Below are 57,525 nucleotides of genomic sequence, written 5' to 3' on the forward strand. Positions count from 1 at the left end.
GAGGAGAACAAAAGAAGGAGGAAGTAACTTGTGGAATGCTGGGAAAGGTAAAAACACTTTTAAATAAGGAAGAGGAACAGACTATGATCTAATGCTTGCTTGGACCAGTATAAGCATGCCAGGGCAAATATTTAGGCTAAATTGTGGGAGCTAAGAACATAAATTACATTGATTTCTTTATTATGGCTAGCAGATATTTAAGAATGTTAGCACAGGTCTTTGAATAAATTTTGCTTTTAAGAGAAGTTACTATTTATTTCTTATTAGACGGGGCGGAAAGTCTTTGAAGAGGAACCTCTACTTTACTTTTTACACATGGTCACGCCATTCTTCCAAGAACCCTTAGATAAACCTCAGGAGAAGGCACAACTGCTGTTCCCCACACAATACCCCTTTTCAGCAGGAAGTAGCCAGAAAGAATCGCCATCCAACACCCCCTGACAGCAGTTAGGTTTGCTTCTCTTGAGCGGGGGAATGATACAGGAGTTACTAAGAAATAATTTTTAGGCAGATAGAAAGGGTAAAAGGAATTCTCGGTAAGGCTTTTTCTTTTAATAAAAGCAACCCCAGACCTTTTCTTTTCTTTTTGAGACAGTCTCACTCTGTCGCCCAGGCTGGAGTGCAATGGTGCAATCTGGGCTCACTGTAACCTCTGCCTCCCTGGTTCAAGTGATTCTCCTGTCTCAGCCTCCCATGTAGCTAGGATTATAGGTGCCCGCCACCAAGCCTGGCTAATTTTTTTTTTTGTATTTTTAGTAGAGATGGGGTTTCACCATGTTAGCCAGGCTGATCTCAAACTCCTGACCTCAAGTGATCCGCCTACCTCAGCCTCCCAAAGTGCTAGGATTACAGGCATCAGCCACCGCACCTGGCCAAATCATTTCTTTTCTAACAGAAAGGCAAATTAAAGGGCCAGGCTGGCAAGCTTTGATATGCAAACGCAGGCCATTAGAAGCTGAGTCCACCCAATATGGTGATTCGTGCCTTCTTCTTGTCACCAGGTATGCCAAGTGTCATGGCCACCTCCAGGTAACTGCATGTGTTCAGGACATCAGAGCGGCCCACATTTGCACATTAAAAGGATAAGGTGGGAGGGCCGGGTTTTTCACGGGCTTCGTGAATGACACACCTGGTCAAACCAATCCCCTGGGCCCTCTGTGGGCGGCAAGCCACCCAGGTGACGAGGCAAGAGACTAAAAGCACAAGCTATTCCAGTATAATAAAGAAAATACTTAAAATAAGAATAGTTATATTAGGCATAGAATATAGATATGATTATATATGAATATTACTAATCATTAGTTTATAGCATTACTCTTTATTCTAATATTATAATAATCTTTGTTCTACAATTATAACCTAGGAAAAACCAGGACATACAGAGATAGGAGCTGAAGGGACATGGTGAGAAGTGACCAGAAGACTAGTGTGAGCCCTCTGTCACACCCGGACAGGGCCACTAGAGGGCTCCTTGGTCTAGTGGTAACGCTAGTGCCTGGGAAGGCACCCGTTACTTAGCAGATCGGGAAAGGGAGTCTCCCTTTCCCCGGTGGAGTTAGAGAAGACTCTGCTCCACCACCTCTTGTGGAAGGCCTGACATCAGTCAGGCCCGCCCGCAGCCATCCGGAGACCTAAACGTCTCGCTGTGATGCTGTGCTTCAGAGGTCACGCTCCTGTTTCACTTTCATGTTCTGCTCTGTACACCTGGCTCCGCCTTCTAGATAGCAATAGCAGAATTAGTGAAAGTATTAAAGTCTTTGATCTTTCTGAGAAGAGCATAGAAGAAATAATGACGTAAGCTGTCCTCTCTCCAGCTCGGCTACCTAAAAGGGAAAGGCCCCCTGTCCGGTGGACACGTGACTCACATGACCTTATTAATCACTGGAGATGACTCACACTCCTTACCCTGCCCCTTTGCCTTGTACACAATAAATAACAGCGCGACCAGGCATTCGGGGCCACTGCCAGTCTCCACATCTAGGTGGTAGTGGTCCCCCGGGCCCAGCTGTCTTTTCTTCTATCTCTTTGTCTTGTGTCTTTATTTCTACGACCTCTCATCTCCGCACACCAGGAGAAAAACCCACAGACCCAGTAGGGCTGGACCCTACAGCTCTATGCAAATCAGATACTGCCTCCTCCAGCCTCCCATATAACCGACCACTTTTCTGCCCTCCCTCTGTCTCTGTACAGGGGAGCTGTTCTCTTCTTTCTTTCTTCTTTCTTCTTTCTTGCCTATTAAATTATCCGCTCCTTAAACCACTCCGCATGTGTCCATGTCATTTTATCTAAATCAGCATGAGACCAAGGACCTGATGTTCCTCCAGTCATTGGAGCCATATCAGGGCCATTTACTTTGATAGAGAGACAAAGCTGGTTTAGTGATGGATAGGGGGCTTAGTCATTAAGGAACTCATTTTTGGACATGGTGAATTTGGGTATTAATAGCTTATAAAATGTAATGCTATCAGATCCATAACACTTTCCAGGAACTGTGGCTTTTTCACTGGGGTTTTAAGCTCCTCTGGGAAAACGAGGGGCAATGTTGGGCAGGAAGAACTCCCACCCTCCAGGAAGCCTGAGTGGACCATCCCTTCCCCAAAAGCAGGCTTCCTATCAAAGCTGCGTTGTCCTTTTCATCCTTTCTCCCTGCATGCCTCCATCCAAAAATAGAAGTGTGTTACCCTGCGGGTTCACTGAGCCTCCACATAACCACACATGTCAAAATCATGGAACACTGAGGAGGCCTTCTCAAAATATTTTGGAATTATCTACATTCAGTTTTAGTTTTTAAAACTTTAAAAAAATGCAATTGTACTTTAACTCACCTTACATCCTGATAGCATTATAAATTTGAGGATAATTTTAGAAAATGGAGATTATTTGTAATTCCCATGATATACTTTCTGGGAAATATAAGTAGTAAATTTGCATTTAATGATTAATTCCACTACTCCCTTAAAAACATAATATCTATGAGCAGTTCAGCAGTGAGGGACATTTAAAATAGAAAAAAAATCCTCCGTTAATATTTTTATGTTCCACAGTAGTAAAAAGGTGAAAGTTATTTGTTGGTCTCAATAAACGATGCTTGATCTTTTAAAAATCATTACTAAGTGTTTGATCTTAATATATTCCAAAAAGCTTCTCCTATAACTGTGCCTGGTTTCTGAAACAGATTCCAAGGAGACTATCACCACCAAAAGACTGCTCAACAACCACCCAATCTACGTTGTCACCCTTCTTTGATTGGATATTTCAATCAGTAAAAAGTATAGAGCACATTATTCATATATGTGTGTGTATATATGTATGTACATGTATACATACATATACATATACGTACACATACACATACATGTGTATGTATATGTATGCATACATATACATACATATACATATACAGACATATATACACATACATATATTCACACACACAGACATATACATATTTTTTTTGGATGGGGCAGGGGGCCTTTACTTGGGTGATAAGGTGGTCTGTGAAGGGCTTTAAGGGAAGGTCTCATCTGATCACATTGGCTTTCTGGTTGTGTCTTGAAGAATGGGTCAGAGAATCAGGAGGCTGTGGCTGCTGCAGGGGAGGGGTGAGGGGGGCCCAGGGCTAACAGTTGTGGGGTCCAGTAAAGGGTGCAAGTAGAGGCCGGCAGGTCATACATCCCACTGCCAAGACCAGCCGCCTCTCGACCTGACATCACCCCTGGAACCAAAAAGGGGAAAACATGTCCTTCCTGCCTCTGTCTGTGGTAAGTGGGCCCCTCCAGGAGGCAGGGCTGCAGGCAGCATCCCCGTGACCCGGGTAGAAGGGCAGAACTGCGCCTGGGGCTCGCTGCTGTCTGCAAGGTCCAGGAGGGAGGAGGGTGCAGACACAGGCCCTATTTCTGACCCCGCAGGGCCAGGAGCGCTGGAGCCCTAGGAGGGTCTGATCTACCTGTCGCCCACCCATGAGGTGCATGAGTGCAAAGGTGTGGGAAACCGCCAGACTCCTGAGGCCCTGTGGGGTCGCAAGGCACCAGGACCCCTGGATATGGCTTAACTGGGTTGCAGGGAGAGGGCGGGCTTGGGAAGGGCAGCCTTTAGCCAAGGGATTCTCAGGGAACCGACATGCTTGTCTGAGCTCCGGGCCGGGTCCACCTCCGCTGGCTGGACAGCTGCCTCCACACCCAGACAGACCCCGTGGGGCACAGCGTCCCGCAGGGCTCCACAGTACCCCGCTTTCCAGCGCCCCTGGAACCCCTGCCCAGCCCACGAGGTACAGATTCTGTCATTCTCACTGAGTCCTCTGGACCCTGCTAGACTAGCCCAAGGTCACACAGCCAGACAGCGGAGGAGGTATTTCTTTCTATATAATACATGTATGTACTTACTAATATATTCACTATGAAACAAATGCTTTTTAAAATATGCTATAAAAACTAAAAAGTTCTTAACATATTCACCTTTAGTTATTAATTACATAAAAATGTCTGCTCTCATTAAAATATTATCCATAATCATATTTGTAGTGAGAGCAATGTGGTAGAATTTGCACCTTTTTAAAAAACCTTGGAATTATTCTTTGAGATACATCAATTCAAATATCTCAAATACCAGACTTTTCATACATCAATTCAAAAGTTCAATTTCTTTTTTTTTTTCGAAAGTTTCATTTATATTCAGGCTTGCTTTTAATGGTTGTCAGAGCTGAAAAAGATAACTGGCAAAGGCACAATGTGCACACTGAACAAAGTGTATTGTTAGTAAGAGGAAGAAATCCATATCTTAAGAGAATTGGGGGCCAGGCTCACTCCTGTAATCCCAGCACTTTGGGAGGCCGAGGCTGGTGGATCACCTGAGGTCAGGAGTTCGAGACCAGCCTGGCCAACATGGCAAAACCCCATCTCTACTAAAAATACAAAAAAAAAAAAAAAAAAAATTAGCCAGGCATGGTGGAAGGTGCCTGTAATCCCAGCTACTCAGTAGGCTGAGGCAGGGGAATCTCTTGAAACTGGGAGGCAGAGGTTGCAGTGAGCTGAGATCACACCACTGTACTCCAGCTGGGACTACAGAGTGAGACTCAGTCTCAAAAAAAATTAATTTAATTAAAAAATTAAAAATAAAAAGAGAATTTGGGGGTTTTAAGACAACTTCTTGTTGGATCCAATTAGGTCTTCATTGTTTTTAGCTAATAGTGACACTGATTCAGAGATTATTCCAGGCACAGGAGGGTTGATTCTGACATTCGCTTGCTGTTTTCTTGTCTTTGTATAATTACTGTTCTCTTCAACCTACCCATTTCTTTGCAGAAATCTTTATTTTAATTTCTGGGATACATGTGCAGGATGTGCAGGTTTGTTACTTAGGTAAATGTGTGCCATGGTGGTTCTTTGCAGGAATCTTTAAGTCACTCATCCATTTCATGAGGGTTAGTTTAGTTCAAACCAGATAATACATTTTAATGGAGCATGAGCAAACTGCAAAACATTGCAATATGAAAGCTAACAAAGTAGTCAGGAGGCCATTGTCCACACTTTTGCATAATGAACCCCCTCCTTCCCTCAGTAACATCTATGTGCCATGACTGCCTGATGTAGGGAACCAGTCACTATCCAGATAGATTTTTTTAAAGATAGCATAATTATCCATATAAAGTCTAATATCTTCATTTTGCACCTTGGTGGCCTGTGTGGGTACCCCCATATAAAGACCAATGTATTTGTTTTCCAGATGCAGAAAGATGAGGCACAGAGAATTGGCCACCTGCTCCAGGTCCCATAATTAAACATTACTGTCAGGATTAGAGTCCTGGGGTCCAAACACCCAGTGCTCTCTCCACACTACCATGGTGCCCAATTCATATTCCTGCCATGACTACCCTTTCCATTTCTGGCCCTGTTTGAAGCCCCTAATTCCCACTGAAAACAATAAATGCTCTAAAATTAAGGCAACAATTTCACACAGTAGAGCAAATGGGTGGCTGAGAGTGAATTTACCCAGCAGCAAAGCCAGTGTAGAAGGCACCATTTTTTGGTTACCATCAGATTAAGGTTGGGCCCCAGAGGGTCACCCCATCTTTGTTTCTCTTGTGAACCCCTCTGAGTCAAATGGTAACAATAGTTGTTGTAATTGTAAGTTATAACATTGAATTAGCGACTATTGAAAAGTGTAAATTATAATAGCAATTGTTGAGAATGAACCCTGTAACGGTGAGCTAACAAAGGAGTTTTATGCTAGTGAGTCCATCAAGAAGGACATTGGGGCCAGGGGCAGAGGTTTGTGCCTGTAATCCCAACAATTTGGGAGGCCCAGGCAGGCAGATCACTCGAGCTCAGGAGTTCAAGACCAGCCTGGCTAACCTGATGAAACCCCATCTCTACTAAAAATACAAAAATTAACAGGGCATTGTGGCATGCACCTGTAGTCTCAGCTACTCTGGATGCTGAGGTGGGTGAATGGCTTGAACCCAGGAGGCAGAGGTTGCAGCGAGCCGAGATCATCATGCCGCCGCACCTGCACTCCAGCCTGGACGACAGAACAAAACTCCATCTCAAAAAAAAAAAAAAAAAGACATTGGGATGTAAGCTGAGAAAGGGAGAGTCTAAGGTTTTAGAAAAATAAGGAAGTTATTTTAAAATACATTACTTTTGTTTCTTTGTTTGTTTTAAATGGATTACAGAACAATCAACAAAGCAGCCAGGTGTGTTGATGACAGCTCTCAAGCTTTCACAAGGTGTAATAGGACGGATGAGCCCATTCCATTGAGACTAGCACTACCCAGGAGAGCCAGGAAGGTAAAGAGACCACCTACAACAGTGTAATCCGTCCAAATAAGGACATCAAGTCAAATGGATGGAGGGAGACAGTAAATTTAAAACATTAAATTTTAAGTAAAAACAAGTCATACACTTCATGTCTAAAACACCAAAAGCAATGGCAACAAAAGCCAACATTGACAAATTGGATCTAATTAAACTAAAGAGCTTCTGCACAGCAAAAGAAACTACCATCAGAGTGAACAGGCAACCTACAGAATGGGAGAAAACTTTTGCAACCTACTCATCTGACAAGGGCTAATATCCAGAATCTAAAATGAACTCAAACAAATTTATAAGAAAAAAACAAACAACCCCATCAAAAAGTGGGCAAAGGATGTGAAGAGACACTTCTCAAAAGAAGACATTTATGCAGACAAAAAACACATGAAAAAATGCTCATCATCACTGGCCATCGGAGAAATGCAAATCAAAATCACAATGAGATACCATCTCACATCAGTTAGAATGGCAATCATTACAAAGTCAGGAAACAACAGGTGCTGGAGAGGATGTGGAGAAATAGGAACACTTTTACACTGTTGGTGGGACTGTAAACTAGTTCAACCATTGTGGAAGTCGGTGTGGCGATTCCTCAGGGATCTAGAACTAGAAATCCCATTTGACCCAGCCATCCCATTACTGGATATATACCCAAAGGATTATAAATCATGCTGCTATAAAGACACATGCACACGTATGTTTATTGCGGCACTATTCACAATAGCAAAGTCTTGGAACCAACCTAAATGTCCAACAATGATAGACTGAATTAAGAAAATGTGGCACATATACACCATGGAATACTATGCAGCCATAAAAAATGATGAGTTCATGTCCTTTGTAGGGACATGGATGAAACTGGAAACCATCATTCTCAGCAAACTATCGCAAGGACAAAAAACCAACACCGCATGTTCTCACTCATAGGTGGGAGTTGAACAATGAGAACACATGGACACAGGAAGGGGAACATCACACACCGGGGACTGTTGTGGGGTGGGGGGAGTGGGGAGAGGTAGCATTAGGAGATATACCTAATGCTAAATGACGAGTTAATAGGTGCAGCACACCAACATGGCACATGTATACATGTGTAACAAACCTGCACGTTATGCACATGTACCCTAAAACATGTACCCTAAAGTATAATAATAATATAAATAAATAAATAAATAAATACCATACTGTTTTCACTTTAAAAAAAAAAAGAAATAGAACCATATTGATTCTCTGAAATCTTTTTTTCTCTTGGCAAGTCAAACTGTAAAAATAAACTGGAAAAATATTTTTACCCGAAAAAAAAAAAGTCATACAAAGTTGAGATAAGATGTAGAATAGAGTTAATTTATTTTCACGGTTTTTATTATCTAGATTGCAGAAAGAATTGAATGTGAATGCATGAAATTTAAATGCACATCAAAAAGCATGCAGGGTACATCAAATTAAGAGGCATGTGACAAACTGATATTTTCGCAAATATTTTCTATAGAAATTAATGTTTTTATTTTCAATTGTATTTATTTATTTTTCTGCTTTCCAACTTTTATTTTAGGTTCAAGGGGTGCACATGCAGGTTTGTTACATGGGTAAATTGCGTGTCATTGGGGTTTGTTGCACAGATAATTTTGTCACCCAGGTAATCAGCATAACATCCAATAGGCATTTTTTCGTTCCTCACCCTCTTTCCGCCCTTCACCCTCAAGTAGGCCCGTGTGTCTATTGAGGAGTTAATGTTTTAAAAATATATCTTGCAAATCAATGTGAAAAACATTAACATCCAGTGGAAATATGGGCGAAGTTCCTGAACAGAAAAATCACAGAAATTAATTTAAAATATTGTTTAAAATTAATCTCCCATTTGTAAAAAGAAAGGAAATTAAATACATAATAAATAAATGCTCATCATTTTTAAAGATATTTTAATGCCGAAAAAAGTAATCTCTGAATCCCAAAGGGTAAAGAACATCCCCACAAATAGAGTACGCTTAGCTTTGTGCAAACTCACCACTCTGTTCTTGTAGTTCTTGTTTCACTGTTAGTCAGTGACTGAAACCAGTCTGTGGGTCACTATTTGAAGCACTGACCTGGAAAGTTCTGAGTGGATAGGTAAGCCTGTGCAAACGGATGGAGGAGACCCAATCTGTGCAAACACTCAGGATTGCTGGGATATCAAAGGAGGTCACCGAGGGTGCATTTGTCTGATGGCCTTGGAGCCTCCTGGGAGAAAGAGAATCAGCAAGAGGACTTTGGGACTACCCGCCTTGCCCCTGGACCCTAGAATGAAAGGGCTCTACCAAGAGACCATGTGAATATCATGGCGGATGGGGAAGCCAGCCTGTGAAAGCAGGTGTGTTATGAAGAACGCCATGCCTTGGAGGGCAGCAAACTGTCAGGGGGCTGACAGCCAGACCCCACATGCTCTAAGTTCTTCAACAGAGGAGGCTAACAGGACAAGGCACTTGAGAGTTACAATCACTGAGCCTCAAGGCCATCTAGGAAAATGACCACATAGCCCTTAAGGACTGCCAGTGGTTCTCGTCACTTCACACAGGGGGTGGCAGTGGCTGCAGCCTGCCAGCCACATGTCAGAGTGTAGGGCGCCTGACTAAACCAGAGAGGTTTCTGCATCTGGAAAACAAAAAGATTGTCTCTACAAATAGGAGATGGTCCTTGCATGAGGACCTCGCATAAGACCCCTTCACCAAAGCAGCCTCCCTCCACTTCTCTGAACACAACCCCACCTAGGATAAGCAGGACCCCTCAAGGTGTGTTGCTGGCAGAGCAGAGGCAGGAGGTCCACCTCCTTCCTAGGGCTGCCCAAGGACTTCCCCAGGCTCTACCTTCAGAGGAGGCCGTGCCTTTGTCTGCAGGTATTGTAGACTTTGGAGCAGCTGGATCTGCATTTTGCCAATGACTTCCTCCTGGGAGCCCCAAGTCCTATAAGAGTCCTATTCTTCAATTACAGCAGTGGGAATTCTGACAAGATGAAGATTTCCAAACCCCAAGTTACTGCTAGAACTAATTGGACAGTCACTGTATGTCACACCCTTTCTTAGAAACACTCGGTGTCCATCATTCAGTCCTTACTGCGTGTGTCACTGTGAGCTGCTTGCTGCCTTCACTTTGCAGCTGAAGGCAGTGAGGCTGGGGGACCTCAGAGAACATCCCTAAGGTCATACAGTAAGTGGCTAAGTTGAGATTCAGACCGAGGTCTATCCACTCGCAAGGCCCCTGTTTTAAGCACACTACACTCCCAGCAAGAGTAGCTAAGGGAAAAAAAAAAACCACCTAGAAACAGCCTGAATGAACATCAGAAGGGAAATGATTAAACTTCACAATACCTGTCCTATGTAATTGAATGCAGCTATTATAAAGAAGTGAGCTAGTTTTATATACGTTAACTTGGAAACTTTCTATGTTGTATGGTTAAGGAGGGAAAAGAACAAAGTTGCAAAAAGATACATCATACTATTTCATTTTTTTTTTTTTGATAAAAGTTTTACATGTGTGGATATGTTTCTAGAAGCATGGAAAACTTATGGAAGCCAATAATGCAACCTCTGGAGTTACAGGGGCGGGCCACCGGACCCCTGAGCTTAATAACCGGAAGATTTGAGAAAGGCGTGCGGCGGGCAAAGATCGCAGAAAGAGTGGAGGACTGGTGCCACTCAGACACCTTAGCTCGCTGAGAGAAATGGAGACGGCCTCCAGGACATCTTAGGACCCTGGCTGATTCCGAGAATCACAAATCACATCTCTGAAAAAAGTGAGAACTTCATTCTTTCATTCAGTGCAAAAATGTTTACTGAACACCTACTATGTGCCAGACACAACCGAGATGCTGGTGATATGATGCAGACAAAGTAGGCTCAGATCCCTGGCCGGGAAGAATTCACGTACTATTTGTGCATTCTAGTCAGTCCGTCTGCTCCTCCTACATTGCCTCTGCCACCTCAACTCTGTCTCCCCCAACCCCCAACACACACACAGAGTACAATATTTGGCTGATTCATCTTGCTATGTTCAATGTTTTTCTTTCCAAGAAAAAAGTTGAACAAAATGAGAAAGCAACAGATTGGTAAGGCATTAGAGCTTGGTGATCTCAGATAACCCCACCCTTCAGTGAGGGGCTGCCCATGGAATTAACTACATATACGACAACACCTAAAATCCTGCAAAGCTTAGCCATATCAGCATTTTATGGAATAGAAAAAAAGATCAAGTCCCTGTCCTTCAAAGCTTGTACTCATGAGAAATAAGATAGCAGCACCAGGCCGGGTGCAGTGGCTCACGCCTGTAATCCCAGCACTTTGGGAGGCCAAGGCAGGCAGATCACAAGGTCAGGAGTTCAAGACCAGCCTGGCCAACATAGTGAAACCCTGTCTGTACTAAAAATACAAAAATTAGCAGGGCATGGTGGCGGGCTCCTGTAGTCCCAGCTACTTGGGAGGCTGAGGCAGGAGAATCACTTGAACCCGGGAGGCAGAGGTTGCAGTGAGCCAAGACCACACCATTGCACTCCAGCCTGGGTGACAGAGTGAGACTCTGTCTCAAAAAAAATAAAATAAAAAGATAGCAGCACCAAACATATATTTCCTTTTCTATATTGTGTATACTAAAGTTGTTTTGGAAAGTGGAAGAGGATGAGTTTGCTTGTCAAATTATAATACGTTCCTGAGGAGGGCAATGAGAATCGAAAGCCAAAAATTAGTGTAGGCTTCCAAATAAAGTAGGTTCAGGGTGCTACCTTAATGAGGATTCTTGACAGCCCACCGTGTAAACAGCAGGGATAATGTTATGAAGGTGAAATAAGTACACCCACAAAAAGCGACAAGATCTAAGAATAAGTAGGATAAAAAGACACAGATCTTAGTCCATTTAGGCTGCTAAAACAACATGCCCTCAACTGGGTAGCTCATAAACAACGGAAATTTATTTCTCACTGTTCTGGAGGCTGAGAAGTCCAGGATCAAGATGCCAGCCGATTTACTGTCCGGTGAGGACCTGCTTTCTGATTCATAGATGGTGCCTTCTAACTGTGTTCTCACATGGCGGAAGGGGCTGGCTAGCTCTCTGGGGTCTCTTTTACAAGGGTACTAATTGCATTCATGAGAGGCCAGCCCTCATGACCTATTCACCTCCCAAAGGCCCTACCTCCTTATACTATCACCTTAGCAGTTAGGATTTCAATGATGAGTTTGGGGGGACACAAATATTCAGACCATAGCAACATTGATGAGAAGATCCACAGAAATCCTGGAATTCGGTGAGGAATAAATCAAAGTATAGTACCTTTGGTAGTTTCCATCTATGTCGAGAAATTTAATAATGAGAACTTCATCCTAAAGCATACAGGTCCTGGCATCTTGTCCATGGCAAATGCTGGACCCATCACAAACAGTTCCCAGTTTTTCATCTGCACTGCCAAGACTCAGTGGTTGCATGGCAAGGATGTGGTCTTTGGCAAGGTGAAAGAAGGCATGAATATTGTGGAGGCCATGAAGCGCTTTGGGTCCAGTGGCAAGACCAGCAAGAAGATCACCATTGCTGACTGTGGATAACTCTAATAAGTTTGACTTGTGTTTTATCTTAACCACCAGACCATTCCATCTGTAGCTCAGTAGAGCACCCCTCCACCCCATTTGCTCACAGTATCCTATAATCTTTGTGCTCTCACTGCAATTCCTTTGGGTTCCATGTTTTGTTTCCATCCATGCCTAGCTGGATTGCAAAGTTAAGTTTATAATTATGAAATAAAAACTAAATAACAAAAATAATAATAATAATGCAACCTCAACATTGAGTACCTCAGGGAGGTGTGGTTGAAGGGGTAAGGGGGTGGCCTTCCAGCTTAACACTTAAAATGTTAGAACAAGAATACTTCATTTTCATAATCTAAAAGAAAAAAGAAGACCTTTATTTTTGTCTACTTTGGACACAGTAGGAGGTGAGTAAATGTTTGCTGAATTGAATCAAATTGAACCTACTGAATCTCCCCGTCCGCTGGGACACTAGCTGGGCAGGCTGCCCAGAAGCAGGAATGCAGAGCCTGTGCGTCCAAAGATAAAGTATCGCTCTGCCACAGAGGCTGAGGCATCCCTGGAGAGAAAGAACAGCCTTGCCTGCTAGATTCATTTCTACCATCACCCAGGCCTCCATCCTTACTGGGAGATGCTGGAAATAGCTTCACCTTGCTTCTTAACTGACTCATGGCTTTTGCGTTTCCAGGCAGCAAAATCATATTAGCAGCCCCAAAACCCAATAAGGACCATGTACCCAGTCAAAACTTCTCAACACAAAAGGAGACAAGTAAGACTGGTCAGCTGCATTCTGGTCTCCTCTTAGAAAAATCACTGGTGGCATGAAATCTTTAGTTTATTAACAGACATCTCCTGCATTCTGACAATAGTAGCTCATTCAAAAACAAAAAAAGAAGAAGAAAGCAAATGGTGACCCAGGTTCTGAGGGATGAAACCAAAATTTTATCACAGTAGCTCAGCGCCTGGCTCACTTGGGGCTGCTGGGCAGTGAAAAGATGGAGAACTTTTGACTTTCCAAGGCATGGACTTGAAAGTCACCCACTGTTTCTGTGGTTACTGTATTAAGGCGTTTTAAAAGCAAGTGAGTGCCAAAGATGAAGGTGATGGAGATGCGCAACAAGAAAAGCTGAATCTTTCTCCAGGACTTAGATGAACTCAGTGTGTAACTGGATCCTAACCATCTTCACACAGTCAGGATGGGGAGGGGGATATTTTTACTTATTTTATAAGTAGGTGAGCAGAGCCTGAGGCACCCAGTAACATTCACGCAAAGTCACAGGGCAACTGAGGCCAAGCCTTCACCCAACCTCATCACAGGTGTGAACTCTCCATTCTGAACACATGCCATCCTCCCCTAACCCCCAAAATCATTCCTCCTAAGGAGGAATAAATTGGATATTGGGCCTCAGTTTCTTTGCGGATGCAGGGTGTCATCCAGGACCAATCCTTCATTTTCCTGCAGATGAAATACATCAAGCTTAACTCCCATCCTAGGACTAGGAAAGGACTCACAAGCCTGTGTGGTTCAGAGAAGGCGCAGATCAAAGCACATGACATTGTCATTTCTACAGCCATATGGCACTTGACAGATTTAAAAGCATTTATGCACGTTTAACTTCATGAACCTCACAACCTATCCCCCCTTCCCTTGAGTAGGCAGGACTGGCCTAATTTTTCCTGTTTAATAGCAGAGACTCAAACAGCTGGGAACAGGCAGAGTAAAGACAAGAAAGTCTTCTATTCCCCAATCCAATGCTCTTTCTGCAGTGCTTAAAGAGCAAAGCAAAGCAAACTTCTCCAGAGATGCCTCTGCCTCATGACCTTTGCCTGGCCTGAAAGTGAAGAATTCCACTGGGCTACAGTAGTCAAGCACCCTGTTGGGAACATTTCCTCCTGAGCCCCCCCAGTCAGTCCTGCCTTTTAATCATGGCCTCATGTAAACCCTTGCACCCTGTGGGAGTCTCAGCTGGGATCTGAGTTTTTTAAAAAATGGGGCTTCATCCATGTTCACCGTCCCCCACAACACACACGTCCCCTGAACACACATCCTGATCAGTGGCTTCTGGGCACCAGTGTCTGGAAATAACCCCTGCCCTCAGCTTCTTTTTCTGGGAAGCTCCTTCTGTAACTTGCTATATCAACCGTCTCCCATTGTGAGAGGGAAAAGACTGAAGAATCTGTAGGGTATCTGGACAGAGTGCCATTTTATGGTATGTGTGTTTAAATAGCTTTTGCTCCCTGATTTTATGTTGCTTAAGGTTATGTTGAAATTAGCATGTCTAGGAAATAGCAGTGAGGAAAGGTGGCCCAGAAACCTTTTTTAGATAGCATGAAGAATGTTGGCCTGCTTTTAATTCTGTGCATGTGGATATATAACAGTGAATGGGAATTGATAAAATCTGCATTTCCCTACTATCTTTTCTTGCTTGTGCCTAGTAACCCTCAGAGAATGGGGTCAATGTAGGAGCCTCTCGGGAGCACCTCAGTGTTAGCCTTCTCTCTTTTCTGAGCAACCTTACTCTGGGTTACTCAACAGTCCCAAAAGATTTTAATGATGGTGGTTTCCTTCTTAACAACTGAACCTCCAATTCAGAAAGCTCAGCTTTCTCCTCTCTGGGTCATGGCAGATGATCTCACAGTTGTGTGCAAGCCCCATCATTTTTCCCTTCATCTCCCCTTCCCACTCCTACCCACAGGGACCCACTCAAATGTCCTTTCACTGAAGAATACCTAACATTTTTGAGAATGTATGTGCTTTTATTTAATAAGAGTGATATTGGGTTATATATCTCACTTTTTCATTCAACACTACCTTTTTGAAGATCTTGTCACTAAATCTGATTCATGGTTTCTGACTACTGCAGAATATTTCACTGTATGCACCCCACCGTATCCCACTCTGTCTCTTACTAGCTGTGTTGTCTTTGGCAAATTACTTAAGTGCTCTGTACCTCAGGTTCCTAATATATAAAATGGGATGGTACTAGTGCCTACATCACAGGGTGGTTATGACGATTAAATGAGTTTTGGACTGGATGTATCTGAAGAGCTTCGAGAAGCACTTGGCACATAAAAAGTGCAGAGGAAAAAACACCTTAGTTAACATTATTGTTACTTCCCTATTCCCCTGATGAAAGATGTGTTGGTTAGACAGCTCTCTGCTACAACAAACAATGCTGAAATGGGCATCCTTGCTCATGTTTCTTCTTATAATTGTCTGTGAATTTATCTGGGACATATACCAAGCAGTGGAACTGCTGAATTACAGAGCATGTAAATTACTTTATAGAAAATGCCAGACTGCACTCCAGGATGTACAATTTACAACAGTCCCCCTGTTGCAGCTTTTTTCATTCTGGTAGTTCAGCTGACAGGAGTGTCACAGCTCTTTTATTATCACAGTTCAGTGAGTTCTGGGTCCTTGTCTCATGACCAAGAGTAATAAGGTACTGGAGAGGGGGTGTATTATAATTAGTCCATTCTCACACTGCTAATAAAGACATATCCAAGACTGAGTAATTTATGAAGAAAAAGAGGGTCAGTGGACTCGCAGTTCCACATGGCTGGGGAGGTCTCACAATCATGATGAAAGACAAAGGAAGAGCAAAGGGACTTCTTAAATGGTGGTGGGTAACTGTGCAAAGGAACTACTCTATAAATCCATCAGATCTCATGAGACTTACTCACTATCATGAGAACAGCACAGGAAAGACCCACCACCATCATCCCCTTACCTTTCATCAGGTCCCTCCTATGACATGTAGGAACTGTGGGAACTACAATTCAAGATGAGATTTGGGTGGGGACACAGCCAAACCATATCATGGGGTAAGGCAGGGTAGAATTTATTGAGCAAAAGAAAAGCCCTTGACAGCAAAAAGGGACCCAAAAGTGGGTAGCTGGCTGAGAGGCTGAGTCTAGGGTTTATATGGGCTTAGAATGGGGAAATGCATGCTGATTGGTTTATGAGTAGGACTGGAAAAGACACCCTTCAATTAGTTTGTGAAAAGAGCCAATCAGGAGAAAGTGGGCATATGCAAAATAGTCTTGGAAAAGGCACCATTCAATTGGTTAAGAGGCATCATTTAGAAAGAACCAATTGAGAGAGAGTAGGTAAAATGGGGATGGAAGTTCTCATTCAGGTTCATGGATTCTATCCGGAACTGTAGCTCAGTTTTCAGGGTTTAGAGTGTTCTTGGCTTGAAGGTGGAGTTTCACCAGGGACCTGTCTCTGTCTGCCCAGGAATTTGTCTGTCTCCTGTTGCTATCACCACTAACAGTCTTGAAAGCTCTCACTCCCCACAGCCTTATCAATGCTTGATAATATCTTACCTCCCACTGGCTGCTAATCTGATGGGTGGAAAGTGGCATCTTCTTTTGTTTTGTGTGTCTTTGATCACTAGTGAAGTTAAGCATCTGTTTGTACATTAGTTAGCCTCTTGTGAGTTAATATCTTGTCTAATTTTTTCATGCCTTTTCCTTCTTGATTTGTGGTAGTCCCTGGTATATTCTAGAAATATCCTTGTTAGTTTTAAAAGTTGCATGTATCTTCAAACCTACGATCAATCTGTCATCTTGGTGTATGGTGTCTTTTATTAAACAGAAATTTTTAGTGTGGTTGCACGCAACCATTTTGTCCCTTATGATTCATGCTATTTGAATAATGTGTGAAAAATCTTTTATACCCCCAAATCACACATGTGCACACACAAGCTCCTTCATTTTTTCAATATCATAAATTTGCCTTTCACATTTAGGTCTATATTTGGAGATTATGTTTGTATATGGTAGAAGATAGAGATCTGAATAATTTTTCTCCAATAGTAAACCAGTTCCCCAAATATCACCTATATAAGCCATCCTTTCTCCACTGATGAGTGCCACCTGTCTCATATAAAATGACATATAGCCACGAGTTTATTTCTGCACCCTCTGTTCTGTTGCATTCACCTTAATCATCCTGTACCAGCAGCAGATTCATTGAATTAGTGTGGAGTTTGTAGGATGTCTACAGTAGATGTTAGGGTGAATGTTTTCTCTTTTTTGAAATTTATTATTTCATACACATTTTAGAATCACTTTGTTATGCCAGTGCCAAAATTTTACCTTAATTCTTATTGAATTTTTATTGAATTTATGGATTAATTTGTGGAGAACTTATATTTTTAGAATTACATTACATACACACTCTACCTCTCTGTTTAAGTCTTATAATCTTTAACAGAGTTTAAAATTTTTGTCCTTAAAGAACTTGCACATTCTTTGTTGGACACTTTCCTAGGTACTTCACAATTTTTTTTTGCCTCTGAAAATAGTATTTTTTTCCTATTCTATATGCTAGTTTAAAAAAGAAAACTGTTGATTTTTGTAAGTTGGCTTTGTATCCAATAAATTTGTTGACATCTCATTAGTTCTAGTGGTTTGTCTCTTGATTCTGTTGGATTTCTATGTCTGCAAATGACTTTTTGTCCCTTTTCTCTCTACCTTTATTCTTCTTATTTTTTTTTCATGTATTATGGCATTGGCCAGGATCTCTAGTAGTATATTGAAAAGTAACAGTGTTTCAGAGGTACTTCATCTTTTTCCAAATCTCAAATTAATTAATAGTTTGTCTGTTAATATATATATTCACAGTAAAATCTTGGTATATAGATTTTATCAAATTTTACAAAAGCTTTTATTTCCACTTATGGCAATTTACTTTGAGAGATTTTACAATTTTGAGTGATCTTTGCATTTTTAAATACACTCTTGGATTTAGTGAGTTAGTATTTAAATAGGAAATCCAAATGAAATAGATTATGATTTTCTTTTATTATACTGTTCTTATCTGATTTTGGAATCAAGGATATACTAGCATTATAAAAATAAGTCAGGCAGAGTTTTCCCTTTTTCTATTTTCTGAAACAGCTTGTATAAGATAGAGATTTTTGATTCCATTAAAGTTTGGTGAAACTAGCCTGTAAAACTGTGTGGATCTGGGCCTTAAAAAAGGGAGGATAGGGCATGGTTTTGATTACTCTTTAATTCCTTTAGCAGCTATAGTTCTGTTAACATTTTTTATTTTTGTGTAATATGTTTAGAAATAATGCATCCAACTCAAAATTTCATCCAACTAAAAATTCTATGTAGGTTTTCAAAATTTTTGCTTTCTAGATCATAGAATTCTTTTGATATTTATCAATTACTTAGGCAAATGTTTCCCATTTTGAATCCTTCATTTTGTTTGCATGTCATCTATTCTTGCTCATTTTTGCCAGAGGTTTGTTTTTCAGAGAACAAGCTTTTAGTTTTGTTAATTATCTCTGTCATTACTATTCTCTATTTCATTATGTCCTCATCTTTATGATTTCATTTTATATTATTTGCATCAGGTAACTCTGTTGCTCTTTTTCTAAATACCTGAATTGAATGCTTGGCTAGTTTGTTTTCAGCCTTTCTTGTTGGGTAATAAATGTATTATTCTAAGCTATGTCTCTCAAATTTCAACCCATTGTGCTTTCATTATTGTTCATCACTATTTTGTATTTTCCCATGTGTGTGTCTGTTTAAACAGGTATTCTTTTCAGGCAGGTAGGCTTTTTTAAAGCTATTTCTTCATTAGTAATTACTAATTTTATGGCATTACAGTCAGAGAATAAAGTCTCTCCACACACCCTCAACCATGTTAGTATCCTCTACGGTTATAGTATAAAATTACTACGGCTAGACCTCTACATTCTAAGTTCCTTTTAACATTTTATTTTCTTCTCCTTCTCCTTCTCCTTCTTCTGAGACAGGGTCTTGCTCTGTCACCCAGGCTATAGTGCAGTGGTGTGATCACAGCTCACTGTAGTCTCCCCAGTTCAAGCAATCTTCCCACCCCAGTCTCTCAAGTAGCTGGGACTACAAGTGTGTATCACCACACCCAGCTATTATTTTTATTTTTAGTAGAGATGAGGTCTCCTTATGTTGCCCAGGCTGGTGTCAAGCTCCTGGGCTCAAGTGAACCTCCTGCCTTGGCCTCCCAAAGTGCTGGGATTACAGGCATGAGCCACCATACCCAGCCTTGTTTTCTTCTTGAAACCAGTTTTCCTGTTGAGAAGATGAATATCTGTTTGATTAATGTTCTTTCATGGGTTGCTTTTTCCCTTTGCTGTGCCTGCCCAGCCCCACTGCCCTCTAGGTTGAGGAGGAGAGGGGGGAAAAATCAAGGAGGATTTATCAATCACCTGTCCCTTTTACCTTCATTCCAGCCCAGCCTGGCTTCATCTCAGTCCTTAGATTAACCTCCCTCCTCTGCTGCCACTGGGTGGGGTCTGCAGTTTTCCACCTTGTGCAAAGCAATGGGTAATGGTCCATCCAGGGCAACAACAGAAGATAATATGACTACCTAGAAAGTCCCTCTTTCCCTCAGCCTATGCCCAGTCAGTGGCATCTGGCCTACCCACTTTGTATCATTTTCCTCTTCTTCCTCAACTGAGATCTAATTTCCTTTTGTCTCTGCTAAAATTCCTTGGCCTCCCACCAACCTCCCTCTGGTGCCTCCTGTATCTCTAGATTGGTTTTGGGATCAGGGTTCAGGATCTCTGCTGGTTGACCATTTCTTCTGAGAGTATGGTGGTTCCTTCCACCTGTTCATTTAATGTTCCTGCTCAGTTTTAGACCATCTCCATGCTTTCACCACCTCATCTCATATGTGAAGTCCCAAGTGGCTGCATTGGAAAGAAAAAGAAAGAGAAAGAAAGAAAGAAAGAAAGAGAGAGAGAGAAAGAAGGAAGGAAGGAAGGAAGGAAGGAAGGAAGGAAGGAAGGAAGGAAGGAAGGAAGAAAGAAAGAAAGAAAGAAAGAAAGAAAGAAAGAAAGAAAGAAAAAAGAAAGGAAGGAAGGAAGGAAGGAAGGAAGGGAAAGAAAGGAGGGAGGGAGGAAAGAAAGGAAGAAAGAGAGAAAGAGAAAGAGAGAAAGAAAGAGAGAGAGAGAGAAAGAGGGAGGGAGAGAGGGAGGGAGGAAGGAAGGGAGGGAGGGAGGGAGGAAGGGAGGAAGGAAGGAAGGAAGGAAGGAAGGAAGGAAGTCCTTCCCTGGAACTACAGATCAATGCAGATCACATGACCAAGCCATAAAGATGAATGGAAGGCCAAGCAGGCACAGGGTCCTCAGACTGTTCCCCAGGAGAGCCTTTCTCACCTCTCCCCTTGCAGCTCTCCAGCCCCATCAGCCTCCTGAGCCATCTCCTCCTTCCAGCTCTTCCTGTCTATGACAACCAGATCTCCCTCTCAGGAATCTCAGGTGTTGTACCTTGGGGTTGCATGCCTTGTGTGTAATCTTCTCGGCATTCTGTTCTTATTTTTGTCTTTCCCCAAGACAGTTATTTCAAAGTATTTTCATTTTGCACAAACAAGATGGTAAGTTCCTTGAGAGCCTATCTTACCCTGTGGTCAGCCAACATACTGGATAGCAGAATCACAGTCCTAGGTTCATCTCCACAGGCTGGAGTGCAGGTCCAACTTGCTTCCTGCAAGACAGAAAGTGAAACCAAATGAAAGCCAGGAGCCCCATCTGGTAGTGAGACCTACTGTGAGCTGCGCTGTCACATTGCAGCCCTATCCCTGCCACCAGCATCGACTCAGCCATGCCTGGCCTCTGCTCAAATCATCCTCTAATCTGGGCCTTTCACTTCAACCTGGGTCTTCTATGAGACCTTTAAGATCCCATGTCCCCTTACGACCACTTCTAAGGACATTTGGGGGCACTTGCCCCACAGGCTGCGAAAGAAGCTTCAGCACTCTTGAAGCTTTGCAGTCTATTCCAAACTCCTCTGTCTATAAGCAAAAATTCCTGCTCCTTTAATGCCCTCACTACCCGTCAAGAGCATTCTCTACCCCTCCTTGTTGCTGCCAGGCTACGACCTACTTACTGCTCACCTTCAATCTCTCTTGGTTCCTTCCCACGTATGTAAATATGCTCAAGCCTCAGTCAGCTCCTCTGATGCCACCCATGTCTCACTTTCTCTAGAGAGACAAGCTTCTTCAAAGAGCAGACTGTAAACTTTGCCATTCACTCATCTCCCATTCACTTTACAACCCTTGGCTCAGACTCTCCAGGGAAATAGTTTGGGCCAATGTCTCTGGAAGTGACCTTCTACTTTGATAATTTAACTGACATTTTTTACAGCCATTATCTTGTTTGACTGCAGTACATCTCTCTCCATCTCTCTGTGTCTTTTTTTTTTTTTTTTTTTTTTTTGGAGACAAGGTCTCACTCTGTTGCCCAAGCTGGAGGACAGTGGTGCAATCACAACTCACTGCAGCCTTGGCCTCCCTGGCTCAAGTGATCCTCCTGGCCTCCCAAGTAGCTAGTACTATAGACATGCGCTGTCACACCTGGTTAAATTTTTATTTTTTGTAGACATGGGGTCTCTCTCTGTTGTGCAGGCTGGTCTTGAACTCCTGGGCTCAAGTGATCCTTCTGCCTCCCACTCCATCTTTTCTTGATCTCTGGGATGCCATCCTCTGGTGGTTTTTAAGCCCTCCAGGCCCCTCCCTCCATTAACCCTGAAACAGGAGTGTCCCCAAGTCCAAAACTTGGTCTGCCCCTTCTGACTCCTTGATCCCGACTTCCCAAGCTCCCCATCATGGTGAATGACATCACTGGCCTCCCATACTTGGAGGCCTCTGCCTTCTGGAGGCCTTTCTGAGTCTGCTCTACCTTAAGCCCCATATTCAAGTGGTCCCCAAGTGCTAGCGACTCCAGCTTGGTGCCCTCTCTGCTATTGGGCTCTCTCTCTGTGCCCACTGTCACTGCTTTGGATCAGGCCCTCACCCTGGTCAAGCAGAACCACTGATGTCCCTTCCCTATTGGTCTCAGTCTTGTCTCCTCCCAACTCATTCTCTGAAATGCAAGCAAAAGGGTATTTCTGAAACAAAAATCTCTGCCACTGTCTTTTTGAGGTTACCCATTGACTTCAAAATCAAGTCTAAATTCCCTAGCATGTCACATAAGGCCCTGAAGGATCCGGACACTCCTTGTCTCTAAAGCCACAAGTCTCTCTGGCTAACTCATCTCATTTCTCCAGAGTCTGACAGCCCCACCTTCAGGGCACCCACCCTGCACTGCCCCAGCTTCTGGCTAGGAGCTCTTCCCTTACACTCCATGAGGCCCCCTGGGCTCAGTGATCTCTACCCCTGCTGATGCTGTATTAGATTGCCCCTCACCAGGCCACTAGGCTATATACTCCTTGTCTTTTGCTTCTGTGTTTCCAGCAACTGTCATAGTGCCTGGGCCTTAGCAATTGCTCCAGAAATGTTGGATGGATGGATGGAGGGATGGATGGATGGATGGATGGATGGGTGAATGTTCTACTCTGTGGTCTCAAGCCCTGCCTCAAGTATATTATGGTTAGTTCTTGGAGTCAAACAAACTAGAAAGGTTTAGATAATGTCAAACAGTGCAATTAAGTGGCTTGAAACTATGTCGCTTGACAAGTTTAAAAGGGGTAGAGAATAGGGTAAGGGAAAAGGACTTAATATTTATAGGATAGCTACTTATGACATCTTATTAGGCATTTTTAAAGATGTTATCTCATTTAACCACCATAAGAATACCCTGAATCAATATTATCTTCATTTTGTAGATCTGGAAATAAGGCATGAAAATACAAACTTGGCTGAGGTTATGCAGCTAAGTGGCAAAGCCCAAATTTAAGCACAGGTCCCTGTCTGATTCCAAAACCCATGCTCTTTCTACTACCTTATGCCAAAGTTCTGCTCAGACCACCATGAAGGTTGACAGACAGGGGGAGGAGGCAAAGGGACCAGTGACAAGACTAATGGGATGTCCTAGTAAGAGTTCGAAATCTCAACAGGACAATGGCAGTGGGACTCTGAGACAGACAGAGTTTATGGGCTGCTATGAGGCAGCATTACCCAGGTCAATGTCCAGTTGGATGTGAAGGACAGAGAAGGAAGGGTGAGAGTGAATTTTGGGGCAACTGGACAGATGAAGGTGCCATTTCAAAGAGATTTGTTTTCCATGCACTCTGCAGGGTCATTACAGGGAGTCAGATTTCTGCTCTCTACAAAGAAGGACTTTCTGGTCAGAATAAAAGAGATGCCTGTAGAAGTAGAGGGAGATAGCACCAACTCATCACACCTTGGCTGGGACAGTGGACAGCAGGGTGCAGGCTCCAGAAGGTGAGTGATAGAGCAGATAGGCCTCCACAGGCATGGCCTTCAAGCCCGTGGCTCTGATTCACTCAAATAGTATTGAATGAGTAGCAAAAGCAATGCTTTTTCTTTAGCTTTTTCTCAAGGTGACAAGAATGGGGTTTTTTAAGAATGGTTTGAGAGGATGGATTTAAAAGTTGAACTTTTAAAAAGATTTACCAGGCTGGGTGTGGTGGCTCATGCCTGTAATCCCAGCACTTTGGGAGGCTGAGGTGGGTGGATCACTTGAGATCAGGAGTTCGAGACCAGCCTGGCCAACATGGTGAAACCCTGTCTCTACTAAAAATACAAAAATTAGCTGGGCGTGATGGCAGGCACCTGTTATACAGCTACTTGGAAGGCTGGGGCAGGAGAATCACATGAACCTGGGAGGCAGAGGTTGCAGTGAGCCGATATCGCATCACTGCACTCCAGCCTGAGTGACAGAGGAGATCCTGCCACACACACACAAAAAAAAAGATTTACCAAATAGGTAAATCTGCCATGGCTTTTTTCCCCTTCACAGCCACTGTCTGTTTGGTACTAACACCAGCTTTTAGCTTAGAAGGAAACACATGAACTTTCATATTAACTTCCTTTAAATTCAGTAGTACTCTCTGTATGATCAAATAAACTTATTTGGTTAAAATGGAATGTTTTTGGTACAGATTTTTTTTAAGCAATCAGATTTCCCCTTTTCACTGCTTTGCACTTCGATGGTCTGATGTCTGGATCCATAGACAGTCTGATTGTCCCCAGGGCCCCTCATCAGTTTGGTCTTAGGAAATAGCAAGTGGCCAGTTTCCAGTTCAGACAACCAGGGAGCTCTACCCCAGCTTTCCTTGTTTATTACCAAGATCAGCCCTTGCAGTTCCAGAGAGGCAGTTTCCCTGAAATAGTGGGACATTTATACAGTGGCTCTTGTGGGACTGCAGCTTTTGCCAGCTGAAATGGTTGATAAAAGGGAGAATGGCAGTGGCTGGGACCCCAAAGCCATAGCCCAGCCACCTGACACCTCAGAGGCTTGTGGGAAATATTGAAGCACCAAAGAAAAGCTAGACTTAGAAATGAGCTTGGGATCATTTCACAGGTGAGGAAACTGAGGCCCAAAGAGCTGAAGGAAATGTGGGCTGCTGGGCTGCTCCGTACCTCCAGGTGGACATGCACCCCTTCCAAAGTCCCAGATCAGAGTCTTCTCCCCACAGCCCCACCCCACTCACTGCCCCCAGCAACTGGAAGCCTTTGTGTGGGCTGCCCTGGGAAAAACTGAGGAGGGAAGTTGTGCAGGCCTGAGCTGGAGCCCACCCCCATGGCAGGCCGGCAGTGTGGCTGTGTGTTTGTTTCCCTGCAGAGGCACAGAGACACCTTGCAATCCCACCTCAGCAGCCGCCTTTGCCTCAATCTCCTTGGTCATTGCACTGAGTTATTCATGAGGTTAATGATTCTGCTTTCATATAAGTCAGCCTGACAACCTGCTCTTTGAAGCATTAAAAGAAAACAAACAAACAAAAAATGCTGTAATTAAATACTGTGTCTTCAAAGTGCCTCTTTCCCTGAGATGGCAGTTAAGCTGGAGGGGAGCCAGGATGAAAGTTCAAACGCAAGTCCTTTTTGTCCCCAGGGGCACATTTCAGGCTCTTGTGCCTCAATGTTTTCCAAAGTGGCCAAAACAACAGAACCTGGGCAATGGGGTAGGAAAACTCCATATCTTTTATATCCAGCCCAGACCAGTTAACGTGACAAATTGGCGGGAGCCTGGCCTCCTGTGGGCCCTGGTGCCTGCTTCCTGAGGACCAGGGATCTAAGCAAACAGAGGCGAGCTCATGGATCCTCCCAGGCAGGGAGGGGAGGGCTGGAGATCACGTTAATCTGCTGCTGCCGCTGCTGCTGCGGCCAAGTAAGGCCCAAACTCAACTTGGAAGATGTCCTCTCCTGGAGGGAAGCCTGGGCCATGGCTAGCAGGATTGTCTTTCTTTCCTTCTTCCTTACCAGAGAGGCTGCCAAAGCCAGACGCAAGACCTGACAGACTCAGTGCAGAAATAAATGTCTCCTCCTAGATGCTGACAGTCTGTGGAGATGGACATGTGCCTTTCCCCATCTGTTTTTAAATATGTATTTTTAAGCTAAATTTAAGACATGGAGGAGGAGGAGTGGAAAGGCTCTCTATTGGTAAGATAAGGAGAATGTCTTCCATCCCCGTCCATTCCAAAACACAGTCACAATATCTCATCCTCACGATGGAATAACTGCTATTCAATATAATTTTTGAATCAGTCATTTTGAGCATTATTATTTCAGCTTTATTAATAAGGTGTGTGCAGTAGATGCTACACTCCCAGCCCCGGGGTTTCCCCCCTCCCTACTGAGCTGCACTCCAACAGCACTGAAGTAGCCCCATCCTAAGCACCCTGTGAAGTAGCTGAGGACCAAGCAGGTGAGCTGAGACTCATGGTCCCATCCACAGAAACTGACTCTGTTCCCCTTACGAGAATAAATAGAATGCATTGGAGGAAATCAGGCTGCTCCCAGACCTGACAAGAAGGCATGGAAGAAAGCAAGCAAGTTCATGCCGCAGGAAGGGATCTGGACAGCATAGTGACCACCACTCCTGTCATTGTCAGTGCAACCCCCCACCCCACTACCTCTACTGGAATCACTCTCAATTGGGCCTGCATCTTTGCATTATTCTTAAGACTTGAAGACCTAGGCATGAGCACCTCACTCCCTCTCTGCCAGGAGTCAGTCATAGCATCTGGCTTTTTTAGCTTCCCAGTGGGAGGCAGACCCTGCCATGGAAGCTCACACAGTAGTGGATCACCAACACGGAAGGGGGTTCATAGGCTGTGCAGCCAAAACAAACAAAAGACAGCCACACAGTAGGTCAACTGTTATCCCCATTTTACAGATGAGGAGACTGAAGCCCACAGCTTCATTATATTAAGTGACTTGCTCAGTGTCACACAGCCACTAAGAAATGTCACGCCTCTCATGGGTCGCTGTGCTTTGCTCATCAAATCAGGACAAGCTATATGGAGAGAGAGAGAGCTTCGTTTGCAGCCTTGCTTTGATAGGTGCCACCCACCTCTGAATCTGAAGACGGTGCCCTCTAGGTTGAGAATATCCAATACAAAGCAGGTGTTTCCATGCTGACAGATGGTTCAGTACAGCCAGGCTCAGCCTTTCCCCCTCTCTCCCCATTCCTGTGATCTTTCTCTGGCTCCCTCTGGCCCCATCACCAAAGTATCCACAGCACAATGAGGTTAGGGAACTGAGCAACCTTCTGGCTGGGGAGCTGTACGAGGCCGAGCAATGGACAAGTTGGGAGGGGGCAGGAGCCTTGTGCTAAGGTGGGGGGGCTTCATTTAACCAGAGGCTGCTGGGAGCTTGGAAGGGTTTTCAGCAGGGGAGTAACCTTTTAGGAAGTGGGAGAATGGATAGGAGGGAATAAAGAGTGGATGTGAAGAGGCTTATCAATAGGCTTCTGGTAGGCAAGGGGTCATAGTGCAGATGGAGAAAAGTGAGCGAGTCAAATACTAAACAGGTGGAATTCAAGGTATCGGTGATTGATTAGACACAAGGTGGGTAGGGAGGGGGCAAAGGGGAAAAGTCAAGCTGCTTGGACAGCTGAGAGCTCTAAGAGAGACAACCCTAGTAGATAAACAGGTAAAAGAAAGTGTGATGCTTCTGGAGTTGAGGGCTCAGGAAGGATGTCTGGAAATGGAAAGGTCAAATACAGCCTCTTGCTTCGTCAGTGTGGATCACTCCCTTTCCTGCCTCTCTGTTCCTCCAGCTGAAAGCTGTGGCCAGTCAGCTTCTGACTTCATCACCAGGTGTTACAAAGCAAGTTAACTGAGCAAGGAGGAAGCCCCTGGCAGGTAGCAGAACAAAGCCAGGAGACCTGGGCTCTCCCATTGGTTCAGCTGCAAACTAATTCAGTGGCCTTGAGCAAATCTGGGTCTTGGTTTGCTGGCCATCACTAACATTCCAGGGGTTTATGAATGAAATGTGAGGAGGTGAACTGCTACGTAAATGTTTACTGTTAATAACCAACCATACACAAAACACCTGTGAATCACCTGGGCAACACAACGGTTTTAAAAATCTTAAGTGGCTCTTGTTCTTCTGATTCATCAGGTTCTACGCATTTAACTTCCAGAACAAATTTAGCCCTCAAAATATCTTGGTACATTTTCTACCCATCTCTTACCCTTTAAATCCTCCATTGTTTAAATGACACGTCACCATTTCTGCACACCTGTTACCCAGCACACCCTCATCCTTTTCCTCTTGAAGCAACCAGCCCAGCCCCACCCACGCTTTCTCCAGAGGAGACAAAAGGCACTGGAGACTCTGCCTTGCTGGGTCTGCTCCAGCCATGTCCTAAAAGAGAAACCGGCAGAGCAACTCAGGCAGGGGCAGGGAAAGCAGGGCAGGGGAGTGGGAGAGAGGGGAAGTTAGCAGTCAGTGAATAGGTGCAAGGTAAGGTTGGCAATTAAAATAATTTCCACCTACATACACGGCAGCTTTGAAGGCACAGGATGGGGGAAGATTGCCACAGGATGCCAACTGCGGCATCCATTTTAAGACTTTCTGTTCACTGGCATCAGCAGCCATTGGGTGGACCAGCTTGGAATCTTAGCCCATTCTATCGCTTATATGGACCATTATCTGCTCTAAGTATGACTAGAACCAAGGCTGGCACTGTCCTGCCAGAAGCATTTTCCTTAGCCACTCTCAGTTCATGGTCACTTAAAAAAAAAAAAAAAGAGCAAAAATTGCCTCTGAAATATCTAGCAATTCCCTTAAATGCAGGGCTTAGAATAAGCTATGAAGTTTGCTTAAGAAAGGGCTGAAGAGCCTTTCAAAGTGTTTGCACTTGAGAAATGGAAAACTCAGAAATGTTTGCCTCCTCTGGCAGCCTCAGCTATGGGCTCTTCTGCAGTTGGCTGGGGCTTAGATGGGAAATTCTTTCAGAGCAACAGGTGCCACCATCGTGAAAGCTAATAAGAATGATAGAAAATGTTTATTGAGCACTTACTATGTGCCAGGAACTGTTCTAAGCATCTGCATGCGTTAACTCATTTACTCCTCACAACAACTGCATGAAGTAGCAACCATTATTTTTCTTCATTTTACAGGTAGGGAAATCCAGGTACAAAGAGGCTAAATATCTGGCCCCAAGTTCCCCAGCTGGTAAGCAGCAGAGCTGGGATGTGAAACCAGGCAGGTGGCTTCAAATAAGGCCTCTCTGAAGATAAAGCACATCCAAAGTTACTCAAGGAAAAACAAGTTGAGTAGGTGAGATTTTGATCTCTTATTCTTCTTCTCTTGCCAGGTGCCATTCTAAGCCCCTTCAGTGATGAGAAGAATAATTCTCGAAGCCTCACTAGAGAGATGTGTGAGTGACAATATGGAACGAAGGCCTGATGGTGAAGTTTCAGAAACTAGTTCCTGAGAGTGGTTCATATGTTAAGCTGAGGTGAAATTACCAACCCCCTTTAAATTATGTCATGCTACTTCGATGATACATAAAGTTTCTCCTACTCTGCCCAGCTCCTCTTCCTCACCCTCCCTAAACATTTATAACATCAAAATGAGATGCTCTGGAAGCCCTTTCAAAGCTACTTCCAGCTGGGTGCGCTGGGTCACGTTTGTAATCCTAATACTTTGGGAGGCCAAGGCGTGCGGATCACTTGAGGTAAGGAGTTCAGGACCAGTCTGGCCAACATGGCAAAACCCTGTCTCTACTGAAAATACAAAAATTAGCCAAGTGTGGTGGCGCTTGCCTGTAGTCCCAGCTACTTGAGAGGCTGAGGCATGAGAATCCCTTGAACCAGGGAAGTGGAGACTGCAGTGAGCTGAGATTGCACCACTGCACTCCAGCCTGGGTGACAGAGCAAGACTCCATCACAAAAAAAAAAAAAAAAAAAAAGCTACTTCCAAAACCTGAGGGTTTTTATTCTTTTGTGAATAACACGAGAACTGGACATGTCTCTGCATTCCCGGCAATTTCTTGAATTAGCTCATATTGAGTGACTAGCTTTTATGAAAGTTAATTCCTTGAGCTTAACCTCCGAGAATCTGCCAAAAATCTCCCAGACAAGGTGAAGACAAGACTCATCCTCTCGCCCCATCCCTATGTTGCTCTTTGATATTTGATTGTTACACCAGCTAATTCTAATAGGATAGACTTGAAATCCTTTCCCCCCAGTAAACCTCTATGCTGCAAGGAAGAGACTCCAAGATCTATGTACTCCACGTCTCTCATTCAAACATCCTTGGTTTATAAATCTCCTAGACCTCTCTACTCCATTATATGCCTCTGCCCAGGTACCTAATGGAAGCCACTGAAAACCTGAAAAACTCTGGCTTCAGATCCATGTAACAGTTCCCTTGAAAAGGCTCCTTTTGCTAAAGAACTGGAAGTATCCCCTTCTCCATACCCAGCACATTGGTTTATCATTATTATTTGCCACCAGAAATCTCACAGGCTGTTTGTTCTCTGCCCAAATTCATATTCCAGTTATTTGTTCTCAGGGCCAGCCCACCCTGCACCTGAGAAAAGGGGCTGAAACCTGCAGGGGCTCAATCTCTCTCCAGGCAATTTCCAGTCTCTCCAGACCTGGGTTCCCATTACAATGCTTCCCCCTGACATTCTCTTTACCTCAAACAGCACAACTTGTTTTTCTTTCTCCGGTGTCTGCTCCCTCCTGATGCAGGATCCACTTAAGTCTTTCTGAAACTGACACCAGGATCAAGGGAGGAAAAACCAGGCAGCACAAAGCCTTTGGCAGGCTCCTGCAGCAAGTTCTGTGCTGCCTGCTCCTCCTGAAAATCCTCTCTCAGCTCTTTCCAGATGTGCCCCAGACTCTCACGAGCACATTTCTCTCAAACAGCCCATCAATCACTCCATGAGTGTTTACTTAGTGCCCGCTTCATGCGAGACATTGTCCTCTACGCCCGGGAGCATGCCTCCATGTGGGAGAATTGATTCCTGCCTTCCAGACCTCATGGCCTCTGCAAGGAAACACGACATCAGCCAAAGAAAATACAAAGCCTGGAGAACTCTTTCCAAATCAGAGGCACAGACTCTGCTAGCTGAAGAAGCTGAAGATTAGAATTAAACCTTGAGGAGTAGGTAGGAGAAAGGGAGGGGGAACGATGCTCTTGATAGAAGAGCAAGTGAGCAAAGACACAAACATATTTGGGGGCAGTAAGTTTATGACCTGGGCAGGCCGAGGAGACTTTTTTTTTTTTTGAGACAGGATCTTGCTCCATTGTCCAGGCTGGAGTGCAGTGGCACCGTCTCGGCTCACTGCACCCCCCTCCTCCCCGGGTTCAAGTGATTCTTATGCCTCAGCCTCCCGAGTAGCTGGAACTATAGGCACGTGCACCACACCCAGCTAATTTTTGAATTTTTAGTAGAGATAGGGTTTCACCATGCTGCCTAGGCTAGTCTCAAACTCCTAACCTCAAGTGATCCAACTGCCTCAGCCTCTCAAAGTACTAGGATCACAGGCGTGAGCCACCACGCCCAGCTCTGAGGAAATTTTTGAATGCTGCGCTGGAAAGGTGTCTCATAGACACTGCCATCCCTTGTTGAAGCTAACCTCTCTTCAAAAAAATGGAAATAAAATAAGGGGTAGAGGGGGCAGGGCTTCCCACCAACAGGCATGGCCCTGGTGGTGCTTCTGCCTGGGAAGGTCCAGCTAGACCAGGTGACCCTTCACTAGCAGTTCTAGCCCAAAGCTATGGTCCCAGTCCTGGGAAGGAGAGCCCTGTGACTTCCCCCAGTCTGCACTTACTCCACAAATTCCTCTGGAAAGAGCACCAGCCTGGGAATCAGGGGACCTGGTTCCTGACCCAGCATTTTCACTAACTAGATGGCAAGCCACACAGCCTCATGAGCCTCCATGTCTGCACATGTACAATGACAATGAAGAGTTTGGAGAAGATGTACTAAGTCCTTTCTAGCTCTTAGGTGTTATTTTGCAATCATTTCTGTAGCCCACCTTCCATCATCCATTATTCAATGGGTCTCATGGGAGATCTTATTTTTCAGTTCCTGGGGTATTGTGATATGGCGAAATATATATATTTGGTCTTTATCCAGTTTCCTGGCATACAACTCCAAGTCTCCATAGTGATGTCTTTTTGTATGCCAAGGAGTTGACTGGTGGCTGACAGCCCCTAAGTAGCTTCAGAATGGGGGGTGGTCATCAAGACCCAGGCTGGATGAGAGGATTGGGACTTTCAGCCCCATTCCCCAGCCTCCAGAGAAAGGAGAGGAGCTGAAGGTTAAGTTGATCACCAATGACCAATGATTTAATCAGTCATGCCTACATAATAAAGCCTCTATAAACACCCAAAAGGACTTCCATACCAACCCCAACAGGGTTTGAAGAGCTTCCAGATAGCTGAACACGTGAAGATTCCTGGAGGGTGGCACCCAAGGAGGGCATCGAAGCTCCACACCCCTGCCCACCTGCCATTCGCTAGCATCTCTTCATCTGTACCCTTTGTAATAGACTTTACAATAAACTCAGTATTTCCCTGAGCTCTGTGAGCCACTCTAGCAAACTAACTGCACACAAGGAGTGGGCTGTGGGAACCCTGATCTATAGCCAGTGGGTCAGAAGCACAGGTAAAACAACCTGGAACTTGTGATTGGCATCGGAAGTGGGGGACATTCTCATAGGACTGAGCCGTCACCTGTGGGCTCTGATGCTAGCTCCAGGTAGATAGTGTTGGAATTGAACTAAAGTGGAGGACACCCAGCTGGTGTTCGCTGCTGGAAGATTGCTTGCTGGCTGGTGGGAAGAAACTCCACCCCGCAAACACATGTCTGGTGTCAGAAGTACTGTGTGACTGCGCTGGGAGGGTGCAGTAGGAAGAAACTGGGCTCGTTACTCCTGTATGCTCTGAAGGTATGATCCTTTTTGCCAGCTTTCTTCCTCTGCCTGCTATTTCCTGGCTGTCATCTTTTTCAAAATTTGCTTTTAAATATGAAAAGACTCATATTTATTATAGAAAATTTGGAAAATACAGGAAACACAGAGACAATATGGAAATCATCTATAATTCAATCATTCAAAGACAACCACCATTAACTATTTGACCTATATCTTTCTCATAGACAGTTGTCCCTCAGTAGCCTGAGGGGAACTGGTTCCAGGACCCCTGTGCATACCAAAATCTGTGGATGCTCAAGTCCCTTATATAAAATGGTGTAGTATTTGCATATAACCTACATGTGCCCTCCTGTATACTTTAAATCATCTCTAGATTACAATATAATGTAAATGCTATGTAAATAGTTATACTGTCTTTTTTATTTCTATTATTTTGTATTGTATTGTGTTTTTTTCTGAATAGTCATTTACTGCATAATGACATTTTGGTCAATGACAAACTGCATATGTAACGATGGTTCCATAAGATTATAATGCAGCTGAAAATTTCTGGTCACCTAGTAACATCATAGCTCTCATAACATTGTAGGGCAGTACATTACTCATGTGTTTGTGGTGGTCCTTTCAGAGGTATTCCAGAAGGAGGCATTGTTATCATAGGAGATGACAGCTCAATGCATGTTATTGCTTCTAAAGACCTTCCAATGGGACAAGACGTGGAGGTGGAAGACGGTGATGTTGATTATCCTGAGCTTGTATAAGCCTAAGCTAATGTGTGATTTGTATCTTTGTTTTTAATAATAAGGTTTAAGAAGTCAAAATTAAAATTAAAGAATTAAAGAATAGAAAAAGCTTATATTAATAGAATAAGAAACAAAGAAAGTATTTTGTAGAGCTGTAAAATATATTTGTGTTTTAAGCTAAGTGTTATTACAAAAAAGTCAAAAAGTTTTTTAAAATTTTAAAGTTTATAAACTAAAGTTACAGTAGGCTAAGGGTAATTTATTATTGAAGGAAGAATAACTTTTAGAAATAAACAGTGCAGCCTAAGTCTACAGTGTTTACAAAGCCTACTGTAGCATACAGCAATGTCCTAGGCCTTCACGTTCACTCACCACTCACTCACTGACTCACCCAGAGCAATTTCAGTCCTGCAAGCTCCATTCATGAAAAGTACCCTATACACGTATACCACTTTGTATCTTTTATATTGTATTTTTATTTCACCTTTTCTGTGTTTAGATACACAAATACTTACCATGGTGTTACAACTGCCTACAATGTTCAATACAGTCACATACTTTACAGTTTTGTAGCCTAGGAGCAATAGGCTATCCCACATAGCCTAGGTGTGGAGTAGGCTCTACCATCTAGGTTTGTGTAAGCACATTCTGATGTTTGCACAATGATGAAATTGTCTAACAATGCATTTCTCAGAATGTATCCCTATTGTTAAGTAATGCATGACTGTATATTCCATCCTCAGTTGGTTGCATCCATGGATGCAGAACCCATGGATACAGAGGGCCAACTGTACATACATACTGTCTTAGTCCATTTTCTGTTGCTATAACTGAATACCTGATACCAGGTAATTTATCAAGAAAAGACATTTATTTCTTAAGTTCTGGAGGCTGGGGAGTCTAACGTGAAGGTGCCAGCATCTGGTGAGAGCCTACTTCCTGCATTATAATGACAGAAGTCATTATGTGGCAAGAAGGCAAGAGCATGCCAGTTCAGATCTCCCTTCTCTTATAAAGCCACCAGTCCCATCATGGGCCCACCCTGATGACTTTATCTCATCCTAGTTACCTCCCAAAGGCCCCACCTCTAAATACCATCAACATATGAATTTGGCGATTAAAGTTTCCAAAACATTGAAACCATAGCACATGCTTTTAGTTTTAGCCAAGTTAGTACCATACAGCACATAAATTATATATTGTTGACAATTCCACTTCCTGTATGGACAGACTAGGTTGGTTTTGGACCAACCCTCCCCGAGAACTAGAAAAGCTGGATAACATATAACAAAATATGTTTGAAGGCTTCTGAAAAATGGTCAAAGCAATGAAACTTTGTGGTGTTACAATCTGAAAGAGGAAGGAAATCAAGAGAAATGAACCTGGAATTTGGGGCCTCTCTGCCCCTCAAAGCAACAGGTAGATTCCATAAGCAAGAAGAGTGACAGGGGACTGATAAATCAATGAGCTTTCAGCCGTCTGGTGAGGCAATGTAACCAAAATGGAGGTCAGGATTCACTCGGGAGGAGGGATCCTGGTAACACCCCAGGAATTCTGCTGGGACCCCAAAGGCCTGTGCTCTAGTTATAAGAGTAAATCCACCCTCACAAAGAATGAAGCCAAGCTTCAAATCATGTCAATTCAATCTAACCTTTGACTAGCTAACAGCCAGAAGCAAACCTTCCTCTGATGGAAGATAACATCACATAAAACCTCAAATTATCCCTACATTTTTCAAACACTGTTTCACCCTTAAAAAGGTAGATAATAGAGAAGGCTAGAGAGCTGTCTTTACTGGGGAAATAGCTGTGGCAGATCATTGCACCATAGAATGTGATTAGAAAAGCAGATCAATATGCAAGAGCCATAGTTAAAGGCATCACAGAGCCTAGGAGCCAATGAAGACTATACAGGATCAGATTCTGGGGAGGGGAATCTGCAGAGAGGAAGCTGGCGATCTCTGTCAATTCTGTGAATAGGTAAAAAGCTGAGAAACTTTGCCCAGGCAGTGAGTCACTCCCAGGTGATTGAGAAACCATCAGAGCTTCAGAAGTCTTACGAGGTGTAATTGATTAAAATTGGAGACTTGAGGACTCTCAAAAATGTGGTTTGTTTTGCCTCAATAAGTTGGCTAAATTCTGTAACTGTACAAGGAATATGGCTAAAATTTCAAGCAGAGAATTTTGGGCAGTTTTATGGTGTTGAGGAGAGAAAGATTAGAATTTAGGGCCTGCCCGGGGAACATGTCTCAGTGAACATTTCAGAGAATCAATTAGAAACCCTGGAGGTCTATGCCCCAGGATCAGGAGCTAACCAGAGGCAACAAGCTGCACTGGAACCAGAACGACTTCATCCACCCTCCCAGTTGCTGCTACACCCTGCCTCTCAGGCCCTGAGCTGAAGCAGCACCCATCTCCCAGGGCATCAATGCCTTGGCTACCCAGAGCAGTCACACTCCCTGGTGCTGGAGCTGAAGTGGCACTGTGTCTTCCAGGGAATTCTTGCCTTGGCTACTCAGGGTAGTCACACCCCCAGCACCTGAGCTGAAGTAATGCCCTACCTCCCAGGGAATCAGTGCCTTGGATGAGCCTGGCAGCTGTACATCCCAGGGCTGAATTGACATGGCACCTTGCATCCCAAGAAAACAGCATTGAGTGAGCTGAGACCACCTACCAGGCCAAACAACTGTAGAACCTTGTCTTCTTGGAACTGGACTACCTCTCGCCCTTGACACCACAAGATTCTGAGCTGCTGAGGCACCCTGCCTCCTTGGAAAGTGGAGCCATTGCTGTGCTGCTCCATGTCCCCTGGGGCCCAAGCCACAGCTGAACTCTGCCATTCCTGGTCCTTGCTGTCTCATGGAGCCAGGGACACGGCTATGTTGTCTCATCATCCCTGGGTCCAGAGTCACCACTACACAGTGCCTTATCGTCCAGGACCTGAGTTACTGCTGTGCCCTATTGGCTCCATTTCCCAAATTATAGCTGTTCTCTGCTCATGGACCTGAATCTCCAGAGCACCCCTTCTCCCCTGGAGCTGAGCCAGTGCTGTGCCCTGCCCTTCAGGGTCGGAGTCAGAGCTACCATCCAGCCTAATGAGCCCGAGCTGCTGGAGTGTACCTCAAAGCCACAGACACCAGCTTTATTGACCATCTGCATCTACCTATGCCTCAGAGAGTGAACCTTCACTCCAAGTGCCAGCTGCCACAGTAGGTTTGTGAGACCGTGAGCCCAAACTCAGGTTTTAAAGCCACTCTGAGCACCTGTACCCTGGAACCTAGCACCACTGCAGCCACTTGTGGGCCATGCCAGACCCAACATGAGGAGAGATGCCCTCACCTAAGACTCTTCTTATGGAGGAAATGAGAATGGGAGGACCCTAAAAGCTCTTGCTACTGAGAACTCTAACAGCACACACTTCTGCCACTGCTGTCACAAACTCTGGCAGCCTAGGCCGGTGAGGTGCCCACAGTCATTCTTGACCTTGACTGCAGCTGAAGAAGCTGCACAGAGACTATACCACTGCCTCCACTTGGAATCAGGGCCACCACACCCTGCCCAAACAGCACCTTAAGACCCACCTGCAGGTGAAAGTCTTTACCTACAAAAGACACTCTGTAAATTTTGGAAGAGGTGACTGTTCCACCAGATGCACAGACATCAATACAAGGATAAAAGAAACATGAAAAAGCAAGAAAACATGACACCACCAAAGGAACACAATAATTCTCTAGTGACTGACCTCAAAGAAAAGAAAATTTATCAATTGCCTGAAAAGGAGTTCAAAATAATATTTTTAAGAAAATTCAGCAAGATATGAGATTCAGGATACAGATGGACAACTCAAAAAACTCAAGGAAACAATTCATGATCTGACTGAGAAATTCAACCAAGAGATAGATATTATAAAAGAGAACCAAACAGAAATCTTGTAGCTGAAGAATGCAATAAATGAAACAAAAAATACAGTAGAGAGATTCAACAGCAGACTAAATCATGCAGAAGAATCTGTGAACTTGATAATAGGTTTTTTGAAATTACTCGGGGTAGGGGAAAAGGAAAGAAAATAAAAAAGTAAGATGGCCTGCCTGACTTATTGGATGCCATTAAGCAAAATAACTCTTGCATTACTTATGTTCCAGAAGAAGAGACAGAGAAAGGGATAAAAACTTCTTTAATTAAATAATTGCTGAAAACTTCCCAAGTCTTGGGAGAGATATAGACATCCAGATCCATGAAGCTCAAAGAGGTTCAACCAAAAGAGGTCCTCCTCAAGACATATTATAACTAAACTGTCAAAAGTAACAAAATGAGCATTTTGAAAGCAGCAAGAGAAAAGCATCAAGTCACATATAAGAGAATCACTATTAGGCTATCAATAGATTTCTCAAGAGAAACCTTGCAAGCCAGGAGAGAATGGCATGAGAATGGGATGATATATTCAAAGTGCTGAAAGAAAAAAAAAAAACTGTCAGCCAAGAATACTATATCAAGTAAATCTGCCCTTCATAAATCAAAGAGTGGAAAAGATATAGAAAGAAAATCAGAGTGGAAAAGATATCCAAAGTCTAACCAAATGAAAACTGGAATGGCCATCCTAGTAGCAGAAAAATAGACCTTAAAGCAAAAAGTTACTAAAGTTAAAGAGGAGTATTTCATACTCATAAATGTTAATTCACCAGAAAGCTATCACAATTCTAAATCTATCTGTGTGCGACAACATAGTTTTAAAATATTTCTTTAAAAAAGCAAAAATTGACAGAATTAAAGGGAAAGATGACAAATTCACACTCGTAGCAGAAGAGTTTAATAAATCTCTCTCCATAGCTGATAATGGACCCAATAAAATCAGCAAGGAATGAGAAGAATGAAACACATAATTGGCAAATGTATAGCACCACATGATTTCTTTCACGTAATGTTCAAAAACTGGCAAAATTATGTCATTAAAATCATGCCAGTGGCTACTTTTCAGGGGGAAAAAAGCATAGTTGTTGGAAATGAACATAAAGGAGAGTTTTTGGGGTACAGGCAACATTCTATAATGTTCTATTCCTTCAGCCGGGTTGTACTTAGATGAGTATGTTCATTTAGAGATAATCATTGAACTGGTATAATCCAATTTCAAATGTGTATTAAATATATTTGTGTAGTTCAAACACTACACATAGCAATAAAAAACAATTTTATCCACATATCAAACTAAGTAAATCTTGGAAATTGTGTTGAATGAAAACACATAGATAGAGATTAAAAATTTTGTAAATTATTTTAAAATGCTATATATTTTTATATAGATAAATATATGTAGTAAAGGTATAACTTCTGAATAAGAAGAGTATGTACCAATTTCAGATAACTCCATAGTTATCTATGGAGCAGTAGGGAAGGGAAGACTATAAAAGAGGACTCAATGATATATGCAACCTTTTATTTCTTAAAACATTCTTAAGTAAATATGGCAAACTGTCAACATTTGTTAAATTTGGCTGGAGGGTATATGGATGTTTGTTATATTTGCTGTAATTTTCTATATAAAAGATTTCATAATTATTTGTTTTTAATACTGCAAATATGTTCTCATGTTATCAGATATTCTGAAATAGCAAATTTTAAAGACTTATTTTTACTATTATAAATATTACTATAATAAACATCCTTGCCTTAAATACTTACTGTATCTGTAATTTCTTTTTTTATTATTATACTTTAAGTTCTAGGGTACATGTGCACAACATGCAGGTTTGTTACACAGGTATACATGTGCCATGTTGGTTTGCTGCACCCATCAACTCGTCATTTACATTAGGTATTTCTCCTAATGTTATCCCTCCCCCAGCCCCCTACCCCACAACAGACCCCAGTGTGTGATGTTCCCTGCCCTGTGTCCAAGTGTTCCCATTGTTCAGTTCCCACCTATGAGTGAAAACATGCAGTGTTTGGCTTTCTGTCCTTGGGACAGTTTGCTGAGAATAATGGTTTCCAGCTTCATCCGTGTCTCTGCAAAGGACATGAACTCATCATTTTTTATGGCGGCATAGTATTCCATGGTGTATATGTGCCACATTTTCTTAATCCAGCCTATCATTGATGGACATTTGGGTTGATTCCAAGTCTTTGCTATTGTGAATAGTGCCACAATAAACATATGCATGTGTCTTTATAGTAGCATGATTTATAATTCTTTGGGTATATACCCAGTAGCGGAATCGCTGGGTCAAATGGTATTTCTAGTTCTAGATCCTTGAGGAATTGCCACACTGTCTCCCACAATGGTTGAACTAATTTATACTCCCAACAGTGTAAAAGCATTCCTATTTCTCCACATCCTCTCCAGCATCTGTTGTTTCCTGACTTTTTTTTTTTTTTTTGAGTTGGAGTCTCACTCCGTCACCCAGGCTGAAGTGCAGTGGTGCAATCTTGGCCCACTGCAAGCTCCACCTCCCAGGTTCACACCATTCTCCTGCCTCAGCCTCCCAAGTAGCTGGGATTACAGGTGCCTGCCACCACGCCTAGCCAATTTTTTTGTTTTTTTAGTAGAGACGGGGTTTCACCATGTTAGCCAGGATGGTCTCGATCTCCTGACCTCGTGATCTGCCCATGTCAGCCTCCCAAAGTGCTGGGATTACAGGCATAAGCCACCACGCCCGGCCTTCCTGACTTTTTAATGACTGCCATTCTAACTGGTGTGAAATGGTATCTCATTGTGGTTTTGATTTGCATTTCTCTGATGACCAGAGATGATGAGCATTTTTTGATGTGTCTGTTGGCTGCATAAATGTCTTCTTTTGAGAAGTGTCTGTTCATATTCCTTGCCCACTTCTTGATAGGGTTGTTTGTTTTTTTCTTGTAAATTTGAGTTCTTTGTAGATTCTGGATATTAGCCCTTTGTCAGATGGGTAGATTGCAAAACTTTTCTCCCATTCTGTAGGTTGCCTGTTCACTCCAATGGTACTTTCTTTTGCCGTGCAGAAGCTCTTTAGTTTAATTAGATCCCATTTGTCTATTTTGGCTTTTGTTGCCATTGCTTTTGGTGTTTTAGTCATGAAGTCCTTGCCCATGCCTATGTCCTGAATGGTATTGCCTAGGCTTTCTTCTAGGGTTGTTATGGTTTTAGGTCTAAGATTTAAGTCTTCAGTCCATCTTGAATTAATTTTTGTATAAGGTGTAAGGAAGGCTTTCAATTTCAGCTTTCTACATATGGCTAGCCGGTTTCCCCAGCAACATTTATTAAATAGGGAATAGTTTCCCCATTTCTTGTTTTTGTCAGGTTTGTCAAAGATCAGATGGTTGTAGATGTGTGGTGTTATTTCTGAGGTCTCTGTTCTGTTTCATTGGTCTATATATCTGTTGTACCAGTACCATGCTGTTTTGGTTACTGTAGCCTTGTAGTATAGTTTGAAGTTGGGTAGCGTGATGCCTCCAGCTTTGTTCTTTTTGCTTAGGATTGTCTTTGCAATACAGGTTCTTTTTTTGGTTCCATATGAACTTTAAAGTAGTTTTTTCCAATTCTGTGAAGAAAGTCAGTGGTAGATTGATGGGGATAGCATTGGATCTATAAATTACCTTGGGCAGTATGGCCATTTTCACGATATTGATTCTTCCTACCTGTGAGCATGGAATGTTCTTCCATTTGTTTGTGTCCTCTTTTATTTCGTTGAGAAGTGGTTTGTAGTTCTCCTTGAAAAGGTCCTTCACAACCCTTGTAAGTTGGATGCCTAGGTATTTTATTCTCTTTGTAGCAATTGTGAATGGGAGTTCACTCGTGATTTGGCTCTCTGTCTGTTATTGGTGTATAGGAATGCTTGTGATTTTTGCACATTGATTTTGTATCCTGAGACTTTACTGAAGTTGCTTATCAGCTTAAGGAGATTTAGGGCTGAGATGATGGGGTTTTCTAAATATACAATCATGTCATCTGCAAACAGGGACAATTTGACTTCCTCTTTTCCTAATTGAATACCCTTTATTTCTTTCTCTTGCCTGATTGCCCTGGCCAGAACTTCCAACACTATGTTGACTAGGAGTGGTGAGAGGTCATCCTTGTCTTGTGCTGGTTTTCAAAGGGAATGCTTCCAGTTCTTGCCCATTCAGTATGATATTGGCTGTGGGTATGTCATAAATAGCTCTTATTATTTTGAGATACGTTCCATCAATACCTAATTTCTTGAGAGTTTTTAGCATGAAGGGTTGTTGAATTTTGTCAAAGGCCTTTTCTTTTTTATTATTATTATACTTTAAGTTCTAGGGTACTTGTGCACAACATGCAGGTTTGTTACATCTGTATACCTGTGCCTCTGCATCTATTGAGATAATCATGTGGTTTTAGTCATTGGTTCTGTTTATGTGATGGATTACATTCATTGATTTGCATATGTTGAACCAGCCTTGGTTGGATGAAGCCAACTTGATCATGGTGGATAAGCTTTTTGATGTGCTGCTGGATTCGGTTTGCCAGCATTTTTTGAGGATTTTCGCATTGACGTTCATCAGGGATATTGGTCTAAAATTCTCTTTTTTCTGCCAGGCTTTGGTATCAGGATGATGATGAGCTCATAAAATAAGTTAGGGAGGATTTTCTCTTTTTCTATTGATTGGAATAGTTTCAGAAGGAATGGTACCAGCTCCTCTTTGTACCTCTGGTAGAATTTGGCTGTGAATCCGTCTGGTCCTGGACTTTTTTTTGTTGGTAGGCTATTAATTATTGCCTCAATTTCAGAGCCTGTTATTGGTCTATTTAGAGATTCAACTTCTTCCTGGTTTAGTCTTGGGAGGGTGTATGTGTCCAGGAATTTATCCATTTCTTCTAGAGTTTCTAGTTTATTTGCGTACAGGTGTTTATAGTATTCTCTGATGGTAGTTTGTAATTCTGTGGGATCGGTGATGATATCCCCTTTATCATTTTTTATTGCTTCTATTTGATTCTTCTCTCTTTTCTTCTTTATTAGTCTTGCTAGCAGTCTATCAATTTTGTTGATCATTTCAAAACACCAGCTCCTGGATTCATTGATTTTTTGAAGGTTTTTTTGTGTCTCTATCTCCTTCAGTTCTGCTCTGATCTTAGTTATTTCTTGCATTCTGCTAGCTTTTGAATTTGTTTGTTTTTGCTTCTCTAGTTCTTTTAATTGTGATGTTAGTGTGTGAATTTTAGATCTTTCCTGCTTTCTCTTGTGGGCATTTAGTGTTATAAATTTCTCTCTACACACTGCTTTAAATGTATCCCAGAGATTCTGATATGTTGTGTCTTTGTTCTCACTGGTTTCAAAGAACATCTTTATTTCTGCCTTCTTTTCGTTATGTACCCAGTAGTCATTCAGGAGCAGGTTGTTCAATTTCCATGTAGTTGTGTGGTTTTGAGTGAGTTTCTTAATCCTGAGTTCTAATTTGATTGCACTGTGGTCTGAGAGACAGTTTGTTGTGATTTCTGTTCTTTTACATTTGCTAAGGGATGTTTTACTTCCAATTATGTGGTCAATTTTAGAATAAGTGCGATGTGGTGCTGAGAAGAATGTATATTCTGTTGATTTGGGGTGGAGAGTTTTGTAGATGTCTATTAGGTCTGCTTGGTGCAGAGCTGAGTTCAAGTCCTGGATATCCTTGTTAACCTTCTGTCTCGTTGATCTGTCTAATATGGACAGTGGGGTGTTAAAGTCTCCCATTATTATTGTTTGGGAGTCTAAGTCTCTTTGTACGTCTCTAAGAACTTGCTTTATGAATCTGGGTGCTCCTGTATTGGGTACATATATATTTAAGATAGTTAGCTCTTCTTGTTGAATTGATCCCTTTACCATTATGTAATGGCCTTCTTTGTCTCTTTTGATCTTTGTTGGTTTAAAGTCTGTTTTATCAGAGACTAGGATTGCAACCCCTGCTTTTTTTGGCTTTCCATTTGCTTGGTAGATCTTCCTCCATCCCTTTATTTTGAGCCTATGTGTGTCTCTGCACATGAGTTGGGTCTCCTGAGTACAGCACACTGATGGGTCTTGACTTTTTATCCAATTTGCCAGTCTGTGTCTGGGGCATTTAGCCCATATACATTTAAGATTAATATTGTTATGTGTGAATTCGATCTTGTCATTATGATATTAGCTGGTTATTTTGCCGATGAATTGATGCAGTTTCTTTATAGCATAGACGGTCTTTACAATTTGGCATGTTTTTGCAGTGGCTGGTACTGGTTGTTCCTTTCCATGTTTAGTGCTTCCTTCAGGAGCTCTTGTAAGGCAGGCCTGGTGGTGACACAATCTCTCAGCATTTTCTTGTCTGTAAAGGATTTTATTTCTCCTTCACTTATGAAGATTAGTTTGGCAGGATATGAAATTCTGGGTTGAAAATTATTTTCTTTTCTTTAAGAATGTTGAATATTGGCCCCTACTCTCTTCTGGCTTGTAGGGTTTCTGCCAAGAGATGTGCTGTTAGTCTGATGGGCTTCCCTTTGTGGGTAACCCGACCTTTCTCTCTCGCTGCCCTTAACATTTTTTCCTTCATTTCAACCTTGGTGAATCTGACAATTATGTGTCTTGGGGTTGTTCTTCTCAAGGAGTAACTTTGTGGCGTTCTCTGTATTTCCTGAATTTGAAAGTTGGCCTGCCTTGCTGGGTTGGGGAAGTCCTCCTGGATAATAACCTGAAGAGTGTTTTCCAACTTGGTTCCATTCTCCCTGTCACTTTCAGGTACACCAATCAAATGTAGATTTGGTCTTTTCACATAGTCGCATATTTCTTGGAGGCTTTGTTCGTTTCTTTTTACTCTTTTTTCTCTAATCTTGTCTTCTCACTTTATTTCATTAATTTGATCTTCAAACACTGATATTCTTTCTTCCACTTGATCAAATTGGCTATTGAAACTTGTGCATGCATCACGTAGTTCTCGTGCCATAGTTTTCAGCTCCATCGAGTGATTTAAGGTCTTCTCTACACTGTTTATCCTAGTTAGCCATTCGTCTAACCTTTTTTCAAGGTTTTTAGCATCCTTGCGATGGGTTAGGACATGCTCCTTTAGCTCAGAGAATTTTGTTATTACTGACCTTCTGAAGCCTACTTCTGTCAACTCATCAAAGTCATTCTCTGTCCAGCTTTGTTCCATTGCTGGCGAGGAGCTGCGATCCTTTGGAGGAGAAGAGGCATTCTGGTTTTTAAAATTTTCAGCTTTTCTGCTCTGGTTTCTCCCCATCTTTGTGGTTTTATCTACCTTTGATCTTTGATGTTAGTGAGCTAGAGATGGGCTTTTGGTGTGGATGTCCTTTTTGCTGATGTTGATGCTATTCCTTTCTGTTTGTTAGTTTTCCTTCTAACAGTCAGATCCCTCAGCTGCAGGTCTGTTGGAGTTTTCTGGAGGTCCACTCCAGACCCTGTTTGCCTGGGTATCACCAGCAGAAGCTGCAGAACAGGAAGTATTGCAGAACAGCAAATATTGCTGCCTGATTCTTCCTCTGGAAGCTTCATTCCAGAGGGGCACCTGCCTGTATGAGGTGTCAGTCGGCCCCTACTGGGAGGTGTCTCCCAGTTAGGCTACACAGGGGTCAGGGACCCACTTGAGGAGGCAATCTGTCTGTTCTCAGAGCTCAAACACCATGGTGGGAGAACCACTGCTCTCTTCAGAGCTGTCAGACAGGGACGGTTAAGTCTATAAAAGTTTCTGCTGCCTTTTGTTCAGCTATGCCCTGCCCTCAGAGGTGGAGTTTATAGAGGCAGTAGGCCTTGCTGAGCTCCGCCCAGTTTGAGCGTCCCAGCCACTTTGTTTACCTACTCAAGCCTCAGCAATGACAGAAGCCCCTCCCCCCGCCAGGCTGCAGCCTTGCAGGTCGATCTCAGACTGCTGCACTAGCAGTGAGCAAGGCTCCGTGGGTGTGGGACCCGTCCAGTCAGGCACGGGAGAGAATCTCCTGGTCTGCCGGTTGCTAAGACCATGGGAAAAGTGCAGTATTTGGGTGGGAGTGTCCCATTTTTCCAGGTACAGTCCATCACAGCTTCTCTTAGCTAAGAAAGGGAAATCCCCTGACCCCTTGTGCTTCCCGGGTGAGGCAACACCCCACTCTGCTTTGGCTTGCCCTCCATGGGCTGCACCCACTGTCCGACCAGTCCCAGTGAGATGAACCAGCTACCTCAGTTAGAAATGCAGAAATCACCCGTCTTCTGTGACAATCACGCTGGGAGCTGCAGACCAGAGCTGTTCCTATTCTGTAATTTCTTAAGAGATATTTCTAGATGTGGGATTCTTAGGAGCATATTTAAAGTCTTTAATCAATAATTCCCCTACCAACACCACCAGCCCTCCTCCCCAATACTTAGAAGTCAGAATGGTTCAATGCCAATTGTCATAACACTGTTATTTATTAACCCTGGAAACCAAAACACTGTTTTCTATCTGGACTTGGGGTGGAGTCAGAGATCCACTCTCCACCAGACTCACATGCCCACTCTAGCCTGTGCCCTTCCCCAAATGCTTAGAGCTAATCTTCATACTCTGAATTCATGATGAAGGTTCTACTGGTGGGCCAGCTTAAACTAGTCTTCAAAGTGTACAAAAGGCATGTAGATAATGAGCCTCAGTCGTTAAGCAACCTCCTAAGGGAATAAGGGAGGAGATGCTGTGGTGGTTGCTCCTAACTTCAATGTGAAAGAGAACACAATCCACAACCTTGACTCAACCAACTGCAGCATTTCAGGTAGAGTTCTACTCCTTATATGGAGGTACATGGGAATTTCATGGAGTCAGGGCCCCAACTCTCTTCCATCATGTCATTTTAGTAAATTACAGGCAAGCCTGCTACTTCTCAGCAGAGGAATACTAGTTTTTCTGCCCTGAATGAGTTGAAAGGAAACTGGTGATTACAGGGAGAAGTTTCTTCCTCCACTCCCCAAATTGCTGACTCTTTATTTAAACTCCCTGAAAACTTGACACTGGGGGTTCTCTGAGCCACTTAATTCCTGTCCATGCCCCAGCTCCCTGACTCCCCACCTGTGAAAGCTATGTAATACTGAAAAGTGTTGCTCATCTGCATCTGTGTCCTGTGGGTCCATGAGACCTGTGTACATCCAGGGACCATTACAGAGACCACACCATAGGTTGAAAAGTCACTGGTAAGCTGTGCTCAGGCCTGCTCCATGATGAAACAGGGGAAGTATGGCAGGGGGAGCCAATAAGCCCTTTCAGTTGTAGACTAAGTTGGAGTGAAAGATAAGGTGAGACAGCCTCAGTGGTACAGAGTCAGGGTAGGAAGGTGGGACCCTTAGGTTCCAGCCTGGGAACAAGCCCATTCCCTCAAAGGAATGGCTGACAGCTTTCACCGTAACATGGACTTCCGTCTCCATTTTCAAAGGGCCTCCCAAGGCCATTTCCCCTACCACCACCAGAAGCAGCACTTCTCCCCCATACTTAGAAGCCAGATCTATCAGATGGCTACCTTTTCATTCCCCCTGCCTGGTGAGCCATAGAAGCCTCCTAAGGTCATCATGACTAATTCTTGTCTTCCAGGCTAGATAATAACTGAGTTACATGTCACCCAGGGGCAGAGCAGGTCATGTCTTGACTGTCCACCAGTCTCCTCCAGCACAGAAAAAGAAAGGAAATGAACCCAGGAGCCTTATGGCTGGTTGATTTTACATAAGGGCTAGATGGGCTGGATGAGCAGTGTAATGAAATCATCACTGCTCCCGAGCTGGACACAGGCATCCATTGGAATGCATCTGAGTAAACTGCTAAATCTTTCATTGTCCAAAGTCAGAGGGCTCCACGAAGGGGAATGCCAAAAGGCTGCTGTGAAGTATTACATCAACTCTTTCCTTCTGAATGTGACAGTATTTCTACATGCATAATTGACACAATGAACAGTATTGCCTTGCGGCCACACTGTGAGGCACTGCCTCCCTTATGCAGCACCATTCTTGGCTCTCCCTGCTGTCCTCATTGGCCTCAAGCCAAAGCCTAATGGGCTGAATCCCTCCCAAAACTGCCCCCAACTTGTAGAATCCTGCAGTAGCCCCCTATTGCCTGCAGTATGAAATCCAAACTCCTTAGCATGACATGGAAGACATTCCAGATCTGGCCCCAGGCTGATTCTGGCCTCCAGTACCACTGTGTGCTTCCTCTCATCCTGTGTACCCGAAACATTTGCAGATTCAGTATGTTCTTAGTATGTCCTGCACCTTGATGCTGCCAAACCTTTGCTTGTGTTCCTTGCTCAACCTAATATACTTTTTCCTCTTCCTCTATCTGTGGAAAGTCTTCTCATTCTTCTAGGCCTCAATTAAAAGGCACTTGCTCCGTAAAACACTCCTCATTCCATAATTCAGAGAGCATTAGTCTGTCCTCTGGCCCCCCATCTGCACCCCAATTCAGCTTGTTCCATTCTGTTCTGTATTTTTCATGTGTTCCTTCCTTTGGTGGTCATGTGTTGAAACATCTACTATGTGCCATCACTGTGCTCAGCACTGGGAATATATACATGGTCCCAGCTTGGAGAACCCACAGTATGGAGGCAGAGACAGATACGCAAAAAGCTGCAGTACAGGATAACGTGGATAATCCAAATTATGTCCCCTGCCAAAACCTTTCAGTGGTTTCCCACCTTACTCGGAGTGAAATCCAGTCATAACTGTTACCTGCAAGACCTCACACAGCCTGGCTCTGATCACCTCTTGGGACTCTTCTCTCATCACTCCCCTCTCTCACTCCAGTGACCTCTGACCTCCCCACTGTTCCTCTCACACCCTGCATGGTTTTCCCGAGGGCATTTGCACTGCTGGTCCTTCTGCCTGGAAAGCTCCTCCCTGAGGTGTTTGCATGGCTGGTCCCCTCACTTCCCTCCAGTCTTTTGTCAAATGTCACCTTCTCAATAAGGCCTCTACTGGCCACCTATCTCCCTCACAGTTTATGTCCACCTTCCTCAGCACTTATTCCACTGTAAGCACTGTGTATTTTACTCATTTATTGTTCATGGTTTGCTCCTCTGATAGATTGCAAGCTCCGTGTCAGAAGGCATCTTTATCTGTCTTGTTCCAATGAACGACCTGGAACAGCATCTGGCACATAATAGGTGCTCATTAAAGATCTGCCAAATAAATAAATCACAGAATGAGTGCACGCTATGGGAGACAGGAGCAATGGCAAAGGAAGGAACAACTCTGGTAAATCCCCCCAAAATCCACTCCCTAGAGCCCAGATAGTTCACATAAGTGAGAAATGCAAATCCAGAGAATGGCCTGTATCACTGGCTTCTCCTGCTGGTATAATCAGCAAAATACTAAATGGCTACATGGCCTGATCCACAGCTACTCATTCAGCCCCAAATATGAATGAAATATCTACTATGTGCCAAGGGGTACTAGGATCTGGGGGCTCAGTGGTGAACAAGACCAGCTGTTCCCTGCCCTTATGGAGTTTATAATCTAATTAAAAACAAACTGAATGAACAACACAAATTGTAACAAGTGCTAGAACTCCTGCCCAAGTCATATCCTCCTGGGACTAAGTGGGAATTTTGCTTAGTGGGTAGAAATGTGGGCTCAGAATCAACTGCCTGATTCAGTTCTAGTTCCACTATTTATTAACTGTGTGACATTGAGTAAGTAACTTATCTTCTCTGAGCTTCAGTTTCTTCTTTTGCAATATAGGAATCTTAATGAAACCATCTTTAAAAAAATGTAACATGGAGAGAAATCTAACCTAACTGACTCTGCCTTGCTTCTAACCTCACAAGACTTTGTTAACTTTGAAACAGTTCCTCCAGAAATTAACCCCCTCCTTGCTAGGGCACCAAAACCTCTTCTGTCAGACTCATGAAAGGCACAAAATTAGGATTATGGGGCGGGGGAGGTGGGGGCGGGGTTGAATCCTGCTAAAATATAGGCATAGTTAAACAATAATCAGCCATTGTTCCAGAGGTTACAAGATTTGTTACTTCTTCAGTTGTTCATATAGATAACATCACTATTGTCAAAACCTAAGATTGGTCTTTGAGATATTTTTCAGACATTTGTATTCTGGTGACCAGTTGACTTCACCTGGACCCATGACTCAAAGAAAGAAATGACTCCCACCCAGAAACTGACTCAGTGTGCAAAGACACTTTGGACATGCCTGTCATTTCATCCCAATTAATCAGCAGGACCTATTACCTAGCCCCATGCCTGCCAAATTATCCTTAAAAACTCTAGCCTCCAAGCTTTTGGGGAGGTGAATTTGAGAACTGTATCCCATCCTGCTTGGCTGGCCAAACGATAAACCCTTCCTCTGCAACACCACTGTCTCAGTATATCAGCATTTTTTTTTTCTGAGGCAGGGTCTCACTCTGTCACCCAGGCTGGAGTGCAGTGGCACGATCTCGGCTCACTGCAACCTCCACCTCCTGGGTTCAAGCGATCCTCGTGCCTCAGTCTCCTAAGGAGCTGGGATTACAGGCATGCGCCACCATGCCCAGCTAGTTTTTGTATTTTTAGCAGAGATGTGGTTTTGCCGTGTTGTTCAGGATGGTCTCGAACTCCTGACCTCAGGCAATCCACCTCCCTCCACCTCCCAAAGTGCTAGGATTACAGGTGAAAGCCACTGCGCCCGGCCTATATCAGCTTTTCTGTGTAGCAGTCAAGAAGTACTAGTTGGGCGGTTACATTCCTAGTACCTAATTATTGGGATACTGTGAGGATCAAATAGATAATCCATAAAGAGACTGAAACAGTAAAATATCATCCAGTTGTCACTGATGTTAGGAGAAGAAGGGCTCAACTGGGAGATCGAGCGTCACCCAAAGCTATGCTGTATGAAGTCATTACATCAGCTCACTGATAGGTAAGCACATGCTTTCTGACTAGCATGAATTGTGTCAACGGTTAGTGGCAGAAACAGAAAAAAGCAGCCAGAACTTTTCACTGTGTTGGTCTAATCGACATAGTTACTCCCTCCTTCCAGCTTGTGATGTGATTATTCTCTTGCTCAGAATAAGATTTGGCTTACTTTAGATCCCATAACTAAGTGTCCATTATGCTGTGTACTGAGCAGCAAATAGGAAGATCACAGGGCCTCCTGTAGCTGGAGCTTCCATTAGTGCCCTAGGGCAATTGTGTGCTGGTTTCTCAGTGTCCTCACCACTTCTGGCCCCCTCCGCCATGCCCACAAACACAAGTGACTCTGGACACTGGGAAGCCATGGAGGAGGCTCAAGCTCTTTGAACTGACCAGTTTTCAGTTTTTAATGACCACCACCAGTTGCAGCCACCCCAGCTGCACCAATTAGTCCTGAGACTCTAACAGGGTATATTCCCGGGTCCCTTCCAGAATCCCCTTGACACACATCACAGCCCTGTTCTGCATTTCCTTTGCTTCCCCTACTTTTCTTGCCTTTCCTTTAGAGCTCCCACCTTCCCCAGAAAACTCTCAAGTGGCCACATAATTTCAAAGCACCCTTGCTTTTTCTGTGTCCCCAGAGCAGTAGATGACTGTTACTCTAGTACTGAGCACAATGGATCATGGTGCCAGATTATATTCCCCTCTCCACTTAAACAGTGACCTCCTTGAAGGCTAATAATGTGTTTCTTTTTCTAAATTCCTTTTTTTTCTTTCTTTCTTGCTTTTCTTTTCCTTTCTTTCTTCTTTCTTTTCCTTTCTTCCTTTCTTTCTTTCTTTCCTTCTCTCTTTCTCGCTTTCTCTCATTTCTTTTCCTTTGTTTTAATAGAGACAGGGTCTCACTTTGTTGTCCAGGCTGGTTTTGAACTCCTGGCTTCAAGGTACTGGGATTACAGGCATGAGCCACTGTGCCTGGCCAACACTGTTTCTTTTTGCTTCATACCTCCTGTGCCTAGCATGGGATCTGGCACACAGAGGGAGGATAATAAATGTTGGTTAAGAATGAACAGGGAAGGAAGAAAAGAATGAGCAAATGCCTTCCAAAAAACAAGACAGAGAAGGGAAGGGTGGGAAAGGACAGTGCAGGATCAAGGGCTGGGCAAGTGCTTGACCCCAGCAAAGGCTACACAAGAGCATATCCTTAGGGATTTTGCAGCATAATAAGCATGGAATCTATAGTTCCAGCCCCAGGTCTGTCAGTTACCAACTATGACCCCGGACATTTCACTTACCAGTCTGGGGCTCCATTTCTTCATTGACAAAGGAAGAGAGTTGGGCTCTGTGATCTCTTTCTTTGAAACAAATAGAAAAATATATTCCCCACTCCCATCTGCAGGTTTCCTCAAGTCCCCTGATATGTTTGGCTCTATCCCCACCCAAATTGTATCTTGAATTTCCATGTGTTGTGGGAGGGACCTGGTGAGAGGTAATTGAATCATGGGGGCAGGTTTTCCCATGCTGTTCTCATGAGAGTGAGTAAGTGCCATAAGATCTGATGGTTTTAAAAGTGGGAGCTTCCCTGCCCAAACTCTCTCTTTGCCTGCTGCCATCCATGTAAGACATGACTTGCTCCTTTTTGCCCTCTGCTGTGATTGTGAGACCTTCCCAGCCATATGGAACTATAAATCCATTAACCCTCTTTTTCTTCCCAGTCTCAGGTATGTCTTTATCAGTAGCGTGAAAACAAACTAATACATCCCCCTTTATGAAAGAACCCAGAAAGTGTTCTGGTCACTGCAATGCTCTCTATGGATTTATCTAGTGTGGTCTTTCTCACACGCGAATGGCTGATTCCAGAATGTAATTGCATCACTCACAGTGTGGTGCTGGCAAGCAGTTGAGGTCTTGGGCACCATGGGGTCAAATCAGAGTAGAGCTCCATAATCTAGGGTCCACTGTACAAAAGCATAATTTATTCACCACATTTCAGGTAGTATAGTCAGAGAAGGGTGAATTGAGAGGCATCAGGCATCAGCACACACACACACACACACACAAAGTGCTTAGGGAATAAGAAGGAAGAGACCTGAGAGGGGAGATAAATGGTCTTATATGATCTTAAATATCACTTTTTTCTTGTCTTGCCTGAAGTAAGACGGATGAGAAATGCTACCCCCAGCTAGTATAGGGTAGTAAGCAGTAAAAGTGCAGGGTTTAGAGACAGCCAGATGTGAGTTGAAATCTCAGCTCTGCCCCTTACTAGCTGTGGGACTTTGAGCAGGTCTCTTCATCTCTCTAAGACTCGGTCTTCTCATGTAAATATATGGATAAAAATAATGCTTGCCTCCCAGGGTTATTGTGAGAGTTTAAACAATAATGCACAATTATCATCAGTGGAAGCTAAAACCACTAGACAAAATACTTACGGGGTTAGTCACATGACCTCAAAGTATCACTCCAGACTACTGTTTAGGCTCTTCAAAACTATCAATGTCATGAAAAGGGAATGCACAAAGGGGAGGCTGAGAAACTACTCTAATTAAAGGAGATTAAAGAAACAGGAAAAGTAAATGCAATGCGTGATCCTTGGTTAGATCCTAAATTGAGAAAAAGAAGAGAGGAAGGAAGGAAGGGAGGGAGGAAGGCAAGCAGGCAGGAATTATTGAGAAATAGGGGAAATTTGAACAAAGATTATATAATAGATAATGGAATTGTTTTAATGTTAACTTTCCTGACTACAGAGAGGGAGCAATTAATAAAACTAGATGTTTCATTGCATATTATTCCAAATTTTTGCAGGTTTTAAACGTTTTCAAAATAAGGATTAGGCAGAAAAAATAATGCACGTAAAGTTCATGGTACATAATAAGGGCTCAATGCGCAGCAAATATGATATGCTGGTGATGATATCTTGACTTGATTGAAACTATTAAAATTTCAAAATGCTTATTTTATCTCCACATCTGTTTCTGACTTGCTATGTGAGATGGCTCAAGCCAGTGACCCATTCCAAGGTTCAGTTTTCCCATCTAGAAAGCAGGAAGACATCAGAGCCACATGTGGAATACGAAAAAGAAACAAATACTGAGAGTATGATAAAGATTACACACATAATGAGGAAATCAAATTCCTCTCTACGGTTGGGATACATTAACCCATGTTACTGTAATTATGATGGGAACACTCTCTGATTATTCAAATAAAGTCTACCCTGGTGTATTTTTTTTCTTTTTGCATTTTCTTTCATACCATGATAAAGTTACTGTCACTCTGTGCTTTTAAAATGTGCTATGAAGCTTAAAAGGGGAAAAGCAATGCCTGTTTAAGAAAGCTCGAAGAGAAGGCAGGCCCTACTGCATGAGTGACATAATTCCATGAACACTGATTGAATACCTTCCTCTGTGTCAGCCACTTGGGATGCAAAAAGAGCAATAAGATGATTTTCTGCTTTTGCTTGAAGGCCTCATGACCTATTGGAGAAAAAAAAAACACATAATCAAGAAATTAGATAAGCCATATATAAACTCTTTGCCGAACATTGTGTCATGTAAAACATAGTAGGTTCATAGTAAGTAGGTATTCACTAAATCACTGTTAAATGAAAGAAGACTGGATGGATGGATGGATGGATGGATGGATGGATGGATGGATGGATGGATTCATGGACAAACAGGCGGACAACAGAATGGAGAGAATGACATGAGAAACACCAGAAAGAATAACTAATTCCATATAAAGACTTTAGGAGGCTGGGGAAAGGCCACTGGTTTATTGATATTTGAAGTGGATGTTGAAGGACCAGGATAATTTCATTTGGAATGAAAACCATCTTAGGGGAACAACATAATGTAAGGAATAATTTTTTACTTTTCAATCAAATCTGTCCTATTGGGAGAAAAAAATCAGAGGAATACAATGTTAGTGATGTAGTCACCTAGGTAAACCTGTTCTGAATCAAAAGAGAGGATGATAGCACTTTCTGGAAGAGGAACAACACAGTTTTGTTCCGTGAGCATTATTAAACATGCACCGTGTTGAAACCATTTCTCAGTCTGATGATACAAAGACAGTCAGACATTGCCATAGGCCAGAGAGTCCCATGACTTGGTAGCAAGATTTTTTTCTACAGATCTTTCTGTACTGGTCCACAAAAGTAAAAGTTAAAGGACAAGAGACAAGCAGTCAAACTTAAAACTAGCTCTTAAGTAAAAGTCTTTGCTGAACATTGGGTGGCATGTAAAACATAGTTGGGTCAGAGTAAGTAGGAATTCAGCAAATCACTGTTGAATGAAAGAATGGCTGAGTGAATGCATGGATGGATGGACAGATAGATAAATAGATAGATGACAGATAGATAGATAGATAGATAGATAGATAGATAGATAGATAGATAGGTGAATGGATTGACAAGCAGACAAAAGAATGGAAAAGTTGATCACAAATAACTCTAAATACAGGCAAAATAGAAATGCCCAGAGAATTGCCTCCTGAAGAATATGTCTATATCTAAGCTGCCAGGGGTTGGTTTGGGTTCAAAACAACTTGGTTTGGCTGGTTGGGTTTAAAACAAAAGAGTTTTAAAATGCCTGAAATCACTTAGAAAATGCAAAAGAGTAAAGAAAGCCAAAGCTTAGAGAAGGATAATTGAAAACAGTACTTGAGTGAGACAATTTATACCCATTGCCATATTTTGATTTTGCCCTAATTATATATTTTCTTAAGAACTGTAAAGCCTAGGTTACAAGGAAGATACAGCCTAATAGTTTAACTGTTGATCTAATAAGAAGTTTTCCTTTTAGAAAAAGCAAAATAATATGGCTGAATCATGCTTTTCATCTCTTACCCCTTCTCTGTCACACAGAACTGGCATAAATGTATTCATCTTCCCTCTCTAATTCCTCCAGCTAGTAGGAAGGAACTGAAATTGTGGGTACAGTCTAGGAGAAATTACCCGGCTTTTGGAGAATGTCTTACTACCATCCAGAATAAATGACAGTAAAAGACAACGGGCTGGGCGTTGTCCCCAGCACTTTGGGAGGCTGAGGCAGGCAAATTGCTTGAATCCCAGGATTTCAGGGCCAGCCTGGCCAACATGGCAAAACTCCGTCTACTAAAAAAAATACAAAAATTAGCCAGGCGTGGTGGTGGGCACCTCTAGTCCCAGCTACTCAGGAGGCTGAGGTAGGAGAATCTCTTGAACCCAATAGGCGGAGGTTGCAGGGGCCAAGATTGCACCACTGCACTCCAGCCCTGGAGACAGAGTGAGACTCCATCTTAATAATAATAATAATAATGATAAAAGACAACAAAGGCTTATTTTACTGGGGAAATGGTGCGGTGTAGCAGCTAATCATGCTGACTCTGGAATCAGTGTATGGGCGACATCCTTAATCTTCCTAGGCCTCAATTTCCTAATCTGTAAAATGGGGACAATGACAGTACCTATCTCATAAAGTTGTTATAAAGATTAAAATTATAAAGGATGCAAATCATTAGCGTACTGTAACTCATAATAAACACAAAATAAATATTAGCTATTGCTGAGAGATGAAAAATAAAAGCAGATAATTGGGAACTTGATATATAGTGTTCAACTGAACCAGTCACAGCTTGGTCATTCCACCGGCTGACATTGGAATGAATCAAAATTTGTTTAAACCAATGGCTGTCGATGGGAAGTGGTATTGCCCCCAAGGGAAGTTTGAAAGAAGTTGTCACAGTGACTAGAAAACTCCACTGGCGCTAAATAGGTGAGAATCACGGGTTCTCCTGCAGTGAGCAGGAGAATCCTGCACAACAGTAAATTGTCATCTAAAACACCAGCAGCACCCCTAATGTGAAATCCTGGATTAAACTCTCCACGGGATTCCATTCCCCTGGCCGGATTGCTTTAGGCTTGGACATGGGCCTATTTTGGCCAACAAGACATAAAAGCCTGTTGGGATTCTGAGAAAACCTTTTCTTGTGATTAAAATAAAAGCACATCCCCCACTAGGGGAACTTGGGGCCTCCGCGGCTGCCTTGCAACCATGAGGGGAAAGCCCAGAGACACAGAGAACACCCACAGCCCTGACATTCCTGAGATGCTGAATTAGCCAGCCTTTAACTACTTACCTCCAGGTGTCTTGCAGGGCAAAAAAAAAATCATTTCTTTTAATATAATCAAATTTTAATCTGATTTAATCCATTATTTGCAGCCTGATGCATTCTGAATAGTATATTGTTTGGCCTAAAGAAGGTGAAAGGGAAAAAAAATCATATGATGATAGCCCTAATACCATTAATTAAGGTGCTGCCCTCATCACCTAATCAGTTCTTAATGCCACCACATTGGGGATACCAACACATATGAATTTTGAGGGGACACAAACATTCAGCCCATAGCTGACTTGCATGCTAACAGCTACAAAACACTATTGGAAGAATCAAAGATCTAAATAATTTAGAGATCCACTGTGTTTGTGGTTTAAAAGACTCAACAGAGGAAAGATGTTCATTGTTCCTCAAATGTATATACAGGTTTAACACAATCTCTATCAAAATCTGAGCAAGGTTTATATATATATATATATAATATATATAGTATATTTTAAAATTTACATGGCAAGGCAAAGGAACTAGAATAGCTAAAACAAATTTGAAATAGAGGAATAAAGTGAGTGGAATTAGTCTGCTCAATTTCAAGACTTATTATTTTGAAATATATAGTTACAGTGACCAAGACTGGATAGTATTGATGGAAGGATAGACACATAGCTCATTGGAACAGAATAAAGAACCCAGAAATAGACTTGCACAAATACGCATGAGTGATTTTTAGAAAAGGTGCAGAAGTAATTCGATGGAGAAAAGAGAACCTTTTTAACAAATGGTACTAGAGGAATTGGACATTTACAGGGCAAAAAATACCTTGCCCTATCTACTATTTGGTACAGAAAAATTAACTCAAAATGTATCATGGACTTATGTACAACTATAAAACTTCTAGAAAAAAACACAGGAGAAAATCTTCATCATATAAGGTTAGGCAAAGAGTTGTTAGACTTGACATCAAAAGTATGATCCATAAAAGAAAAAATTTGGCCGGCCGCAGTGGCTCAAGCCTGTAATCCCAGCACTTTGGGAGGCTGAGGAGGGCGGATCACGAGGTCAGGAGATCGAGACCATCCTGGCTAACATGGTGAAACCCCGTCTCTACTAAAAATACAAAAAATTAACTGGGCGTGGTGGCAGGCACCTGTAGTCCCAGCTACTCGGGAGGCTGAGGCAGGAGAATGGTGTGAACCTGGGAGACAGAACTTGCAGTGAGCTGAGATCGCACCACTGCACTTCAGCCTGGACGACAGAGCAAGACTCAGTAAAAAAAAAAAAAAAAAATTGATAAATTGGACTTCATCAAAATTTAGAACTTTTGCTCCATGAAAAAACCTGTCAAGAGGATGAAAAACAACCCACAAACGGAAGAAGTTACTTGTAAACCACATATCTGACAAAGAATGAGTATTTGTAATATATAAGAATTCTTAAAACTCAACAGTTAAAAAAATTAGAAAATAGACAAAAGA

General features: G+C 42.9%; 1 long non-coding RNA gene and 1 pseudogene across 3 annotated transcripts, besides 2 other annotated features; one reads left to right on the plus strand and one right to left on the minus strand.

The window, feature by feature from the left end:
* Positions 1,524 to 1,873: an enhancer, noted in NCBI's record as "active region_6160". NCBI's record gives its function as "activates an Ori minimal core promoter by ATAC-STARR-seq in GM12878 lymphoblastoid cells {active_cell/tissue: GM12878}" and the evidence as "EXISTENCE:reporter gene assay evidence [ECO:0000049][PMID:35858748]".
* Positions 12,113 to 12,371, plus strand: PPIAP44 (peptidylprolyl isomerase A pseudogene 44; annotated as a pseudogene).
* On the minus strand, positions 19,339 to 30,581 carry LOC107984476 (uncharacterized). Of its 3 annotated transcripts, none has more exons than XR_001749063.1 (4): positions 30,193 to 30,581; positions 20,756 to 20,839; positions 19,574 to 19,661; positions 19,339 to 19,423 (listed from the first exon to the last, which is right to left on the minus strand). It is a non-coding gene; the product is annotated as an uncharacterized LOC107984476 (long non-coding RNA). The 3 variants fall into 3 exon arrangements; XR_001749062.1 differs by having other exon boundaries at positions 19,346 to 19,423; positions 19,561 to 19,661; XR_007063260.1 differs by having other exon boundaries at positions 19,346 to 19,423; positions 19,561 to 20,839.
* Positions 24,867 to 25,368: an enhancer, noted in NCBI's record as "H3K4me1 hESC enhancer chr12:31027609-31028110 (GRCh37/hg19 assembly coordinates)". NCBI's record gives its function as "activates a minimal SCP1, AML or CMV promoter by ChIP-STARR-seq in naive H9 embryonic stem cells {active_cell/tissue: H9 hESC(naive)}" and the evidence as "EXISTENCE:reporter gene assay evidence [ECO:0000049][PMID:30033119]".
* Positions 30,582 to 57,525: the final 26,944 nt, after the last annotated feature.

This window comes from Homo sapiens, chromosome 12 (genome assembly GCF_000001405.40).
Source record: "Homo sapiens chromosome 12, GRCh38.p14 Primary Assembly".
Lineage (NCBI taxonomy): Eukaryota > Metazoa > Chordata > Mammalia > Primates > Hominidae > Homo > Homo sapiens.